The sequence below is a fragment of the Colias croceus genome, chromosome 13 (assembly GCF_905220415.1).
Source record: "Colias croceus chromosome 13, ilColCroc2.1".
Taxonomy (NCBI): Eukaryota; Metazoa; Arthropoda; class Insecta; order Lepidoptera; family Pieridae; genus Colias; species Colias croceus.
Window position 1 is genome coordinate 8861725 of NC_059549.1, and position 72089 is coordinate 8933813.

At 32.0% G+C, this 72089-nt stretch overlaps 1 protein-coding gene across 1 annotated transcript; it reads right to left on the reverse strand.

The window, feature by feature from the left end:
• Window positions 1–12548: 12548 nt before the first annotated feature.
• Window positions 12549–19530, reverse strand: LOC123696861 (phosphoglycolate phosphatase 1A, chloroplastic-like). Its single transcript, XM_045643241.1, has 6 exons — window positions 19340–19530; window positions 16710–16867; window positions 15006–15140; window positions 14437–14644; window positions 13829–13973; window positions 12549–13357 (listed from the first exon to the last, which is right to left on the reverse strand). Exons 1-6 carry the CDS (start codon window positions 19425–19427, stop codon window positions 13195–13197), a joined length of 897 nt encoding a protein of 298 aa, XP_045499197.1. The 5' UTR covers window positions 19428–19530; the 3' UTR covers window positions 12549–13194.
• Between the last annotated feature and the right edge of the window lie 52559 nt (window positions 19531–72089).

The following is a 72089-nucleotide window of genomic DNA, read 5'->3' on the forward strand; positions in this document are numbered from 1 at the left end:
CCAAGATATTTGACTTAGTTGAATATAATTTATACATATTGCAATAAAAGAACGTCTTACTTATAAGATTAAATTTAAAAAATCAACTAAGGTACCTCTATTATTTTTCTACAATTTTTTTTAAAGTACTATAAAACACAGCGCGCGACCCGATTAAAATCAGTCGGCAGCGAGCCTTCCCAGAGAGAGGACATGTTGCTCGGCGCTCTCCTGTGGACCTATGCTTTTCATAGTAAAAGGATAGCGCAAGCCGCGATCTATCGTAATAGATCGCGGAGATTTTGACTTGCGTTAAATTGAATAAGCGCTCTTAATCATAAATATTCGATATATCTAAGTTAGATATCTGTTTTACGTTGCGAATTAATTGATACTGCAATTTTTGTAGCAGTGATTTGGAACACTATTTGTAATTTTTATTAAACTTAATTCTTACTTAAATCTATCTTAAAATAAATAGAGCACTTGAAAGTGTGTGTGAAATAAAATTATTAAACGTAATGAAAGGATTTCGTGTTTCTTTGTAATAAGGAAGTGAGATATCTGGAACAGTAGGAAATAATCATGTTACCTGTAGGATATATTTTGTATATAAATGCAATTTAAAACTTGCAAGTGATACAATTAATTATTAGTCGTTAATATGTATTTAAGATATCATACATATTAAAACATGAAAAATGAACTAACAATGACTAAGTAGGTATAGTGTAATTAGTGATTTTTGTTTTAAAATAAAAGATCTGTTCCCATTGTGTTTTATGCATATGCAGATATAACCAAATTTCTATTATTATTTAATTTTTTTATTAGTTCTTCATTCAAAAAATCACACGATCCATCTATAAATCATCCAATAAACCTTAAATACTTAAACAATTTGCCGAATTTCACTTTTAAAACAGTAGCTCGCTAAAATAATAAATCTGATGAAGATTACCGCAGCAATTTGACGGTAGAAAAGTTGCAAACTCAATATCGTTTCTTTTATTCAATGCTGGTTAAAATTTTAATTGTTTTACTTAAGGGTTTAACAAGGTGAGCGAAGTTGCGAAGCTTTCAATCAAGGGACAGTCAGTTAAAATTAAAACTGATTTTGTATTCGAGGGCGTTGCTGAACTTTCTGGATTTCCTGAAGGGTACGATATTTAAAATGAGTTAAGAAAAAACTGTGAAACAATTTAGTAACTTTTTTTATTACGTTTAAGTTGATAACGGGTTGAAATAATCATTAAGGGTTTTTTTGCTGACAGGAACTGAACAAAAAGTTGAAACAGAATTCCGTAACATCTATCGACTGTCCTTATAATCTTAATCTAAAGTGGTATCTGGGTATCTTAAATCTAAAGTGTATGCCAACAAACCAACTTCTCTAGAGCATTTAAAAGAAAATATCCAGAACGAAATGGCAGCCATCACTGTGTCTACCTGCCGAGCTGTCATAAATACTGTAATTTTACTGTTTCGATTAAATGAGTGCCGTGAACGCAATGGACGCATTTGGACGATATTATTTTTAAGAAATAAATTCCCATATTATGTACTTTAATAATTAATAAACATTTTTTCAATACACCGCTTACTTTTTTTTTTATTCATCCACAAAATATAAACTTTATTTTGAGACACCCTGTATTATGTACCTATTACTTACTTTATTATTTTTCATTGATTACAGTTATCTAGTTACATTTGGACATAGAGGTACAGTTAACCTGATCCCAATCCAAATTCGCGAAAAATCACACCACCCATTTATTTCCGGCTATAATAATTACATAGAATTTTCCAGAACTATCATTTTTATTACACCAATAAAGCGGAGTGCTTTGACATCAATCCCAGTTTGATTTGTCCACAAAATAAATGATACAAATATATCTAGTTAATTGGCCGAAACATGGCCCATTTGTCCTGCTCGTAATGAGAAGCCAATGACAATATCTGTTAGAGCGAGTGGAATTTACGGGAAATATCTATTTTGTGGTGTATTAGCTTCATTATTTATTATTAACAAGAATACGTTACATATTTTTTCTATGAACCGATTTAGATTTGATTGTAACGATTGATTTATAGGCAAATGATGTTGATACCTAATCAAATTCATTTACATGTATTTTACAATTAAAATTAAAATTTTACAACATGAATAATTAATTGATGATTATCTTATCTGATATTTTATTTATTATAAGTACATATTATTTTTTTTAAGATTAAATAATGTAATTCAGAAGAAATAAACGCCAATTGAATTATAATACTAGTTATAAGTATATTACCTCTAATCTAACGTGAAGCCCCTAGCTGAAAAAGAAATGACTTTCAAACAAACTCACGAGTGTCCTTAGCGTCTGAAACTAAAACTTAATTAAACTATTTCTCACACTGCTTATGTACCGTAGATTTTACAGATTATAAATGTCAACTTGATAACTTTTTATAGAGGCTATTATAATAGAGCAGGCTCCAAGGAGATGTTCGTTTGCAAAAATAGCGGACCTATCAGAAGTCAGATTTGACTTCTGATATATATTGTATAGGTCCCAGACATCCTATAGACAGATGTTGCCAACCAGTTTTGTGGTCCCCCTGCCCGCACCCCGGTAATTAAATATGGCATACAAAGAAAAAAATCAAAATTTCCAAAACATGCCGTGTGGGGTATCAAATGAAAGAGCTTATTGAGTAGATCACGAATATATAGCATACTATATACATTTCTTACACTTTCTCTAAGATTTTTTAGAAAATTTACGAAAATGGTCCATTTCTGAGTTAACTTTAAACCACTATAGATTGAAAACTCATGAATATATTTTTTAAATTATTATTTTAAATAATTAACAATAGTCCATTGTTTACGATTCAATAGTTCGTACAGTGAAATAGTTGCATGGGGGAGTGGGGGGAGCATTCAAAGATGGCGAGTTTCGATATTTCAATATATATATTTCTTAAAATTTCGGACTCAGTGGAGACGTTTGCAAAAATTGCGGACCTCAATCTGACTTCTGATATATATTATATAGATCCCAGACATCCTATAAACAGATGTTGCCAACCAGTTTTGTGATCCCCATATCAAAACTCGCCATCTTTTAATGCTCCCCCCACTCCCCCATGCAACTATTTCAGTGTACGAACTATTGAATCGTTAACAATGGACTATTGTTAATTATTTAAAATAATAATTTAAAAAATATATTCATGAGTTTTCAATCTATAGTGGTTTAAAGTTAACTCAAAAATGGACCATTTTCGTAAATTTTCTAAAAAATCTTAGAGAAAGTGTAAGAAATGTATATAGTATTCTATATATTCGTGATCTACTCAATAAGCTATTTCATTTGATACCCCACACGGCATGTTTTGGAAATTTTTATTTTTTTCTTTGTATGCCATATTTAATTACCGGGGTGCGGGCAGGGGGACCACAAAACTGGTTGGCAACATCTGTCTATAGGATGTCTGGGATCTATACAATATATATCAGAAGTCAGATTTAGGTCCGCTATTTTTGCAAACGAAACTCCACTGAGAGTCCGGTCTATAAAAACATTTTTAATTCAGTTGCAGACATTTATATTTCATGGAAAATTTGATTATTTTAGTGTTTGTATAATACCCAAAAAGATAATTGTTTCTAAATATTTTAATAGAAGATATTATGTTACAGAAGCTTCTCTCTTCGATAGTATGATTTGCTTTTTTAATAAATTGTTTCATTTCTCGAGGCTTCTTTGTTAGTTGTAAACTTATCTGATACGACAATTTAATTATAAACTCATACATAAATACATGCATACACTTTACATTTTATAAATAACCATTCTAGAAGCAATTAAAAAACATAATTCCCCAGCATAATTTTTTACCATCGCTTCATTTCCAAATGAATTTAAGATTATTTTCGAAAGAATTTGCGACGGAATTTAATTAGCAAGTCTAGTCCCTCGTGACATGTTTCACCAACTTTCCTTTCATTGAATTTACGTGCGGACAGTTAAACGCGTACTTTAACAAAATAAATAATTCCAGACGGGTTCGGAATGATAAATCAGAGTGAGGTGGGTTCGCAATTTGTGTCCAAACGGTTCAATTGAAACGATTCCTATTATCACATGTCAGTGTTTCATAGATTTACGCGTAGCTGAGTCTTTGCCTAGTGTCTGGATACTGTTCAATGTTTTGTGCCTAGATTCTGTGTGAAGAGGACCGTTTTGATCGATGAGTCTTTTGTTTAACGTGCCTACGCGTAGTAGAGTGTTATTAATCGTTCTCTATTGATTCGTTAATATTTGAAAGTATATAAGGATAATAACAAATATAAACAACATTGTCTAACTATGTAATCAATTAATATTATATTTAAATGGGTTTTCTTGAAAAATGTAAGTCTCGGAGCATATGGCTACTTCATGTAGGAGTGTACAGATTACCAACCATACAAATAGTTTGAAGAGGGAGATGTCATTAGCTAATTGTCGTTTACTTACGTCCCCTATTAGAAAGTCCTGTCTTTTCACTTTAAAGCTTATAACCATTCCATACAGAACGTAACATAACCTGTGTATTGCTTCAGTATAGGTAAAAAAGCCAGTATATCAACACCAGACTAATTTTCGGTAGGAAATTCATCTGTCCCTCTAGGGGACGGGTATAATCGTGTAATTATAAAGTGAATACGGAAATTAATTCCAAAAATAGATTAAACGAGATACCCGTATAAGCTCCCTATGTGGGATTTCAGTGTAATTCACCGCACCAGGGATTATGTAGTTTTCCCTTCGCTGAAATATTTTCCTGTGAGCCATCAATTTGTAAGCCTTAGATATGCAAACGGACGGTTGGTTTTATGTAGTTAAAGACCAGTGTTAGGGAATAAAATGAGATATCAAATATTATTATGATAATTAGCAGTGGCCCTTACGACTTTACTAAATATTTATTAACTGATTTAAAAAACGTTTTGCTGAGGAATAATTAAAAATAACCATTTTACGTAGGTATGTTTGAATGACCAAACACAACAGAAACAAACACACCTACATAATATATTAAAATAAATAAATAATAAACGTTACATTTGATCAGTAAGTTTTATGTGTCGCTTATACACAAGTATGTTAGATATTATTAAACATTTACGATTCGTTCTTCCCAGTGCAATAACTCCAAAAGCATCACATTTATAACAATAGATATTATAACCTATGTTTTCCGGAATCCTCTTCAAACTTACAATTGTTTTCATTCAACTCCTAAATAAACCGGTTCAGATAGTGGCCCGGATTTATTAACTTTTAGTAACTATTTTCACTGAAAGTTTCCTCGCCTCAACTTTAGTAATAACAGCCGCTCATTAGGCCCAACTTTATTAATTTTGAAAACAGCCTATATGGAGGTAATTTGGAGAATAAAACATACAACTCAATTAGAAGCGTACTAATTACTAAGGTATTTAATTACCTTTAGGTTTCCAAAATCGTCAACTTATAGTCTCGTATTTGGATATTGTATAACCTATTAATTATGCTTAAAATATTACACTCATTCCATTTAATAAACAACAAACACAGTTAAGTTATAAAAATACTTATACAAAAAATAAAAATATAACGAAACACGACAAATACGTTATAAAATAAATTGGTATATGAAGAACTACTGATCCTCTAAATAATCTGGGGTAAACTGGGGTATTTACGTACCGTTGTGAAAAACAGCCCATTTACCTGAAATAAAAAATTTCCGAAACTTAAGCCTGTTTTATGTATTTTTTTTCAACAGGTCTAAATTAAACAGTCAAAGGTATTTTGAAAAATAACAGTCCTTTGATCTACCGTAGGAAGATGTTAACTGTATATTTTATCTTCAAGACGAAAACAAAATTAGCAGCCGTGTACAGGTACGAATCGTGCTACATTTTCCGCGCCCCGCCATATTCCTCGTAAAGATCTGCAACGTATTGCGTGAAGGGAGTTTATGTTGTACAATATTAAAACATTTTACGACTAAACGTTTGAAAAAGCGCGTGTGGAAATATTAACCCTTTTTTGGGGATGGCTCGACTACCTAGTAGAGTATTTCGGTGAAATCCAGTGATTATTAAGAAACTACATGGAATATTTTGGAAAGCTGTAGGCTTTTTTATTTTTGTAAAATGCAATATAAATAATAAATGTCAATTATCTATTTATATTTTAACTAGTGGTCCGCCCCGGCTTCGCCCGTGGTACATACATATTTCGCAATAAAAGGTAGCCTATGTCCTTTCTCGGGTATCAAAATATCTACATTCCAAATTTCATGCAAATTGGTTCAGAAGTTTAGGCGTGATTGAGTAACAGACAGACAGACAGAGTTACTTTCGCATTTATAATATTAGTATGGATTCACCTAACTACTTAACGCCAATCATTAATATTAATTTGCTTGTATGCTTTTTTAGTAGATAATTTCGGATGCTTACAGACGCTTGTAGCTTTCGATTTCACCACTTTAGAATAATTTATATCATGCCAGAAATAAGGATCGGTTACCATGAAAGCTTGTAAATGTTGTGTGCATATGTTTTATTTGATGAGGAATATATGGAATTGAACCATAGAAAAATATGACTTGAAAACGAGCCTCAAGCGAGAAAGTTACAAAGCATTTGGGCGTTATTTATCTACTATCAAAATACCCCCCTGTTCACGCATTGGGACACGAGATGGCAATTCCTTTGTTACTTCATAACGATGCTTTGTGGTTTTCGTATACATAATAAATAAAGGAAATCGTTTCTTCAGTAACGTTCTGTTTTGTAGAACAATAGTAAAATAATTTCAGGAAACTAGATAGCGTCGAGCGCTTCCGTTGACTGTGGTATTTAAAAGCGGAGTTACTTTAGTTGTTTTTAATTTTTTGAAGTTACAGTTGAAGAATCCGATTTGTTTCTTCAACTTACTTTTCTTAAATGTCAATATATTAATCATTATAGTATCTACTGTATACAGATAGTAATCGTGGAAATATATAATTTTATACGCAATACAGTACATATAAGACAGTAGTATCAGAATCGGTACATTATCCAGACGGAAACATTAAAATTACGGTGAGTGTCTTATTTATATCTGGGGATAAAATTTTAAATAGAGTTATAAAACCTTACCTACTTTGCTTTTTAGTTTAAGTATGTTATAAAAACAAATATTGTAATTAAAACCTATTTTCCAGAAACATACTAATGAAGAACCTTTTAAAATTTATGTAGAAGATATTATCTTAGCCTATAGCTTGCATAATTACCTATTAATGGGATGATAAAATAAGGGTAAACCGGCGGTTTAATCTTTTAAGCATCATCTCAATGTCATTACCTCACCCTTTTCATGATAACATTATGTTGTGAGTAACACTCGTATTAGGAATATATTAGGAGAATTTATTTTGCCTCTAAAGGATTTAATAAAATGAAACGATTCTTTTTTTACTTTAATTTCAGATACAAAGATAAACACACATAATATTATAAGTGTAAGGTACTTTCTACGGAAGTAACTGAAATTTAATTTGATGACAAAAAAATATTTATTAAGATACACGTGAAGCTGTTAACAATGTTTATTCGTTATTTTATAGTTAAATGAATATTATTATTACACAAAAACATTATTTATTTAATGCATTCCCATACTTATATTAGTAATTGCCTCAAAATATATGCTGTATTGAAAATCCAACGCAAATATGGCTTTTAACATGAGCTCATATCAATGAATTTAATCCGTAACAGGGATTACGAAGAATTAATTATCGTATAATTGTGTTGTGACCAATGGATACCATTTGCGAAGTTTAATTATAAAAGATTTGCTCCCAGTGGCGTTCAGATGTAAACCTAATTATTTATAATTATATAAGTTATTTCATTAAGCCCGCATTATGGCGAAATTCATTTATCTGTAAGTAACTTTGTGCTATTTTTGTGTGAAGGTGAAAATAATAATTATTAAAATAAAGGAAGCATTCTCGTTGTTCTACTGAATTGAATCCTTGTCCCTATAAAGTGTGTGAAGTCCCGTGTCCCCAAGTGGGGTAAGGAGCAGATGCATTATACATACATCTGTTTCACTGATCTATTTTATTTAAGGACCAGTAGGTGATCCGCCTTCTATGTCCTGCCAGAACGAGACATTTTTTTTCTTCGGCTCTACCGGGAATCGAACCAAGGACCCCTCGGTTCTACGCTCACGTGTCAACCACTGTACCAAGGAGGCGTTTGTTTATTTTACACATATCTAAACGTTCAGGAGACGAGTGCTCTTTCATAGTTTATCTTTCAAAAGAGCCCACATATTGTTTATTCGGCGATATTGTTGAGAAACTCATGCAATGGAATATTGTTACTGATTTTCCTGGAATTTATAAATAGCTTTGTAAGGTTTCATGTTATATGTACTTTAATTAAATATGTGTTTATGAGATGTATCCACTCCACAACCCTTCCTAGAACATGGATTTACTATAATTTAATCTTATTTATGTTCAGAAGTAACCTATGGTAAGCACGAAAAAATAAAAACACGATTTTTATGCTGATGCTACTGTTAAAAAAACGATACTAAAATATTTAATGAACGACCCTAACTATGTTGAATCTAACGAACGATAACAAAAATACATCTTTTACGCTGCAGAATTCGCAGTAAAAGCTGGTGTAAAATTCGCAGCATCAACGATACCAGGAAAACTTTAACAACAAAGTATTTTTATCTCTTATCAGTTCGCGTTGTCGAGGGACTAAATTTAACGATAATGAGTTTGGTCAAAGAGTTGTTAACAGCGGTGAAAATGTAGAACATTTTGTAAGTACTTTTTAATCATTTTTTTGTCTAAAGGAAAATGTTGTACATTGATTTGCGGATAGAATAGTCAATAGACCTTTGTTCTTTTGTGTGTTCTTTTAATTGTAGAGATTTGTTACCATATAATATTTATTTATAATCATAAAATATTATTTTTTTAGAAATAGATTATTATTGATTTTATCAATGAAAAGGATTCTGAGATTAATTGATAGTTTTCGTACTAATAACTCCGTAGAGATCTAAGAATAGTCTGATATTCTTAGTAGTCTGTTTCTTAGAAATTTGATTGTATCGACTTTGCTTACAGAATGTCTAAGAAGGTGTCTGATTTCCATCCCAATTAATTACTTTGTGAAATTGTGATTATGACTACAGCTTCAAAACTGCAAGAATTGTTATTATATTTTGCTAGACTCTGCAATGTTGCTTTCATAACAATGAACTAGATTCTAATTCTATTAATTTAAAATCCGTTATTTCTATAAATTCAAACTTAAGTCTTAATTATAGAATACAAATAAGTACATTTTACCTGTTCGCTTTTTACAAAAGAGAGCTCATGAGAAAATTAATTAACAATTCTACTGAGAATTGAATTTAATTTAATTTAGTATTGTACGAATAAGCAATGTGATTACCATTTTCAAAAAAAAGTCATATCTTAATTACTTTATGTCTATCTATTTAAATCATTGCAACAAAGCTTTTTCAAGTGAAACTTCTGTAGGCCCATAGTTTCACTTCTGACACGTGTGCTAGGCAGTCGGCACACACGATCTTATTTTTTACTAGCTACTAAGCTACTGCATAGCTTCTATCGCGGGCCTTGAGCGCGGGGACCAAATCGAGAAATTCCGTAACGAAAAAACCTCACGCTCCCCACTTCGACGGGCGGAGGTGTGGCCTGAAGGCATAGCATGCAATAGCTTTACCGCGGCAGTCCCCGAGTGCCATACGTCGTTTTCTTTTATAACACAGCTGTCATTGATTACATGAACCCCATAAGATTCCTGGAACAAAACGTATTCCCATTGCTGTTCATGTCAAATGAAATTATGGCTTCATCCTTAGCCTTTTAGAAACATGTCCGCACTTTTCCTTATTCGATAAACCGTTGTTAATACAATTTGCACCCCGAAGCCGCTTGAAAAGGCTACTTCTTACAGATACAAAACAACTAACTATTCTTATATATTATACAAAATTACTATCTGAGTTTTAGACTAATGTCTTTCATTAAATCTATTATTATATACATTACTTTTGTAAGAGCAACTCTTGCCTATATAAAACAGTTGAAACGACTGTTTGGGGAGCGATACATTGATCTAACTAGGATTCAGTTTCTCAGTCACATATCAGGTACTATACCTATTACGCAATCACACTCAATGATTCAAATATCATGTACCTATGTAAAGCATGATGCATCCCTGTCATCATCATCATCATCATCAGCCCATATTATATGTTCCCACTGCAGGGACACGGGCCTCCTATGAGGGTACAGGCCATAATCCACCACGCTGGCCAAGTGCGTGTTGGCGGATGACACAATATGTCGTCGAACTTTTTAATTCTTCGACATGTCGGTTTCCTCACGATGTTTTCCTTCACCGTTCGAGCAGTGGTGATGTTACAACATGCGCAGATAAATTGAAAAATCAATCTATTTCCTGCGCGCTCGCCTGGTCTCGAACCACGGACTTATCGATTCGAAGTCTAAGGTCTCACCACTGAGCCACCACTGCGCATCCCTGTGATAAAAAAATAATAGTATCGTTCTCTTCGGACTACAATGCAGATACGAATATATTTTTCAATGCGATATATGCAGTGGAATTCACTTGAGAGTTGAGAGTCGTCGGAAGACCGAAGAGGCAACGAATTTGGACAGCCATGCGATGGTAATAACAAACATTAAATAATAATTTAGGCAAAGCATGCTCTTTCGTGCCATAGGTATGCCATATTTTCCGTGTGCGTTCTGTGTAGCGCGTGGAGTATGTTTGAACGCACACGTTTTTTGACACGTTGATTCCTTCATTTATTGTTGTGTGTAGTGTGTATAAGTAATTGATATTTCAATTCTTGTATGGTGCAAAATATTATTGTATTGAAAACAATACAATTGAATTCGATGCCAATCTGTTATGATGATATTGTGTGCTTATCGCACTTGGTAAGATTTTATGTTGCGTGTCTTCATGCACGTGTTTTTACTTTTATCCTAAACGGCTAGGACCTGATACTGCATTTATTAAACACATTTATGTAGTCAAAACTGTAATGCATCTTACAAATATCATCCCGATCAATTTAGTATCACTGATTCCATCTGCTACTATCCACTTATCTACATAATATGCCCCTGACACTGTTTTCTTCTATCATGATCTCCTTATCGATCTACATGAATAAAACAAGGACAGCACCACACAATACAAATGGCCAAAACCAGAAACTGTCGCGTCTATCCGCACCTTTATAGTGGCTCGTATACAGTTAGAAGGCAGTGTAAATAGACGTCAAGTTTGATATTATGTTAGCACCTGAACACGCTCACCTACGTATTTATATTTCATATACGAAACGTGGAGTGGCTCATTTATCCTTAATATAATAATAGCACCTTCGTAGAAGCCGATACGAGGAAAAAAGATTATAATCAGTGGAATGACGAAATATCGTGTATCATTAGGGAGAATGACCTACGATGCCTTTTCTTATAATTTAGTTGTTATCATCTATTGATTATTCTTAGTTTATTAATTATATCCATCAGAAGATATTTTTAGTTCTTCTTTAAGCAATAAAAACTTCTATTAGTCTCTCTTTTTTATTTGATTCGCCGATTAGGCCTCAGTCATTATATCTGTCAATTCAATTATTAAAATACCTGCACATTTTTATAACACGATACAATGAAAGCTTCATTACATTGATTCAATAAACAATATACCGTATATTCTTCAGCACATTAAACAGCGCCTACCCAGGCGTAACGGAAACAAAGGCTCTCTGAAAATTGTCAAAACGAATTTGTGAACTGGTATTCCAATAAAACTGTTCAGTAACCGTTCCGTGCCGACGTGCAATAGAAAAAAAAATTGAAATACTTGTGGGTTGTCCACTTTCCAGCCGTTTTTCAATTTCCGAACGAACTGGCTAGGTTGGGAGTTAGGACACTAGAATATTGAAAGGCAATTTGCACTGTGACCGTGTTTTGTTGTAACACATTTTATTCGGCGAGAATTCGTTAATTGATGGATGTTTAACTGAATTTAGGTGAGAAACTCGAATTGTGAAGATTTAAAATCAAATAATTTTTTATAAATAAAAATTCTGACTACTAATAGTTATTACACAGTTCACAGTACAAATTAGTACCCATTTAATTGCTTATCCTGAATATTCGTGATTCCTGTAATTATTAAGATATTTTAGTTTCCAAATTTTTATTGCTCCAGGAAGTAACATAAATTTTGAAAGAATGTACGGAAAGGAGAGAAAACGTGTAAAAGCTGTTATTACCATTTTAATAAACCTATAGAATGAATAAACACTTAAAGCATTATCTTTTATCACTGGAACAATAAAATTTAATACCCTACAAAGTGTTCATAAAGGATTATATTGGAGCTTATTTAGAAAGGTACTAAAGATTCATAATGAAAACAATGCTGAATTAAATGCTTTTATTGTATTGTATTCACTAAACAATGTAAGTACATACATTTTTGTTTCGCCTCTTTGGACATGGTTAAAATAGAAATGTTTTGAAGTTGTTTTTACTTTTTAGTGATATTTGAAACGTTGGAATAGGCAAACAGGTTGGTGGTTCGTCTTGGCACTGCACAGGCCATGAACATTTGCATAGGTCACCAGATTTTTGAAGGATGAAGGAATAAATTATAATATTAAATTGTATATGAAGATTTAAAATAAGGAACACAGTAGGGCCAATGATTTTGCATAAAGAGTATTAATTGTTATAGGTACCTATATGTTGCAATATTCAAATGGCTTAGCTAATGTTCGTTTCGTTTTGACGACGAAAAATTATCTGAAATCCTAATTTCAAGAGTTATCTATTAAATTATTTAAGATGTGACTCTTACAGACATTGACAGAGCTAGAGTGGAAATTATTACATAAAAATCATATTTTAATGAAATCAAAACAAGAATAGTATATTTACTAAATGACAATAAAAATATTCTTTACAACAATAATTAACTTTAAATTTTTAAAGAGACCGTTGTTAGCCTATGCTATTTTACTGGCCTCAGTCAAAAGCGTCTAGATTTGAGAGTATAGAAATGCAGCATCAAAATGCTTTATCCTTTATCACTGGTACTAAACTGCCTAACGAATCTGCGTAAAAGTCTGGTTGTATTGTGTGATTTAACATTTGCTCTTTTGTGTTGTTGGTTAAAACGAGAAGCGTGTTGAAGCCGACAGCTTTCCCAAGACCGACGTCTTGCTCGATCCTGCAAGAAATATTTATTAATATTTTGAGTCCAATTTTTTTAATTGGAATTAGGTAGAAATTTAACAACTGAAATAAAGCTTTAATCAGTAACTTCTAAGTAAGCAAGACGTAATTAATTTATACGCCGTAACATTGCTTTGTAGAATTTCACAAATAAATTGGAAACAGATTTAAAGCTAGGTATTGGTTCTGAGAATTCGATTCGTTCCATCATGAGCAAAATAATCATTAAGAAATTTGCACAAAAAAAAATGTATAAGTATAAATCATTTATATAGAATTAAACAGGTAGGATTCGAACCCCGAAGGCGGAGGCGGTTGGAATCACGCCTCGTAATCGATTTTTTTCTATTGAAAGCTATGAAACTGAAATGTCAATCTAATTCAAAAAAGTCTAGTAAAAAAATCACGTTTTAAACTTTTAAAAATGTACAAAATAAAGGCACGTTCACACGCATATATCACTCACATATCTCCAATAAAGAGCACCCGCGACGGATCGCTGACGTTGGCGCGTTTCATAGCTAACTCTCCGAACACCCGGCCCGGCTTCCCCAGCTGTATTGGATTCCGTTTTGACTCCTCTCGCACTATGTCCGTGAATATACCAGTGCCTGGAATTATTTAATTTATCAGCTTTGTACGTGTGTGCTATTGACGTATTGGAAGGTTTTTGTCGCTTTGATGTACCTACGGTATCCAACGGAGTTGCGAACCCATTTTCAAGATCAGTTTAAAGTATTATTAGGAAATCTATTGAAATGTAAACGATAGTGTTTGTATTTATTTTTATTTACAGGAACTGCTACATGAAATTCTGTATAATTAACCAAATTTAATATACACACTGATGAATAATTTAAAGCTGAAGCGGGAATTAAAATTTTAAATTAAATAATTATCAGAAACGTTTTCATCTATTTTCGTAAACAACAAATAAGTGAATGATTTAGATACGTGACTCTTTTTCAAGAGCCAAAACTGCAATTGTCCTGAAAAAGCAGATCACCTACGCAAACAGAAATATACTGCCAAATGAACAGTGAACGAGCGTCACAGTAAAACCAATCCTATTACCTAAGGACAAGACTCCAGGTTTGAGTGGCACGTATTTATCCGTAGCCCCGCTGATGAAGATAACATCTGGCCTCCGCAGGTACGTGATGGCTTTGTACATCTTCGGCATGTTCACTTTGAAATCACTGTCAAACACCACGGCACCTATCTCCATGTCATCTTCAAGGTATTGCAGGAAATCCGCATAATAGTCCGCCGCAAGGTCTGGCTGAAACCGTGTTATCTTGACCCAAATGCAAAACGTATTCGTTCATAGGCACAACTAGACCTTGTATCACAGATTATTAAATGGTTACTACGTAAAGAAGATAGTTTTATGGTAATACCTACGTTACACGAAGGTCTGTGTAAATTTTTTACGCCTTATGATAAAAAATAGCAATATTTAAATTTTACAGATTGTTATGTAAATTTACATTTTTTTCTAGTTTTTAAATAATGAAATTTTATTGTTATTTGGAACTAGATATACTTTATAGGAGATTAAAAGTAAAAAAAAAATGTGTGCTCTATTTCTTCAAAAATAAAGGTGTTTAAAGTTTTTAGACTAGTGTATAGTGTATACTTACGCCTTCTTTACATTTGAATCCTTGTGATTCTAAAACTGAAATAGTCTCAGGGCAGGATACGCAATATACTGATTTCTTAAAGTTCACTGATTTCAAATATTCCGCTATTGCTGTTGATGGTATTGTGAGGTTTTCCTAAAAAAAAAAATACTACAGAATATGGTAATGATAAATAATGTGATTCAGAAGTAGACAAAAGCAATGACAAGATGATATATAATATCTCGTCTCAATTACAAACCAAAATCTATTTCTTAGAACAGGAGATTTTACTGAGAAATATGAGCGTCAGAAGTATCAAGAATAAGATCACTTTAATCGTTCGTTAAATATTGTACATGACACCATCACTTTAGCTAATATCTTAGATTATGTTTTGGTAGAAGCTTAGATATTAAAGATTAATTATCAGCAGCCCTGTATCTCATCTTTCGTACTTAATCAAAAAATCCTACCAAAATAAATGTATTCCTGGGTATTACGCCATTATAATTATTAAGCCCTTTTGTTAGCGCGGAATAACCTAATCAGGGATTTGTAAGGATGTCCTATTGTACATTTCTTACAAAGAAATCGTAAGAAATTGCCAATCAGCGATCACAATATACTTGTATAAATGTTAATATTTCTTGTAAGTATAATTATTTTGCTGTAGGCTCGCACAATCAGTCTTATTTCGCGGTATGAAAAATATATTATGCTGAGCGTTATAAATGTAGAGACGTATGAAATATTTTTTCGTATTTGTATAAAAATCGCTACAATTTTTTGTTGATAAATAGGTAACGAAATGAAATATATACGATTGAAATATAGACAGCCCCTAGCAATGGGTATAATATTATTATAATACATACCTTTATGTATGACGATATTGTATTTATTTTATTTATTATTGAAAATGTTTTTGTGAGGTGTTTCTTTCTTACGTTTTGTAGACAGATGTTATCTAAAATTAAGTGCTAATAATAAAATTCAATTTCCGAAATGAAAAGAGGTTCGTATTATTTATTGTTTTAAACTGGCTGGCAAGGACGCCGATGAGAAAATATTTAAATTTCGAATATAGAATATAGTGACCCTGAGTAGCCCCGATACATAGGTATACGTATAATTAATTTCTCATTTGATTTTGTTTTTAATAATAATTAATTGTTTAAATAAGAAAATAATATATTTTTATAATAAAAAGAGCACTTTCACTTTATTTTATAAAATGAAAAAGAAGTTTATGTTATTTGTACATTTTAATTTTTAAGACTGGCTGGTAAGAAACGCAGATGTGAAAATATTTAAATTTCGAATATAGAATTCGGGGCGGTCGCTGATATTTTATTCATTTGTTTTTTGTTAGGAAGATGATATTATCTATTATAAATTTTAATAACGTTGTGAGCATGTTGTGAGTTAAATTTTGGGGCAATTTTCTTGCCCATTCTTTTTGTTCTTTTTGTGTATTGAAATAATAATAAATGCTGGTATTCATGAATAATATTATATACTTCTAATTCTATGTATCAAGACGGGAAATGGAATTTATTTTAGGTAAGTTACATTTCTTAATTGAAATTTGTTTTCAATAATGACATAGTTCATTTAAAAGTATTTGGTGGTCTAGTCCATAACTCAATAATATTTTATATTACCAATGTATTTTCCATAAATACTTTCAAACCTATATTGATAGTAATAAAGTCGACTTACAAAACCATTTTCTATACCGGCAGCTTTGAATTGGGCTTCATAGTTCTGTCTGCTCCGAAGACTGTTGTTTGACACAAAATGTACGGTTTTGCCAAGACTTTTCATCAAATCGAAGAATGTTCCAGCACCCGGCATGGGCTCTATTGACCATATTACTCCTGAAAGTAAAGGTAATTAGTACTGAAGAAATATTTAATAACTACTGAAAATATTAAAATATAATATTATTTGTATGCTTTGTAGAGCGAGACGTGCGTGATAGATTAATTAATCATTTATTCGATACATTTGACTGACCGGTTGACTTGGTTGGTAATGGCCCTGCCTTCCAAGTCAGAGGTCGTGGGTTCGATTCCAACCCGGGGTAAATATTTGTGTGATGAACATAGATGTTTGCTCTGTGTCTGGGTGTTAATTATCTATTAATGTTTTTACTCAAAATTATACATGTATGTTTATCAGCCACCTGGTTTCTATAACACAAGCGAAAGCTTAGTATGGGATCAGATCGTTCCGTGTGTGAAAATAGTCCTGAATATTTATTTATTATTTGAGTACTTAATATTTAATAATAGAATATCTAAATACTACCTTATTCTTGAACCGTAGTTAAACCTTCTTCTTCTATATCTAATATAAAAATTAATCGCAAAAGGTGTTGGAACAGCTGAACCGATTTCGTTAATTAATTTTGTATAATATTCCTTGAAGTATGAAGATGGTTCTCATGGGGAGTAAACATGTACCAAGGGCGAAGCCGGGGCGGACCGCTAGTAAATACATTAATTAGAGTGGACATAATTATATTGATTTATTAAACTATAACTTACAATATTTGTTTCCCTTTTTAATTTACGTTGATTACGTGATATTAATTAGGTAGTTTATTTTACACATCGAATGACGAATAGCAAATTAATTAATCTTATTTATCTGTGAAACGTCAATAATTCGTTTAAAATCATATTTCGTGCATATTTCAAACAAACAGCATACATTATGAGATGATATTTTACATTTCGTACCAATTGGTTTGATGAATTTTCTATATACAGGGTGTCCTAGAAGTCGACGTCAAGCCGAAATTTTCTGAAAGGTAAATGCCATACCAGTTGTCAGAAAAATTGAAAAAAAAAAATTAAGTCATGTATTTTTGAAGTTATGGATTTTTTTTATTTAATTCCAGAAAATGTACACCATGTGACAGTTTTTTCATTCCTGTTGTTACCTGGCTTGACGTCGACTTCTGGGACACTCTGTATATACACCTACTACATAATATAATAAAAATAAATTTTCATAGCTAATGTTGATTCAATTAATTGTTTCATTATACTAAAGAAGATAAATTATAAGTCCGGGTCAAGGTTTTAGAATCAGTAGTTTTAATAAAGATAAGATTATTAGGTACCTAAGTACTTTTTGGTAAAGATAAGTAGGTATTTTCGTTTACATTGTCATAAAATTACATCAATAGATACAGTTAATGTTATTTTTTGAATACAAGATAAATAATTGTTAGAGAATTATTATTTTAATTTTTAATATAGTGCTCAAAATATGCATAATTTTATAATTACATTATTATACGAGTCTTCTTTGAATAGATAATTGAAAGATAATAAAAAATTTAATTTTTTTAAGCTAAGTAATCTACCTAACCAACTTGCTCTATATAAATACCTAGTTTTATTTTAACTATTGTTTTTCAGTAGGTACACAATATATAGACAGCGTACAATTTTAAGAAACACTGTATTGTTTGTTTCCCAAAGACAAATAAATAAATAAATATTATGGTGCCTCAAAGTTGAATAGTCTTATAAAATAATAAAATATATATTTTTACGCACTACGACAGTTTTTCGTATCATTACTATGCGTGACGTATGTGATCAAAATATTGTAAGGCTGTAAATGGAAAATTCAAGAGGGAAATATTTAATAATTTGTTTTTAAAATAACTAGGTAAGTAGGTAGGTACATGTAGGTACCTATTTCGATAGATTTTGATTATACGGATTTTTCATTAAAGTCTCATACCTATCTCTACCTACCTAGGTAGGTATAATATAGTAACAATACTCAGCTCATGGTAAGTACCTATTACCTATCAATTTTTATTTTTTACGTTAATTAAGATAAACAGACATGAATAGTAATTAGGTATGAACAAAACATACAGTCACATATATTATCATTCGCTAAAAATATGTTGGTTCCTAAACGTTTTGCCATAACTATAAACAGCGTTTACCTAGGTATATACCTACCTATTAGGTACCTACGATATGTCTATAAAAAAATGTAATTTTTCCTTAGAATCTACATTGGGTTTTGTTTCAAACACAAGTCTTACAATTTTACCCGTTAGACAGTATTTATTATGGTACCTACTAAAAGGAGGATAACTCGTTTGCTAAACATAAAAACCCAGCGTATTTCTGATTCATTAAAACCAAATAACCTCAAACCTTAAACTTCTCATTGCGTCGCGTAAACAAGGCATGGCCACGTCTAATTATTTATTATTGTGTATCGATATCATATAATTATTACGACCTTAATATTATAATCAACAAAATATTGAAGCCGGCACGACCAGCTGTCGTGTGCCTGACGTCACGTACCGTCACAATCCGAGAACACATGATCGAACGAATCGATAAACCGCTTGAACCCTTCACTGTCCACTTCCATAAGATTCACAGGTTTCATTTTCAATAAATCACTATCACAGACAGTTTAAAATACTAAATTTAATAAGAGCAAAACACGTGCACTCCTAACCTAGTTTGTGGCGGCACTGCGCTTGCGTGAAGTATGTTCATTAATATATTTTTACAATCGGCGTCGTTTCCATTGATTCACGGCGTGAATTTCATACGTGTGCGCATTATAAACACACATTAAGACACACATTTACATCGTGCATACGTTTACATATTGAAGGGAGACTTGCTTTCTAAGAGGATGTTAGGAAAATTTAGGTATTATACCCATGTGATGGTTTCCCCTTTTGAAATTTGATGATTTAGGTAGATGACACAATTTAATTTTTCTTGATATTTTGACGAAGAGACGAAAATAGATTTACCGTAAAAATAATTCGTGGAAGACACATACTACCTATTTGAATATAAACATTTGTATGATTGAAATAATATAACGAGACAAGAAAGATAACGTTGAACTGATTTTTATATTAGTATCTTCATAATCAGTTTTTACCCGACTACGGCAAAGCAAAAGGAGGGTTATGATTTTGACAGGCTATGTATGTATGTATGTATGTATGTATGTATGTATGTATGTATGTTCATCTGTTCCCTCGTAACGTCTAAACTACTTATCAGAATTTGACAAATGACATATCATTAGAAGTGTCTTAATTGTCCGCTGGTTATAGGCTATATAGGGTTTCACAAAATCTAATGTGGCGTCCTCTATCGGACAAAACATACAAAGTAAAAAAATAAAGTTAAGATAAATATCCCGTGTTTGGTATCATTTGAAAGCGCTTTTCTTGTACATTTTGAATATATATATATTACTAGCATTTGCTCGTGACTTTACCTGTATTCATGGGCTGATTGCATATAATTCACATCTTTTCGTCCATAGCTTCTTTATTAGTTCATCAGTTTAACTTTTGTTAATGTTATGCCCTCAAATACACTTTAACACCAAAATAGTACAAATAATATAAAGTGAAAAAACTAAAACCCAACTACGACAATAACCGGCGCTGAAAAAGTATAAAACAAGATTTCAGAATACTGAACTGAACAAAGTTGCTAATGTAGTTGCAAGTAAATGGACACAGTAGACTCTACCAAGATGCCTTCGTTGTAAATTGACAATAATGTCATACAATACTATTCTGAAGTATGCAATATTCCACTATGTAAAGATAAATTTTCATGTTTGGAAAGGCGTAGTCACACGTTGTTGAAGTGCTACGGTAGATAGGTATATTATGTAACGTGTGACTACGCCTTTCCAAACATGAAAATTTATCTTTACATAGTGGAATATTGCATACTTCAGAATAGTATTGTATGACATTATTGTCAATTTACAACGAAGGCATCTTGGTAGAGTCTACTGTGTCCATTTACTTGCAACTACATTAGCAACTTTGTTCAGTTCAGTATTCTGAAATCTTGTTTTATACTTTTTCAGCGCCGGTTATTGTCGTAGTTGGGTTTTAGTTTTTTCACTTTATATTATAGTTATTGAACAGAAAAAAATGCGCATTCATACTTGAATATTATAATTACGTACCTATCGTTCTATTAACTAATTCTTTACAAAACTTACATACTGCTGTACAATGTACATCTACACATATCATCAAACTCTATTTTTAGTTACACCACGCAGCCCTAACTATATTACAATCCCAAACTGGTTTTACCACTTTGTTTCGAGTACTATTGAGTAGCATTAATACGATAAATGAACTTAAGCAATTGCCGAAATAGAAAGAAAACTCCGCGAAAAGTAGGTACGTGTGGTTTTATACGAGCTCAGTTGGTTTAGCTAAAACATTTTATGTCTAGAATAATATTGTGGGTGTAGGGTTGGCACTGAATCGAAATAATGTGTTTTTGAAAGAGAGAAATTATTTAAAAGGGTCTTAAATAAAGGGGAACTTAAGCTATTATGTATGTAAGTATATTTTATTCACACGCTGTAAAGCGTAAACGGCTTGACGATGTGCGCTTGAATTATGAAAGATACTTGAAAAAATAAATTAAAAAAGAGTAATAATAATTGCCTCAAATTATGTAAAATAGGTAGTTATGCCTCTATAATTTTCTAAAGACAGTTTTTAAAGTCATAATTAATAGTCATTAAAATAATTGTTTTGATTAGTTTTACATGTATTTCATTTCTTCCGGGTTGATATATTTCCAAAACTGATGTATCACAATACTTGTGTATCTCATCCTTATCAAAAACATACAGTTATTCTTAAGTGTGCATATAAAACTTGAAAGATATAAAGTGAAGTATGAAGCCTAATAAAATGTTTTCTTATCTTTTAACGCTATTCTACCTTTTATATAAACCTACACTCTTAAAAACTATAATCATTCTATTTACCTAGCTATATATTTTATAAATACATATTATGCAAATATTTTCTTTTTATTTTTTATATTTTTAGTAACTAATAAATTTAATATATTGTATACATACCAATTATTTAACTAATAATATTATTAGGTCTATCTATGCACATAAATGTTTTTTAAATATTATGTACAAAAACTGTGATTGTAAAACTTCTGTTTCATTCCATTTAAAATATAAAGAAAAATATGTTTATCTATGTGTTGTTTGTTAAATAATGAAACACAAACGCGATATTAATAAAAATGGGGACATTAATTAACAATTTGGGTCACTAAACATGTTCCCTAACACTAAATAAAATAATTCCAAATTAGATTAATTAAAAAATATTTGAAAACAATGGAAACGTTGCTATAAATCGATGTATGAGTCATGGGTTACCATAGATATGACCTCGCTTTGATGGCTCATGGGAGTGCTTTGGGTTATACAAGCAAGCAAATATTGATACGAGGAACATTATTAGTTATTACCTATATTGATTAGAGTGAAGTGAAAATCATTGTACCTACTTAGTGTATTGTAGGTATATGAATGCGGCAATCTGATAGCAAAATGAAGATGGAAAATGAATATATAGGTATAGAGTGTGCGTGAGTAAAATTAAAATCTATACATATAATAAATCTGTAGAAGGGTCAATTCTGTACATTGAAAATATTGAAAAAATAACTAGCAGGGGGTGTTACTGGATCGATACCAAACCCAAATATGTGATTAAAAAAATTTTTGTCTGTCTGTCTGTCTGTCTGTCTGTCTGTCTGTCTGTCTGTCTGTCTGTCTGTCTGTATGTGAAGACATCACGTGAAAACTACCGGTTCGATTTCGATGAAACTTGGTATAATTATACCTTATTATCCTGGGCGTAAAATTGGATACTTTTTATCCTGGAAAAATACGTAGAAAAAAAATTAATCTCAATTTTTCAGTTATCCATAGACGTTGTTCTGTAGTAGGTACCGCGAACACACGTTGCGTATTATTATAGACCTAGCCGTATTTTGGTCCAATAGATATTTATAGGATGTCATTGTCAGAGTTACTCAAAATGGAGAAATAAACCATCCACGCAAAGACCGACATCCGCGCGGACGGAGTCGCGGGCGGAAGCTAGTTAATTAATATAAATCATGAACATTTATAGAACAAAATACATGCAGTCATGCTGAACTTTTCTACATAATATTACATGAGATTTTTATAAGCGACTATGACGAGTTATCCTTAAATTTAGTATCCATCTTATACTAAGATCTTATACAACTATCCACCATCTTATACTAATAGGGGCTGTACCCCTGTAGCTATTTTTAGGCCTGTAGGTATGTTGTATCTAGTCTAATAGAGAACCGTTTGATTTAGAAATTCATTGCAGAGCAAGTCTGACATAAATAAAAAACAGTCCTATATTTTGTACCTTAATTCCTTCAGTCTAAAATTCAACATTTTTGTTGAAATTCTCATGTAGGTAGTTGCTAAACAAAAAAACATTTTTTTTTAATAAAAAATTGGTAAGCGGTAATGAAACACTTGACTGGTGGCAATAATTGATATCATTTAGATAAGGCCGCCAATTGTCTTTGGTGTTTTTATGAAATAGATAATTATAGCAAAATGAGTCCGAACCAATCTAATTCTGATATCAGATTTGTCCTTGAATTCAAAACAAACAAACCATTTTATTAAGGTCACACTAAATATCCCACTTTATTTGTACTAAAAAAAATAATGGTTTGATCGTTTAAACTATAGTATAATTATTGAAGAAGTGCCAACTATCTCCAAAATAAAAAAAAAATCTTACGCGCATTCGACATTTCACACAAGATATAAAAATAGGAAATGTTATGAAAAAAGAACAATGTCTGCTAGATTTTAACCTTTTTTCTATGAAAGAAAACGGCTACGGGATGGTCAATGGGATATATAGATCCAATTAATTAAAAATATTTGTTTGCTTTTTCTGGCTTCATCTCAACACCGACTAAACTCTACGAATGCCATCATTTAATGGGATATTCATTAATTACATTTCAATTACATTTAAAAGTAAAAGTAATTAATATACAAGTCAAGTACCTATATATTATTATAATATTTACCAGACATTGTGAAAGGTAAAAACTATGGGAAAACTCCATTTAAGCATTTGCTGGTTCAGCTTTTATATGACTGAACTAGCTGTCCCGGCGAACTTTGTATCGCCCTGTCAATGAATGTTGTGTTACCTTTTAGCTGAACTAATTAAGGCTTTGATGAACGTAATACAATGATACAAAATAAATATTAATGTGGGTTGATAGGTAATAGTATTTTATTTTATTACTTCAAACACGTCTCAGAGAAAAATGATTTAATTTTAATAAGTTGTGCAGCATGGATTAACTCTTTTCATTCTTTAAAGCCCGGCGATTCACTACACGCACCGCGAGCCGAGCCCCGAGCCGTACCAATCCGTGGACAAAGTTGTTAGCAGAGCAGTCCAGTCGACTGTGAACTTTGGTGAGCCTTGCACGTATCTATCCTACCACGAAAAAAAGCTCTCTGGCTCTAGTAGTCCGTGCAATATTTTTAACGCAGAAAAAAAAAGCGCGTGTGGGCAAAGGAATGTCTGAAACAACGAAGAAAAAAAGAACGAACGAACTAGAACTGCACATTTGTTTAACTTTTTTCAATTAAAATAATATACCTATTTATAATAATAATGACCGATACGAGTAATTTTTATATTTGATTTTACTTTTTATATTTTGACTAATAAACCATTCTTAACATAATAAAAATTTTCTGATTTAAAGAACTGAACCTTTTTTACACGCTTTTTATTAGCTTCACCTGTATGTTTGTATGTTTGTTTGTAACCGACTTCTTTGGGCGTAATTTTTACCCACTTTTCGCTCAAACTTTGTAGATTTATTGAGGACCGATGACAATAAATTAATTTGATAAAATTATTTTTCTATAAAAAGCGTGTTTTTTAGTTTTTTTTAACTATTATTATTATTCTTTTTAAATACTTACTAGAGACGTTACTCTAAAAATCGAAATCTGTTATCTAGAATCCACCATATTTAAATAAATGCGTTGTGATTTATGAATTCTTTTTAATCCATACTAATATAATAAATGCGAAAGTAACTCTGTCTGTCTGTCTGTTACTCAATCACGCCTTAACTACTGAAGCAATTTGCATGAAATTTGGTATAGAGATATTTTGATACCCGAGAAAGGACATAGGCTACTTTTTATCCCGGGAAATAGGATAGGTTTTATCCCGGCAGTCCCACGGGAACGGGAACTATGCCGGTTTTTCTTTGACTGCGCGGGCGAAGCTGCGGGTGGAAAGCTAGTTATTTATAAAATTAATTATACCCGGCGCGGCCTAAGATGATCCCTATGACACTGACAGTTATTCTCAAGAGACAAACTTGTAATGGCGTCACCATTAAATTAGAAACGTATTGGAGGCGTCTAAAAATGGCATTTATTAATTTTTACGTAGCTTTATGCTATTACAATGATATTCCGTTGGAATTATAACAATTCTTATCATTTACGAGAAATTATATCAATCTGACTTTACGTTTACGTCCTTCAAAACTTACATCGTTGGCATTTATCGACTAGTGCGGAAAGTATCGATAAACAAATTTCGATAATGGAAAGTCACATTTCGAGTTCACATTTTTTCCATGCTTAAGCTATAGTTCATTCACTATTAAATGGAACAGAAGATCGCAGCATAATTAATTAATTAATTACCGTTCGCGTTAATTTACTTACCTATGAAAATATAAGTTTTTTATAAAAATTAAACGGGGGATTCCATTTTCATGATAAAATAATATACACTGTGTTAAACGGGTTAAAAATTACGAGAAAATGATAAGGTGCATTTTTATGTTTTGGAAAACTTTCGTTTTACTTACCGTTTCGTTTACATAATAGACGTTAAAAATTCATTTTATAATATTTGTAAAAACATGTTTACCGACGTGGCTGAATGCAAACCACGCCTTTGCCTATAAAATAGTAAAGTATCGACACGATCCATCATACGAGCAATCACTAAGACGAACTGTCATAGGGATCATCTTAGGCCGCGCCGGGTATATGTATATGGCGAATGACTGACAAGTTCACCGACAAATCCGCGCGCGCACACACACGTACGGATTTGTCCGGCGCGGCTCGGGTGCGGCGCGCCGCTCGCGTCTCCAGACGGCGAGCCCGCGCCGAGCCGCGAGCCGCGCACAACTACACATACACACGCAGATTGGTCCGCGGACTTGTAGCCAGCTACAAATCCAGCGGATGGGTGCGCCTGTGAATGGTACCCATAACTGTTGTCGACCCCACCATCGTTTCGTTTCACTTTAGTTGTCATAATTCTACCATTATCATTGGGCGATCGACCCTGATACAGTGGGTAACCATCGTTGGCTGTGATGGTCTCTGCCATCAATTTTCGTGGATACCTTTAGGGGGGTTTCTTTAGTTAGCTGCCGCAAGTATTATAGGTTTTTTGTGGGAGGGGAGGGGGGAGGAGGATGGGGGGACCCTCCCCCCAAAAGGGGAAAGTTAGGAAACCAATAGTTTTGGAGAAAAATCAATTTTCCTATTCTAACCTCAAAATGTATGGAATTGGTGTAAAATCATTTAAATAAGTAAGCATTAGACGATAATAACAAAAAATTTACGATACATAAATAAAATACAAACAAGTTGTGTAAACCTACGTAGTTTTTTTATTTGAGTGGGAATCGCCCTAAAGTCGCTTCTGGCGGCAGTTCAAGAGTTAACCTAACACGCTCGTCGCTTCGCTCCTCGCTACCTATTTGGATATTAAAAATAAAAGTTTAATAGTTTTTTAACCTACGTAGATTTATTTTTTGTTTGAGTGGGAATCGCCCTAAAGTCACTTCTGGCACTCGCCGGCCGCTGCCGCGGCACGCTCGCTTCGCTCGCTCGGCTCGTGCGGCAGTTCAGGGGTTAACCTAACACGCTCGTCGCTTCGCTCCTCGCTACCTATTTGGATATTAAAAATAAAAGTTTAATAGTTTTTTAACCTACTTACGTAGATTTTTTTTTGTTTGAGTGGGAATCGCCCTAAAGTCGCTTTCGGCACTCGCCGGCCGCTGCGTAAAGTCACAGTACAGTGAAATGGAACGTCTTGGTCCGCTTTTTTTGCACAACAAAACGGATAAATGCGCTTTTTTCGCACAAAAAATTATTAACTTTAAAAATTAATAACTAAAAGACTACAAGTTTCCTAACGATAATATTTTGGAATTACAATCTTACATTACCTAGCTAACTAACAATATAAATATTTCCAACAAATTCGTGCGGCAGTTAACTAAAGCCAACCCCCTTTAGGTACACTCGCTGTCAACCATGCATGGTGTTTGGTGGTTGATTGTTTCACACGGTCCATGATAACAACGTCATGTCGGTCTAGATCGGTTTCAGGATTATCAATCCCCGCACACTCATATATTTTATCTGCCCGAATCCTTTCGACTAATCAAATTATGTGCATGCTGCAAGCCAGATTGTTGTCATTCGATTGAATACATCCAGCATTGAATAATCCCAAAGATGTGTTTCATCAATGTAACTCATCAGTGATCGGATTTTTTGCTTGAAAACACGTGTGGTGATGTCGTGCCGATCACTTGATATTTGTGCGGGAAGCAGCAGTTGAACAATTTCCATCCATTTCGGATTACATATAAATGTAATAAGATGTAATGAATAAATCTGGCCGACCATAATGACGAACATATTATGATGTCATTGCATCTTGCGCATATTCACTTGGGCTGCCTGTGTATGTCGCCGGTAAAATAATCAATAAACCAACATTTTCTGCATCTTCTTCTGTGCTAATTGCATCGCATAAATGGTTGCAATCTTCAAAACGCAATTTAGCTTGTTTATCACTTATATTGTTGACGCAGTCGACGAAATCGCATCAAAATATAATTGTCAGAATTTTTACATTTTTATAGAATTTTTTCAATAATTAATCGAACCAACCTTCTTGGTTAGTTTCCCCACCAAAAATACCTTATAAATTTCTGAAAACACGCGTAAACACAAACATTTGAGGAAATTTTATGTATCTGCTTTTATTGCACTTTTTAAAATTGAATAATTGATTTTAAAATAAATACAAACAATATTAATTCACCCTTTTTACTTTTTAATTATTTTACACATAATACATTTTTGAACGCATGAATGTCAAACATTATTTTCCGTATTTGACAGCATTGACAACTATAATGATTGACATGTACGAAAATCAAAATTTTCGGAAAATATTTATTCGTCTAGTTTTTGTTGTTTTTATGATTTATTCTTCTAGTCTGGGAGGTGACAAATCCAACAAATCCAAAACCATGAAAATTGGTTCAGCAGATCTCGAGTTATAAGTGTTGGAACATACAGACTTTCTTTTATATATATATAGATTACGCAAATGAATAACCATTACGTATTTTATTAAATATATCTACAACACGCTACATATCAAGTATGCATATTTTGAAATAATATTTTCAGAACATCTTCTCAACCACAAAGTTTAGCAATTAGGGTAATAGGCGGAGACAAATTATCTTCGAATGTATAAAGGCTCCTTCACATGATGTTAAAAAAGCTTAACTGCTTCGTAACTATTTATTTATATCTTTCTTGCAAAATGTTATTACGTACCTACTTAGATTAATGCCTACCTAAACTTAATTATTAGTAGGTAGATACGTACTACTTGATTTATAAATCAAATAGGATCAATTAGTTCACACGATATCTGGTTTACTTTTATAACCCTTAAAATAATATTATTCATCATAATTACACACATTTTTATTTTTTTCAGGTGTGAGGCGCGAGGCCAATTTCACCATCTTCCGCCGCCTCTGATAGTAGATATTGTCTATTGTAGGATTTAATAATGAATTTAACGTATGGTATATAATAAATTAGAGCAATACTCACAATTCCCATGTGAAATGAGCAGGAAAAATGTGGGCGCTCTAAATACGGTTTTATTTACTCGGAGTTGACAACATTTTTTCCGTTTCTTTGTAATATCTTCAAAGTTACTGTAATGAGTGTCGGCAGACGGAATTGACGAAGGTTTCAAAGCAATATGTTAACTTAATATTCGTGTTTCGTATTTGATACGTATAAATTACATCAGGTGTTCGTTTTCAAGGAAACGCAAATGTATTAAGTAGGTAGTTGATATTACATTCGAAACCGTCAAGAGTTGAAAAATATATATAATATATATAAAAATCAATGCCACTTTTCGTTGTAATTCCATAACTCGAGAACGGCTGAACCGATTTCGATAATTCTTTTTTTATTATATTCCTTGAAGTACGAGGATGGTTCTTATGTAGAGAAAACGTTAATATGTACCACGGGCGAAGCCGGGGCGGACCGCTAGTATAATATATTAGTAGGTATATGCAGACAAACTAATTGTAAGATACAGTATCGTGATTTATGTAGAATACAGATGTTTATTAGTAAAAACTGAATTTTTTCAAGGCAGTTTGATAATTAAGTAATTTAGAGTACCTACCTACATTTTCATACAAAAATGTTTGATTGAACATGATTAGGGCTGCTAGAAATAGGATAAATAATTTATTTTTATCATAAATAATATATTTAATTCTGTTAAAAGCAACCATAATAAAGTTTATTGTATGATTTACATATCATATTTCCTTATTGCACCTCTTGTGTTCAAACATAAGTGTAATAAACCATATCAAAACTGTTCTATTATCAGAACGATGACTAGAAATAATGGAAACATGTTTGCGTAACATTTTGTACAAGTAACAATTTAAAATCATTCATTAGTATAAGAAATTATAATGAAAGAAGTACCTACTGAAAAAAGATTTTCAAGTGAGTCTCTATAACTAGTAGTCTCTCAGAGTAGATAAACCGTACGAAAGTTAATAGTATTCAGTGAACCGAATGAATAAAACGAAAAACTATATAAAGAAAATCTTCAACCAGTTATTCATATCTTGTCGTATGTCTAGGCTCCTTGAAGCTTCTTTATACAGACTTTCATATAGTTTAAATGCAAAACCGACTTGGTAATCTTTGCTGACGTTAGATAATCCTCTATTTAAATTAAATTTGAATGTTGATTTAAGCTTCTTACAGATTTTATGCAATTTATAAAGGAAATTAAACGTCAATCAAGTTTGCATTAAATATAAGATCTAACGACGAGTTTTGCAATACAATTCCTTTCATTTCACGAATGATGGCTTTTTCATATTTTCATATCTAGCTTAACTTGCTGTAGGAATTTGAACGAAAACATATTATTATGCCTAGGTTGTTAACTATATTATTGTCTATGGTTTATTGAAATCTTCCAAAGTTAACCAAATCTAATATCCTGTATCTAGCATTGGATTTGTTTTATTGACTGGTTTTTGATATTAGTTTAATAGAAAGTTTGTATTTCAGTCAGTAATAACAAATAGTGACCAAGAATTCCTCATAAAATTTCACATTTGTATTATAAGTAGGGTGCAGTAAAAGGGAAATATGGTAATATAAGGGAGTAGCGTCCTTACCATATAGGATAAAGATCCAATTACGTTATGATGTTTGCTTCTGAATGAGTTGTTTTTATTATATTTTTTCATTTGTCCGAGCTAAGTTACAATATTAAAAGAAAGTATTTTAAAATGAAATATTTTTCAAAAAATTGTAGTTCCAAACAATTTGTAACTTGAAAACCTAACTATGTTATGTCCCTTTTTAAAGAGCAATAAAATATTTGTCTCCGGTTTTTTTGTTTTTCTTATAATATGCATATCAAAGTCTAAAGTTTAGACTTTGATATGCATGAGTCTAAACCTCAATGAAAACTACTAAATATGTAGTTTCAAATTTTTTTTAAATAAATTGACTTGATACCATTGCAATTATGGTTGTTTAAGACCGGATTTTTGGACATTGATCTTTTAAACAGACCGTAAGGAAAATTAATTTAGAAGTAAAAAAGCAATAGAATTTTAGCATGAAGCTGTTTTCAATTTGTAAATAAATAAAAATACTATTCATCCCTTAGTAGTCTTATAAGTTGCAACTAAATGTCTATTAGAGAAGCTAAAAACGTGTGGTCTAGGTGATCAAAACTTGAGCTAAACTACTGTAATTATATATATATAAATTTATAAAGAATAGAAAAAATTTGATCACGAGGCGGGATTCGAACCCGCATCCTTTCGCGCCATTCCGGGGCAGATGCCTGACCAACTCAACTACTCGTGACCCGCCAGAGCAACTGTTACTGTTATATATTTTTATTATAAAATGAAAATAAGATTACTGTACACGTTTGTTCTCTCTCTGTTCAAACCTTATCCCGCAAGATCAATTGTAATATTAAAATAATGTACCGCCTTTCAGACAATTTGTCTGTGACGTGTGCAGAATGAGCTTGCTGAAATATTTCTTTGCTTTGCGTAAATTTTAGGTTGGAATATATTTTATCTGACAGCTTTCGGTTAGTGCTCATTATGTTAAGCTAAAATACGTGCTGGTGAAGCTAAATTTATTTATTACTAGCTTTCCGCCCGCGGCTTCGCCCGCGTTTTCAAAGAAAACCCACATAGTTCCCGTTCCCGTTCCCGTGGGATTTCCAGGATAAAACCTATCCTATGTCCTTTCTCGGGTATCAAAATATCTCCATACCAAATTTCATGAAAATTGGTTCAGTAGTTTAGGCGTGAATGAGTAACAGACAGACAGTCAGAGTTACTTTCGCATTTATAATATTAGTATGGATGTTCGTGTTATACGTTTATTTTCACGCGTGTCTTCTTATAAACTTATGTCATAATCTATATATATTATAATCATTGTACAAATATCTTAGTATCATCACTGTTTAGGTTTTAACCTACACCCTACTTTACCTAGTTCTAAATCCGAATGGTAGAGCATAATATTATGTCGAAAATTTAATTATTTTTTCATGAAAATCCCCAAAACTTTCACTACGACGAATTATACATTTTATACTCAGCCTTTTTGTAATAATTTATTTATTTATTTATTATATAATATTATGTTATTATATACTCATATAGACACACATATTATAAACTCTTTGAGTATCTCCATTTGATATAAAATACTGATCTAATTAATTAAAACAACAAATGATTTCCAACACGTATTCCGCAAATGTAACTAGAATCGCGGTGTTGTTATTCCTGTAAAAGCATTTTTAATAAATATTTATGAGGACGTCAACTCGTGGACTGGTTAAAGTTGGAGTTCAATTATAACTTGTGGATTTACGACTGGAACAAGATATTACGACCAACCTGTTTTCTTTATAATTTCATGATAACGACGAGCTTAAGGCGTTTTAGTCTTTGTGTTATAACGGTATCTGATCCTATTTCGTGTTTTCATTTCTGTTGAAAGGAAATTAATGTTTAAAGGTAAAGGTATTATCGTAAATACTTTTACATAGGCAGTTATTGTTTTATAGGTTACAGTTAATGTGCAAATTTAATTGTGAACGACTTTTTAAAGGATGTACTAAATCAACTATAATTTATGAAATCAGAAGGAGATCAGTGATAAGATTTACTTCATAAACTTGGGGGTTGGTCAGGAAACTGCTATAGTGCAATAGTGTTAATTATTAGAAAAAAAATCTATTTTTAAGAGTTATTTGGGTTTTTGGTTTTCATTTGTGAAAGGCGTGTTAAGTATTTTAACTTGCTGAACATTTAAATTGTTATAGCAATTTCCGATTAACCTAGAAGGTGTTTTCACTGCCAAGGTTAATTTGCAAAAAAAAAACATGATAGCAGTAGTGTACTTACATTGAAAATAAAATTATACACCGTATACTTATTTCGTGTTTTTGAAAAATTGCGGCTAAAGGCATTTTGTAAGATTTTACAATCAAAGAAATGTTTTAAAGAAAAAAAAAAAAACGCTCAGCAAAACGTTAATAACTGAAAACTTGCAAATTCATTTCAAATCCTTTCAGGTAAGACGAATAGCTAAAATTTTAATATGCTGAATATGTATAAACGGTCCATTAACTTCAGTGGAATTTATTGGGAGCCTTCTTTAAGTGGTTTCTTTGAAACCCTCAAAATATTTTGTGGGTAACGTCAAATGGCACTCAAATCTCTTTGTGCAAAATTCGGAGTCATATTTGGGTTAATAGTAGCAAAGTGGCTTCGGTATATTCGATAAGGGACTTGCTCCGATATAAGATACTTTTGTTATCGCACAATGAATTTAAAAAAATCCTTTAACGGTTGTGCACCTGAAAAGGTCTTTTAGAACCATTCATTAGCCTTTCTATGAAACTATAAAGATTGGATTGAATCATTTTATAATTAAACGAACTATTAAGTTAATATTAGTTAGACTATTGAACTATTACAATACACTATACTACATAATAACAATTAACTCAAACTCATATTATTTTACTAATTCAATGTAGAAATCAACGTTCAACATTTAAAAGAACTACGCGAAATTTCTTTAGATTTAGAGGTAATGCCTATTTATTTCATAAAATTGTTTTTCTTTCACAAATACGATCTAGATTTATAATTAAAAAACAGAGAAAGATAACCATCATTAAGGGTACCTTTTGTGAGACCTGATAAGTTTTTTTTATCAAACAATTTATTTAGTTTAGTTTTAAATAAGAAATATCATCAAAGGCCGTTTAGAACCCACCCTTTACAAAACTTTATTTCAACTAGACTTGATCTAAATAATATAATATGTAACACTATAAGATTCAAACGAAATTGTTCCACGATTGATTAAAGTTTAATTCTCTTAAAAGTTATATAATATGATGTGAAAACTTAAACATATTGTAAAGTTTCTCAGGTAATACAAGCACGCTAGATAATGTTATAAGAAACATTTTAGACAAAGACCTGAAGTATAAGTAGAGGTTTAAACAGCAAACATTTATTTACATAAAGTTATTTTGATAGGTTATTGACTATTGTATGAGTGTCCTTCCTCTTTTTATGATATTTTTTGGCCAGAGAGGATTTGGATGTAAAAATTATGATGTCTCTATTCATCGTTTGTGCTTTAGCTACAGGAAAATGTGATTCGTTGAAAATCAGATTTAGAAACGTCTTATTATAAACACTATGATAAATAAGGAAAATGTGTTTACTATTTATAGCATTGACCTCATACAATAATAATGAATACGATTTTATATCCCTTTGGATTCGTAATTTGAAGTCTAGGTACCTAAATCATATTTCGATACATTCGAATAAAATGAAAAAAAAAACCGCTGTGGCATTTCCCTTTAAAAATGAATGTTTTAAAATACAATAAACAACTCGCATTTGAATAATATGATGCACATGAATATAATAGTCATAAAATTTATAAAACAGGACATGAAAGTATAGACAAATTAGACAATCATTTATGATTTAATATTCATACAAACAAAAGTTTTGCACAATATTGAGTGGAACACCTTTCGCTTCACAAGTTTCATTTATATTATTCATTACTAAAACAATAATTAATGTTTTGACGAGTGGAACGAAAGTGGTTAAATTTAATATTCCAAAATGCACTTTAACAAATTACCTGCTTTAAAATACAAAAAAGCTATTCAAAACCGACCATCAAACACGAATAACATTTTAAACAGCTGTCGGAAAAATTATTAAGTACTCGTTATAAACTGGTAACTTTATTTTTGATATCAAAGGACTACGTAATACATCCCTATCGTGCCTAGATTCCGCCTGCGAGTCATAAAACTTTTATTTCTTCATAATCTTTTTTGCCTAAGGCGCCGAGGTTTTTACGATAATGGTTCTTGCACCTTCGTACATTACAAGATTTTTTTGTAAATTTCACAGTACTAGTTACCTGATTAGCCTTGTAACTTTTAATTGTATTGCATAAAAATCCTCTAATCTATAATTACAAAAATAGAAGTAATTTAAAATCAAAAGCGATTTCATTCTGTTTCCAAAAGATTTCAAAATTTACTACGAAATAATTTTGCATAAATATAATAATAACAGTAGTAATAAATTGTAGTCTTGTCGTAGGCGTTAGGCTGTAGGCATGACAATACTTATATCTATTTCAGCCAACTTATTAATTAATTAATTATCTGTGATCGTGTTATCAGTACCACATCAGTATAATATCTAGAAATTTCATTTGAATTTGTCAATGTTTATATTATAAATAAGATCGAAAAAAGACGAAACGAATATTAAACAGGAACCTATAAATGGAAAATCCCGTGTGCGTGCGAACTAATCCGGAACATAACTTATGCAAATAAAATTATAAAACAGCTTAAACAAAGCCTATCCGTCAAAACTTAGTGACGGAATACGTTGCAAACGAGAAAAGTTTTGATTTCAGCTTCAGAAATTCATTAGCGAACCCAGCCCCGGAATTACACCGACACGAGGCGTTAATAAAAACTTTGGAGAAGTTGCCCTTGGAATAATGCCAGGATCACACTCAAGGTAAGGATCGAACGATCTGGAACGTTCCAGAACGATTCGGTTTGTTAAGGCGGGTTCTTTTAGTTTATTAGCACTTTTGTAGGTATTAACAGAAGTGAACACGTATTTTATCCTTGTTTTTCGAATTCACTTCATATCTTTACACCTATTTCTTTATATTCTTGTTACTATATGTAGCCAGTGAATAGTCCATTTTAGACAGTGATTTAATTTACTGTATATAGTTACAACTTACATCTATTATTATCCGTCGCTAATTGGGTAAATGTTTGGCTAAATGGAATCGAATGTTTGTGCAGGCAGCTGGTACCTATTTACCTGTTTATTTAGAATGTTTACACGGTACATTTTCCCATTTAGATGTAACTTGAAACATTAAAATTTCATAATTTATAATATTTTCTTTATGCTATTCCATGACTGCAGATAATGTTGGAATTATAAGTATTTAAACTAATAATTCCAACCGCCACGACGCTCAGAAATGGCTTCTCTATAATTAGAACAATCATGAAAAAAAGCATCATTTTACTGCAATACTGTCCATGTTATCCATTAAAAGGCCACGTACAATGCAAGCTAATAGCAAATTTCCAGCAATGTGGTAAACACATCTTTACGTGAGATGCAGAGTGCGATGCATTAATCTAGCTAATTGGCCTCATGCGGTTTCGTTCGCTACTTTATGGCTTGCTTTGAGAATTATCTACGTAATTGATGCAACGAGGTTTGCGTTGACTTTGCTCTTTTTGTGAGACATCAAATGGTGATTATTGTTCTTGTGTTTATTTTTAAAGTTTGTTATAAGTATTTAATATTGTTTATGAAAAGATGCCTGATTAACTCTAGCTGGAATGTATTCAAATGATAAAGTAATTACTCAAAAAAAGCAGAAAAGAAATATTAATGAATAAATAAACTAATGACAACTAATAGTGATGTTAATATGGTAGGCAGCATGCAAAATAAACCTACTGAGAGAAACCGGAACGTTCGCGCGAGTTAATAAGCGCCAATCAAATATGTTTTTTTTAAGACATAGGTAGATTACATGAATATATTGTATCTTGTCCAAAATACTGTCGAATTTTTTCGCAGATCAACACGAAGAAAATTCGGTGCAAGCCTTAAACTACCTAATGTTTAAAATTAAACTGCCACTGAACCTACAGTTTTAAATTGACAAGAAATATTGACATTTCAATGGGAACCACTTGGGAACCACTCGTAGTTAGGAAATTAATCAAATTACTATGCAATAACAGCGGCAGCAAGTCGTATATCAATTTAACACTCCATTAGAAGCGGATACGAATTGAAATTGTTTTCGACGTGGTCGGGAATTTATAGTTTCAATACTTGCGGAAAAAGTTCGGATTTGTTGGTAAGTATTCATATTCCGTTTTATGACAGAATTCCATTAGTGGTGTGGATAGAAATGTAAATAGATTTAGTGTTTGCGCACATTTACGAATGTATTCTGAAATGACATCGATACAAAATTTTTGGTGTACATTTTACCCATTAGCTCTGTGATATGAACATTGAACAAGATAAGGTACACAATTTTAACCCTTCAATTCCGTTGTTATATATCTACTATTTCAAATCAGAATTTACGGTAGATTATTATTAATGAATACATGTGAATTTTCACCGCAGAATTTGACTGATTTCATGCGTCTAGATTTTAAATGTAGGTATTATGGCACAGCGGGCTTAATTATGCACGGCCTGTTTGAAAATTAATGTCGTGTTATTCAGATTATATTCAATTAATTATGTAGATTTTCATAATGTTTCAGATTTGAACTAGATCAAAACTACCTACTATTTATATACTGTTTGTTTTGTACTATTTATCTACTGTTTTGTATATTAACTATAAGTTTTCTATGTATATAGTTTTATTGAAGAGTAAATAAATAAATAAATACCTCGTTAATGTATAGAAGTATCTATGGCATCTGCGGTATGTTTGTTGCAACTGCGTTTTAAAATGGAAATCTACAGAAGCGGTTCTTGATTATATCTGAATATAGTGAGGGAAATAATACCGCTTACAAAATGTAATGCGCTTTCTAAAACTCAATTTATTCCATACAATTCTAAGTCAAGAATTGAAAACCTCTCATCAAAAATAGAGCTTTTAAGGTAAGCTTCAAATACAGAGCCTGAATGAAAGTTGAACTCTGATATTTCGAGAATTCAGTTATTATTTTTCAATATTCCACATCGAAGATGCGAATATAACTTTTAATAAAAATGTCACAGACTGAAGAGTTCAAACTTTTTTTAATCTACATCAACATGCTTTGCGATGAAAATAGTTGATAGTATTTGAAGTTTTTACCTTTTAATTATATTATGCTCTTTAATATTTTATAATTGAGTACGAAACTAGTTTTATCGTAGATTATTATCGATGAAATCAATAAAAATACAATCTATATTCCCAAGAGCTTTCAAAATCATGAATGCTATGCCGATTTACACACAATAAGATACATTAAAAGCAGACTATTTTCATCTTAATTTCGTCAATGTAAGATACATTTGTAATAATTAACTCAATAAATACACGCAAACGATAGTTTTGTAGTATTTTAAAAATTCATTTAGAAGAAGTATTCGTGCTAGTAAGTAAATTCTAACATTCTGTAGGTATCAGCTGAACTATGTCAAGTTGTTTCGTCGGCCGGCGTTCGATCTAGGGGTAACAAAAATAAGGTAAATAAATAGATCGAATGATGATACTTTCTTTATATAAATAAAGTAAATATTAACCAAAAGGCGATGGCCTTTATTTTCAATATTTCATAGGTATAATTAATATTTCTTACTATTAAGAAAAAAAAAAAGATAATCAAAACGTTCCACGCACATTAGCGACGCAACTTTAAAAACGGTTACCATTTTGAACTTTCGCAATACCCACATAATGTTACTAAGTTCCATAAAGCGAACAAAGTGCTCGAACAGTACTGTTAAGCCCCAGTATGAATGCACTGAAACCAGAGTATCGCATTAAAATTTAATTGCAAACCTTTTCAGCGGCGCTCGTGTAGACGTCATTACTGTAATGTCATTATACTTAAGTCGCTTTCATACGAAAAAGTTATTATTTGATTGTAGGTAGGTATTTAAATCGTACGAACGCGGTTTGTGAACTTTGAAGTTTAAATTTTGAGCTTTTTGTCTATAAAACATTTGCAGGTAGGAATGTGTTTTAAATGAAATTGGTTTTCAAAATATTACCCAGGGTTTTTTTTAATTTGTGTACCCTTTGAAAAAATACCCTGTATAAGTTACAACTTTTTTTTCTGGTGATTGTCTTCTGAACATTTCATTTTTTCTTTTAAGCCCAGATTAACTTGCAAATCCAAATTTTCCCTACTTGCCATCCATCTATGATAATCTCAAGCGATATCTCCAATTAATCGCATTTCAATTATCACACAAAAAGTAGCACTTAGGATGATTAAGACCCAAATCGTTAGCAATCATCTATCAAAATGTCGTATCCTTCCAGCTTTTGTCTTGAAACTTGAGTAGGATTCCCAAGTCTAACTGAATGTATCGTATGTTTTGGTGAAAACATACGTGGGAGTAGTGTGGGCGTTTGTCGACGTTATATTGCAATGTGTGAACACTGAACAGGCTTTAATGTGGTTACTGGTGGTTACTAATAATATGTTTTAAAAACCTCTACTTTAGAATTATGTTATTTTAATTATCTATTATCTGTTTATCTATTTTATATTGTTATCTATTTTAATATGCCCACCGTCTAATATCAGGTACAATTCTACACTATATTAATAAAAAATGTCTGGATTAAACGCTAAGTCAGTTATTTAATTAATAATTAGATTAAATTAAATTCACATAATAAAAAATAACTAATAATAATTTAACAGGACTATTTTATAAATATTATGTACAATGAAAATAAGTAACAATAAAAAAAAAAACGTTTCATTGAGAATTTGCAGCAGCAGCACCGGTTCAAATCAATACCCGTATATTCGTAAAAACTTTGACATGCAAACTTGCAGAGGTACTTAGGAGGTCGTTATTGTTTCCCGTGTTTGCTTATATAACAGTTTAAGTCATCGTTAATCTTCATAAGAGCAATTAAAGCATAGGAGTTTGATGTATCTTGAGCAAATACTGAGCTGCTAAAATGATATATATCTATTGAATGTATTGTAATGAACCTGTATTGATTTCTACTCGTGCATTTATGTATAGAGGATCAAAATAAAATAATACAGTTTTGTAGAGTTGACTTTTTGGAAGTTTGATAAGACTTTTTTATAGCTTCTTCGGCTCGAAGCTACGGTTCATTATAGGTAACTTTTAATGTGCATTTACATATTTTGCTCAATAGTAATAAAACAAAACAAACAGAAATTTCTTAATTGTTGAACAAAACACTTATATTAAATTAATCTTCTTTGTTTTCATCGCTCACATGAAAAGATGAAAAAGATGATGATGAAGGTACATATAAAAAAGGATTAAAATTCGAATTCAACTGGTCTAGCTATTCTCAAATTTCCAAAATCGTTTTCATTATTTATACGAGTGCGGTGTTGTACTGGAGCTATATTTGCCAAAATTGTTTGTTCCAATTTTACAACAAATTGGCCAAGTTCGTGCCATTAGCTACACGCTGTCGTGTATTTACGGCTATTTATTTACATTTTTTCGTTACTTCCTCCCCGATACATTTTTTATCAGGTCAGCAATTTATCTTGCAGTTCTTATATTAAATTGCTGTGCTATTTGCAAGCAAAAATGTTTGGTGCAATGGTTTGTATATAATGTTTATTGTTTAAGTTTATGTTTAAACTGCACGCCATTTGAGGGTTATTTCTATCAAAATAATAAGTCTTTCCTCAAAATCTATCTGACAGATGTCCAAAGTTAGCAGGGAAGACTAAAAAGGTATGTAGTAAAATGTTCATTATATAAAAACATCAGTACCAAATAACAATTTATATTTTATTGTCGATTAAAGAGCTTCATGATTTTTAATCGTAATTAGGGCTATGATTGTGCAGAGTATACCTAAAAGTGAAATATAATTAAATATACAACAATACATAGTATACCAGAGACCTAAAAGAAGAATACAACACCATAAATAATTTGTTATGATACAAAAGTAATTATGTCACCCATTCATTTACCATCGACGCGTCAAAGTAATAAGAAAACAACAAAAACTCATCTGAGCAATCTAACAACAAATCTTAGCATCCAAATTGATTTCTTCTGTTCATTCAACACGTCAACGTCATTCTAAATAAAGAGAATCTTTCGGTAATTTGGTCGAAGCATCTCGCCGACAGTTCATCGACCAAGCCGCTTAGCTTTCAGTCAGTTTCAGACGTGAGAGACAATGAAGCGCGTGGTTTGTTTTACTTACAGATCAACTATTTACAGAGTTTCTGGCGCAATATCACATTCAATAGATTCTTTGTTATCTTTTAATATACGATGGTTTTGTTTCTCTGATCTTTGTGTTGGATAGATTAATCTGTCTATCATGTCTGTAATTATTTTTGACACATTAATATTTTTATAATATGTGGCAGAGCTAGCGCGCAAGAGCAACGTTTGTCTCCGAAACTATTTTGTCCCTCCCATCAACTCTATGGGCTAGTAAGAAAGTGCGCGCACGTGTCGCTACGTGAGACTTTTTTATTTGATGGGAGAGACAAAATAGTTGCGGAGACAAAAGTTGCTCTTGTTCGCTAGCTCTTACTTATGAAAAAAAATCCAATAAGCTTATGAATAAAAAAAAATATGTGCGTGTACACACGTAAGAAGTAAAACTTCTTGACCTATTACCTTATTTTTCAAAAAATAATTTAGGTACTATATGCAACTTTACAGAAATACATCGAATCATGCGTGGTAGGTAGGTAAAAAAAAATGGAGCGTAACGCAAAAATGTTACACAAATTTTTTTTCCAACCCCGATAAAGAAGTTTCACTTCAAAAAATTCTAATCTAAATCTAGTTATTTACTTTCGTTTACTGTAGTGTTAAGTTAAGCTTTTGGATCCATCTCGCGATAATTTATGTTCTATTCCATCTCCGGTAAATATAACATGTCCAACAAAAAGTTTACGTAGCTTATCATAGGTCTCATCTATCGGAACATTAATAATTAAACATGTCGCAGGCGGCTCAGGCGGGACAGATCTGAAGACCTATATATCCGAAGATTTATAAGATCCGAACGAAGAACCCCACGCATGATGCTATCTAGTAAAAACCTCTGTCGCCACCTCACCTACGTATTGTAGTCACTGTATTGTATTCTACGCGCAGGCTCGGATAAGGGGCCTGGAAATTGTTTTACGTGACACGTTATAACGAACGAGAGGACGGGCACGCGTTTTGAATCGGTAACATTCCAGCTTACCCCATTTCGTTTGATGTCATTGTCATTTTGATTTCACCTAACAAATTCCTTGATTTCATTTAGTGGAGCATACAAATTCACTGTTTCTGCTTCGTGCTCAGTTTATCATTGTAAAGAAATAGTAGAAGACAAGTCAGGAATACTGTCTTTATGCAGTAGGTACTTGTGAAACATTGCAATGGCACTGTTGATGTAGTAAATTCACTCTAAATAGAAAATGAAATAAAAATAAGACTGAAAAATGAGGAAATTAAATAAAAATACGAAGGAATAACAGTATAAATTAAAGTGAAGCATACTGCAACAATTATTAATATGTTGGAAATTATAGGTTACCTCTGAAAATACGTATCCAGTTTTTTTTTCGTCGATGGCGTATGTAATTGTATGAGCGACTTCACACATGGCACAGTATACTGTATACAGTAAAAAATATCGTTCCGTAAAAAAATTACATTCCGTTTTGTTATCGAATACGAGTAAAAATAAACGGATACGTAGAATTTTAACGGATAGGTCCTGTGTGCGTGAAGAGCGGTGTGTGCGGGGTATAGAAGGGGGAGTGATGCGACAGGTTTTGACTCGCATTTTCTATTGTACACATTCAAAGAGAACGCGTGCGTGCATTGTGTGTAATAATTATTATAATCATTGATTTGTAGAATAACGGCGGTATACTCCGAGAGATTTCTGTTCACACATCGGATCCAGTAATGACGGATCCGTTGAACGTTATACGGTGCCTATGTGTGAACAGAGCATAAATTTATGACGTATTCGTTAAAAACGTTCAAGTAACAGCCCGTTCACACATGGGAGTCCGTTTTACTTGAACGTTTTTAACGGATACGTCATAAATTTATGCTACACAAAACGGAACGTACACGATAAAACGGAACAGTAAAACGGAGACATGTGTGAACGGGCTGTTAAACGGACTCCCATGTGTGAACGGGCTGTAAATCGACACCCACGGTTTTTCTACGTCAAACCTATAATTTGAAATTCTAAACTTGAAGTACTTACCTAATTATAGCTGACAAATTGAGTTGTTAGTTGTTACATCAAGAACGCTACGCTGCAGCTGGTTAAATTGAAGAAATTTGTTTATTTCCTTTTTGTTACAATGTGGAATCTAATGAACATTCTAATGGAATGATTATTATTTTGTTAAGTTTTCTGAAACCTTCTTATTGCTATATTCTATTATACAAATATATAATTATTCGTATACTCGTCAAGCTACCACTTATAAGCTTGAATACAATAATATGAGTATGTATTTATATGGATTACTAATATGTATGCATATATATGTGTATGTATTTATTATTTATGTAGTTGTGTACTTCTGACCTACCTCCTCCTTTATTACTTCACACAGACGGTTGCCTGGAAGAGATCACTCTTTAGTGATAAGGCTGCCCACTGTGCTAGTTAGTAGTTTAGCTATAAGTTTTAGTTTTATGTAATTTGTTTATCTAGCATAGTAAAGTGTTATAAATAAATAAATAAAACAAATCTACTAGTTAAATTTTACAGTTCACATAATATGTGAATAATATAATATATTATATTATATGCACTTCATATTTAACAGGATTGCAGGATACATTGTAATTGACACACCACAGTCCAATCATAATCCAGAGCACATACATTATGCTTATCCTCAAGTCCACAGCTGCACACACAACTAAGTTATAATGACGCTTATTGCCAAGTTGTGATCACAGGTGGACACAACGTACAAACTGACTCGCTAAGTTCTAACTTTAAATCTGCACCTGTGACAAGGACTACGTGACACCAACTTGTATGCACTGTTCCGTCTGTATACTTGTCCGAATATGTCTTAAGTTTCAAGTGCGTTCTAAGTAACCGAAGGGGTTTGAATACAAACACCGATAAGGAAAGATTTGGTTTTTAGAATTTTTGTTAAGACAACTGCGATCTTACTGTCGTAACATGTCGTAACAGACAAGTTACGACAGTAAGATCGCAGTTTGTCGAGAATAAAAAAAACGACGTGTGGCACTCGGGGACTGCCGCGGTAAAGCTATTGCATGCTATGCCTTCAAGTCACACCTCTGCCCGTCGGAGTGGCGAGGATTTTTTCGTTACGGAATTTCTCGAGTCGGTCCCCGCGCTCAAGGCCCGCGATAGAAGTTATGCAATAGCTTAAAATATCTAATTGAATCTTATCATCTTTATTTTATTTTATCATCTTAGCATCTCGCATTCATGTTGCATTTCTGTTTTTGTAAGTTTCCATAAACACCATAATCTGATAAGGCGGGCAATCCCAAAGGGTGCAGATACCTTGATTTTAAAACTTCATTACTTGTGATTATAAAAAGAGCGGATAAACCCGCGGTATACTTACAGCTAGTGATTTTAAAACTTAACGTATTAATAAATAAAAAAATTCGTCGATAATTTCTAGTAAAAAGTCAATTTCGCCCAATCACGAAGTACCGAGCGCAGTGGATTACATGCCATGTCGCTTTATGCTCCACTACGCAACTCTGGGGCTGCCAATAACTTTTTTTTTACTATTTTATAATTTAATTTATGAATACTAAGTAAGTAGAGCACTCGGTTTTACACACTGTATAATTTGATTGTGGTAACAAATTACTGTGAATCATGTCCACGTTCGTTTTTTGTCTAAGAGATTTGATAAATTGTAACTATAAATTTATAAAGAAAATTCGATCACGAGGCGGGACTCCGAAGCCTTTCACGCCAATCCGGGGCGGATGCCTGATCAACTCGGAAAGCATTTGAATGCCTTGAAAAATATCAAATTCAAATTGTAATAAATTTCGGCGAATTATATTATGACAAACGTGAAAATATTATCAAAACTGTATATATCACGATGTCGTATAGGTTATCTATTGTTTGTTGATATATTAAATGAAATAGATAGTTATCATACATTTTTGATGATTATGTAATTGATATTATAATGATTTCAAAGAATTAGTATTACGTTGTGGGTAACAAGTGAGTATTAGTCGTCTAGTATCTATTATTATATTAGCTACTAGGTTTCCGCCCGCGGCTTCGCCTGCGCAGTCAAAGAAAAACCCGCATAGTTCCCGTTCCCGTGGGAGTTCCGGGATTGCGTCATTTTCCCGGCATAAAAAGTAGCCTATGTCCTTTCTCGGGTATCAAAATATCTCCATACCAAATTTCATGAAAATTGGTTCAGTAGTTTAGGCGTGATTGAGTAACAGACATACAGACAGAATTACTTTCGCATTTATAATATTAGCATAATATTAGCATTTACCTACCTATATATTTACAAAACAAGCTTTATCAAAATTATATGTTTCTCAATAAAAACAGTATTTAAATTTATTAGACGAGGCCCATGTAGACATTTAAACTCGGTTAAAAAGTCAAAAGGCAGCCCTATAAATAATACAAAATCGTTCGACCGCAAAAACTCTGCTAATCAAGTTAAGAGCGAATGCAAACATTTGTTTTACAAATTAAACATTTAATATTAAATGAGTAATTCCCAACAGTTAAAACCCACCCTCTTACCGGTCGACTTATCAAATTAGCGTAAATAAATATAATTCTGGATACCATCTTTGTTCTGCTTTCATTTATGGAAAATAATATATTCAAAAACCTTAATTATTATTTGGTAGGTACATATCACATATTAAAGTTAAAGATTGTTAAAGATTGTCACGCACACATCGGCTACCATCGAAAAACTTTTAAATTATTATTTTTTCTTTATAAATACACGCAACGCTTGGAACGCAACATTTTAGAAACTAGGTAGGTATACGTTTGTATGTCTTGAATAATATCAGTTACTGAATGAAATATTTAATTAGTTCCTTAGACACTGCCACAGTTTCGTCTAGATATTATAATTAAATCACATTATCGTCCATGTATTTTCAGATTAATTCAGAGAGGGGGAACACATTACTATATTTTATCAAATACACCAACAAGTCACGTATTCAAGATTGGATCAAGATCCTTAAATAGATAATGAATCAATAAATAATGGTAAATTATTTATATTTATATTATTAAAAATTACCTGCATGGAAAATTTGCATTTGAATACTTTTAATTAATTAATTAAAACATATTTCACAATAATATTTTCTAGTGTTTGATTTTACGCGAGTATTATACATTTAGAAATTAAAGACTTTTTAATAGAGCAGGCTCCAAGGAGATGTTCGTTTGCAAAAATAGCGGACCTAAATCTGACTTCTGATATATATTGTATAGATCCCAGACATCCTATAGACAGATGTTGCCAACCAGTTTTGTGGTCCCCCTCCCCCCACCCCGGTAATTAAATATGGCATACAAAGAAAAAAATAAAAATTTCCAAAACATGCCGTATGGGGTATCAAATGAAAGAGCTTATTGAGTAGATCACGAATATAATATAGCATACTATATTAACATTTCTTACACTTTCTCTAAGATTTTTTAGAAAATTTACGAAAATGCTCCATTTTTGAGTTAACTTTAAACCACTATAGATTGAAAACTCATGAATATATTTTTTAAATTATTATTTTAAATAATTAACAATAGCCCATTGTTTACGATTCAATAGTTTGTAATAAGTGAGCTATATGTATGTGGTGGATTTGATGACCCCACAAAATGTTTTAAATTGCAAGGCGCAACTTTCACTGAAGTTACCGATTTGAAATCTAATCACACAGAGGCTGATTCAAGAATGTTCTGCCATATTGCAGAGATAATTATTCTAAGCCTTGACACCGATATTTTTGTATTAGGCCTTTATTTCTGGCATAAACTTGAAAATATACTCGCCATATTTGACTGCTCCCCCCACTCCCCCATGCAACTATTTCACTGTATTTAATTACCGGGGTGGGGAGAGGGGGACCACAAAACTGGTTGGCAACATCTGTCTATAGGATGTCTGGGATCTATACAATATATATCAGAAGTCAGATTTAGGTCCGCTATTTTTGCAAACGAAACTCCACTGAGAGTCCGGTCTATAACGGAATTTAAACATGATTTATTCATTATATTATTTTCCCGACGTTTCGAACATATTTACAGCGAGCGTGGTCACAGGGATATTTCACAATTTCATAGATAACTAATTACTAGCTTTTCAGTTTGCGCCTGTCGCTTCGCTATGACTACGGACTCGCGAGGACTACAAAATTTTGTACTTGGTGGATTTTCGAAGACGTGTACGATATTTTTTAGCATATAGCATAGCAAAGGAACTTAATATCCTTTGTATACGAGTTAGCGACAATTTAAAATAAATTTTAGATTAGCAGGAGCGATATTCATGATCCCGCACCATCAAGTTGTGCGTTCTAAAAAGCGCATAACATTTTGTCTCGTAGAGTTTCGTAACTAAGCATATCTTAGTATTTACATGTTTGCCCAAATGGGTTTAACAACGGTCATCTCCTTGTTGAACCTATATTGTAAAAATATTATTAATAATAAGGTTCGATGGAAACTACTCCCATAATTTGCAATAATAGTTTGAGAGCTCCATTAAGTCTTGAAATATTTACCTAAATCGATGTAGAGAGCATTCTCAACAAACATGATAAGATATTCTAATTATTTACACAAAATTTTCCTGTCATATAATATGTATAATTGTATAAGAGGATCATTATTTGCAAAGCTGCTAATCTTCACTGTTATTATTATTATTTTTTTTCTTTGTTTTGTTTTTGTTTTTATCTGCTTTTATTTTTTTTTTAAATGCACTCACCTTTATAATTGTGTGTGTGTGTGTGTGTGTGTGTGTGTGTTTTGTTTTTATTATCTTTGCCTCAATTTATGTGTGTGTTTTTTTTTTGTAATTATTGTTATCTTTTTTCCTTTTAACCTATTACGCTGATATGTTGTCTTCTTTTTTTTTGTTTCTGTGTACACTATCTTCCCAATTTTGTAATTGTATTAACTTTCTGCTTTTATTTTTTGGTTGCTTGGAAGAAATTGCTGTTAAGCAATAAAGCCGCCAATTGCTTAGTATAATATCCTGATTTTGTCAAACTTTGTGTGTGCAATAAAGAGTATATAAATAAATAAATAAATAAGACAAGTAGAAATATATAACTTAGTTTTAGTAATATTAAAATGGTTTTATCTCCATATGAGTGTAAATTCACGATATCAAAGGAGCTACTAATATTTGATTTCTATCATATTAAGATTAATACATACTATTAAAATTTTTCACAAGACTTTATCTGATACTGAATAGGGTATATAACGATTTTATCTTTATAATATTAGTAGTTGTATTAGTGCGAGTCTACTCGGTTCAAAATGGTGTCTAAAATTTTGCTTTTGGTGGCGATTTTCACTTGTCAGGGTACGTTTACGATGAATATTAATATTGATTAACTATTGCCTGTTTAAAAGAATAATAGTTTGATACCTTAGATAAGAACCATAGATAAGAAAGTCATTTTATAACATTTTTTTAAATGGGTCTACCTTGCTAGTAATTAATAATTAGGCTATAACTAATATTTTCTCCTTAACAGGCAACACAGATTCATGTGAGAGAAGATAAAAAAATAACGAATCATATTATTCGTGACTTTTCTACAGCATAGATTGTGATTCACGCAAGCTCTAACCAAAACGATAGTGTCTATGATCATCTTTTCCAAACTTAACATTGACAGAATCCCTCCTCACAGGGACCAGGACTTTCCGCCAAAGAATAGAAGAAATAATTAGTGTTATGTTTATTTGTTTCAGTTCTGTGCCTGACGGAAATTCGTCTTAACGATATAAACGTTCACTACATAAAACATCCACTGATTGGCACATCCTTTGGTATCCCCGCTGAACGCTGGGACGATACTCTCATAAACTGTAATGTTATTTTCCCCAATGGTATTTCTTACTCCGTGTACCCAACGGCCAATCACCCGAATTTGGACTTTATGGCCATGCCACAAGTTAAAATTTTCCCCTTCAAAAGCTGCTCATTATCTGTAAGGAATATTGGAAAGGAGTACAGCGGTGTGTACGAACTGATTTCAACAATCAGGCGTCAGCCGAATAACGACGTTATTGTAACGAGGCGAAGGTTCATTCTCGAAGTTGTCGAATCTGACTTTAATTAGATATCTGAATTCTGAATTGTATTGGCTTCAAGTGATATTATGTGTGAGCTACGTAATATGGACTTATTGTGATATTTATGGATTATTTTTCGTATCAAAAGTTTCATTGTATAAAGGCACGATGTAACTTCTATTAAATGATAATATAAACGTATTATTTTCTATATTATTGGTCATTCAAATAACTCCAAAAATCCGTACCATTTAAATAAAATCACACATTTTTTTATATAATTGCAAATGCTAAGTATTACAAATAATATCTACTCATTTGCAAGTGCCTACACTATATCTTCCATATATATACTTTGATAATCATTTAAACAACACCATAAAAATAAAACATAACAAAGCATGAATCAAACTTGAGATAAAAAAGCATACTGACTTGACAAGAAATGCTAAGGAAATACACGTTGCAATGCACTAATACGCAGTCGACACAATTAAACTAATTTGCTAGTAAATCTTCGAGTGTCCTCAAGTTGCCACAGTTGCCAGTTTCTGAAGCAGATTATAATTTCTGTGACTGTATGACGGCACGTGCTGTGTGTGCCTTAGAGATTTGATCTTATATTAGTTGCAAAACTTTCAAAACTTTTGATGGAATCCTTGGTTTTGATATTATACCTTAGACCTGAAAATATTACGTATATTCAAGAAAATTTCTGGTAAGTAACCTAAGTTCAGAAAACTTTGAGTTTTGTTGTTTTATTTCATCAGTTAATATTTTTTTCATTTGTTATTGATATAAATACATAATATGCTCTAGATTACTTGTTAGTAATAAGGCCGCCTTCTGTGTTCTATGTCCTAGCTTAAGTTTTTATTGTACCTACTATTGTCATATTGGCAGCACAATAAAGTGTTTAAAATAAAAATAAAATAAAATATGCTCTCAAGATTGATTTGGTTATTCTTGAAATAGTAATCAAAATAATGATGATATTTTTTATGCTTATTAAATACATGATTAAAAGTTAAAATGATAAGATAATAAAACAGGCAATGAATACAACGATTAGATAATTTTTATCAAACATCATGGCAACAATGATTGATGATTTTTATTAATTTTTAGATTTTTATATAGTGGGAAAAAATATTATCTATTGCTTAGGCCGCATTCACACACACAGGCGACTTGCCTATCGAGTAGCTTTGTATGACAAGTAGCTTTGTAAAACCATACTAAATAGTTACCATAGTATAAAGAGAGAAGTAGGCCGACTCCCGGCGTTTAGGAGCGCACGGTACCTAAACTCGCGAGGATTCGCGTAGGATTGTCACTTAATGTTACATTGATATTTTAATTAATTGTATAAACAAACACGACCGCTCACAGCAATGGCTCGCCCCTAACGAGAACGGTCCATGAGAAGGAACCGAGCGGCGCTGTGTGCATGCGTCGAGCTTGCATACGTACCTACATGAACACACAAACGGCGCGACGTACCCATAGATAATACATACAGACTAGGGATATGTAGCTTTGTTCGAAGTAACTACATAGTAAGTGTAAAACGAACGATGGAGAATTTTTGTGACTCTGCACTACACGCTTTTATATATTCTTCTCCGATTAATTTTTATTGCCACCGTATAAAATTAATACAGCTTTGCCTTTAATTAAAATACATTTATAGGTTTAGCCTTATTTGCAAAAATTTATAGCTTTATTAATATTAGTTAAACGTGCTTAATTCTCTTGTGGGTTAATGGTACATTTTACATTGATTTTACTATCAACAATTTTCTCTACTGTCTAGTAAAGACTTATGTAAGCCTAGATTCATACTTGTATAAAAAGCCACCGAGGATCCAAGGCTGTAATGGGATCACTTACCACATTACCAATATAATAAAGAACATTATGGTTCCAGCGTCCAGCTTTATCGAGGTTCGTCTAAGCGATGTACACGTCCGCTACGTGCAGCATCCTTTGATTGGGACATCTTTTGACATCACCCCTATTCATTCGGCCGAAACTCTCACAAACTGCTACGTTGTTTTCCCCGATCGTGCTGTGTACTCCGTGTATCCAATTGCGAACCACCCGAATTTAAACCTTATGGCCAAGCCATACTTACCACTCTTCCTAATCAAATTCGCTCTGTGGTTGTCAGGAATGTCGGAAAGATGTACAGTGGTGAGTATGAGCAGATTTCCAGAGTGCTACATCAACCGAATAACAACGTTTTTGTGATAAGACAAAGGTTCATTTTGGAAGTTGTTCGATTAGAATAATATGTAATGTAAATTTGACCTTCCTGAATTTGTAAGTATTTGGCTCTTGATTTTTTTTTTAATATTTTTTTATTATTAAGCTATAAAATAAACTTTGATTTTGTATAATGTGGTAAATAAAACTGTAATAGAATAAAACTATTAATGAAACATGTTTGGTTTATTACAAGCTCAATGATTTTCCAAATACTTTTTTCACACTGCTTAATCCACCAACTAATCTGAATTATAGAATGAATTTATGAAAAGCAAAACGTTTGCCGTCGACTCGTTACTAAAAAACGACGGCTTAGTAAAAAATGAAAAAAAACGTTGAACGGAAAATGCCAATTGAAGGAACTCATAGAAGAATAAACGGTTCATAATGAACTATTGAAGTCTGTAATTTTTATACTATTCACTGTAAAGCCGATTCAGTTGAGCACAATGGCTGCTGACGAAGCATTATCATATCGGAACTGTATTTCCTTTTAAACTCTTTCTTATTCAGTAAGTAGATTACAGTTCAAATGACTTTTGTTGTAAGTTTGTGATTGTTTATTCGTTTATAATATTACGTTTATACTGTATTTATTGTATTTTTGTTGAAGTAAGACTGTCATTGTAGAGTATAATAAATAAGTAAATGGAGAGTCCTTTTTTCCCTGTTAAGAGGGCTTATTCAATTTAACGCAAGTCAAAATCTCCGCGATCTATTACGATAGATCGCGGCTTGCGCTATCCTTTTACTATGAACAGCATAGGTCCACAGGAGAGCGCCGAGCAACATGTCCTCTCTCTGGAAAGGCTCGCTGCCGACTGATTTTAATCGGGTCGCGCGCAGTGTTTTATAGTACTTTAAAAAAAATTGTAGAAAAATAATAGAGGTACCTTAGTTGATTTTTTAAATTTTATCTTATAAGTAATACGTTCTTTTATTGCAATATGTATAAATTATATTCAACTAAGTCAAATATCTTGGTGAAAATAATCATTTTGTCGACTATAATTTCTAAAAAAATTCACATTGTTCGGATTTTAATTTCGTAAGTTAGGAGTCCAAAATAAAAAAATCTTTTAACTAACTATTTTAATAAGGATTTTTGCAGTTAGTTAAAAAAAATGTGTGTTAGATCTGTCAGCAATTTCAGATATTTTTAGCTTCGAAATTGACACTAAAAGTGAAATCAAGTAATCATCGGCTCAGTTATCTTGATGGTATTCACAAATACTGTATTAATTGAAAAAAACTCTTAACTAACTATATAGACAATAAAATTTCCTAAAATTATTAGTAATTCATATGTTTGTAAGATAAGTGGTTGATGGACAATCTGGTTTGAAAAATCACATATTTGAGCCAAACAGCGCATGGACCGCGTACACGGCCTTAAGAGCTAAAACTTCCTAAAACTTTTTTTTTAAATTAGGGTTTTTAATGTAATAGGAGGCAACAGAAAATAAACTTCACCTAGGTATTCTAAACAAATATGAGCTGAAACAAACACACTAGCTATTACAATAACTACAGAGACAGTTTTCCAGGCTGCCTATCGAGCATCTGATCGTATGCCAACTGTAGGCCATTGTTTGAGAGGGAAATCATCCCGGTTAGTATGATTGGTCCTATCAATATTCACGATGTAACATCGAGGGATTAAAGGGTAGATTCGTTGTACAAGCCGATACACATGTAAGGATTTTACGAGCAATTTTATCATCCCGATGCTCTGTGAACGCGGAGTCTAATAAAATCAACAATAAACATCGGATAACAGCCGCCTACAAATTATGACAATTGGATTGGATTATGACAGGGACATTATTTCTTTTTATGTGTACGAAACGAGATGGCTTTGCAGAATTATTGAATGGGACTTGCGATATGGAGATCGTTTGTAACCGTTTGTAATTTTGGTGTTCATTGTTTTTGAATGTTTTATGAACCTGTCCTAAACATCGTAATGTTTGGAATTTGTTTTAAATATTATTTTTTGTTTCGATTTGATTTTTTTAAATATTCATTTAAATCTTCATTATACTTTATTATAATAAGATTACTATGCATTATATTGTAGCTTTTAAAACATAGCCAGAAAGGAAAGACTTCAGAACGCTATACTTTAAACGCAAAGGGCGTAGCAATCATAATAAATATTATTATCTCAGTACGATGCAACTTTCATCAATCCATTATAATAAAATTATAGCATATTATCTAATAGCAGCGATTTATTAAAATCAACAAATCGTTTTATAACAAGGCGCTCGAAAGAAAAAGGGAATTAGCGGGAAGGTAAGTCCCTTTTTGATCTTTTCTGTGTAAACAGTGAATCTGTCATGGCGGACAGGCCTCTCTTTGCATTACAATTAAGCCCTAAAACGTCTATTGTAAATACAAGTAGATATACATATATACAGCATTTTATTATTTTAAGGGCAGATGTTTATTTTACAAGAATAAGGATGTAGACGTTTATTTTTTTAATGAAAGAAAGAAATTATATCTTGTTAAAAAGGTAATTATTCAGAGAAACAATAATTAATAAATAATTTCTGTATGATGTACCTAGACTAATAATTCTAATAATATTGAAATTCAAGATTTGAGAGAACTTGTATCGTTCATCTACAATAAATATAAAAATGTAATGCCATAATTTTCTTGCATTGTTTATGCGATGAAATCATAGAGAATAGAGAAAATATTTTAAATCATCAAAAGTTTCCGATTAATCTACCTAAAAGTCATTTATGATGTATGTAATCAATAAAACATTTGATAGAAATTCCCTTTTATGAGTTCCTATCGTGTGATGTCGACCCAATATTCAAAGTACGCAATACTACATTCAATACAATTTAAAATTTCTAAGAACACCCGAGGCTTTTCACATGGCTGTATTAACAAGGAGGCGTGAAAATTAAACGATTTTACCATACGCTCGACTTAATTCTTTTAGGAATTCCCTAATTTGTTTGAACATCTACAGGTATATTCTATTTAAGTGTTGTATTCCGTAAGGGACTTTTAATTGCCATGAGCTTTGCTTTGTTTATTTTTATTATAAAAGGAATAAAGAAAATACGATATTTTACAGTTCTTATATTATTAAGAAAACATCCAGTAATTTATTTCGTGTAAAACCATCTTTTTGTTATCACCTTTTGGAACATTAAACTAAGTACACTGTGTTTAAAATAATGTCGCTACCTGTATTATTTTTACGCACAGGAAAAAGTAAATTTTGAGACTTTGTAACAAATATGGATGAAAATAAAACATTATTTACACGTAAGATGTTATAAGTAATCAATTGATAAAAAAATAATTGAAATTCAATTCCAATTGGCTATTAATAAATTTACCAACTATTATAAAAACACACTACCATATCCATAATCATTATATCCTATCATTAATTAAACTTCATATCAGAACTAACCAGCTCGGTGGAGGTGTTTGAACAAACTCGTAAACAAACTAACAAACTTACTCTAGACGGATGCTTGCCGCATTGTTATACTTTAAATTTAAAACTATACTAATGAGCGATACTATCAAAGGGTACTTCATTACGTTATATACGGGAAAATTATGAGTGCTTTGCAGACTTTTCAAAAAAAATATATATAGGTACTAGGTTTACCTACCTTAATAAAATATTCCGCTGTGATAACTATAATTTATTATGTTTGTTTCCTTCAAACCAATCTTCAAACATATTCTATCAATACATATTTAAAACTAGCTGCTCCGCGCGGTTTTACCCCCGTGGCTCCTCTCCTGTTGGTCGTAGCGTGATGATATAGCCTAAAGCTTTCCTCGATAAATGAGCTATCTGACACTGAAATAATTTTTCAAATCGGGCCAGTAGTTCCCGAGATTAAAAGAAAACAAATACAAGGTTTGGTTTTCTACAATTGCAAGGAAAGAAAAAGAAGACTGCAAAAATTCTCAGTATCATAAAATATTTTAATGCTTTTATATCTCAATAAAACTAGGAATACCGGAGGACCTTTACAACCTTCTCAGTATTTTAGCATTATCCCTTTTTCTTTTTGCGTCTAGTTTTTATCTTGGCATTATAGTGAGTTATTTTATACACCCTAACAATATCTATACCTACTAATATTATAAAGCTGAAGAGTTTGTTTGAACGCGCTAATGTCAGGAAACGATTTAAAAAAATATGTCAGTGTTAGATAGTCCATTTATGAAGTAAAGCTATAGAGTATAGGCTTTATATTATCATCACGCTAAGACCAACAGGGGTGGAGCAATGCGGGTAAAATCGCAGAGCACTGCTGTAAGCAATATTTAAGAATTTTCGTCTTTTATTCTCTATATCTAATAATCTATTATCAGCGATATTTTTTTTTGTAAGGAAATCCTGTTATTAACGATGGCTTTATCATAATTTAGATAAAAAAAAGCAGTAGTCTTCTCGTGATATAAAATAACTATGATTGAAACGAGAGAAATCCTAACTTCAAATAATATGCTAACTGATATATGTTAATTTTAGTAGAGTAGGAAACTCTACCAATCACTCTCAACTTTTATTATTTTATATGTCTAGCTCTAAAGCCAAATTCTACCTAATGTTATAAATGCCAAAGTATGTTTGTTTGTACTTTTACTTCACAACGATTGTAGTGTACCTATTATGATTTTCCATCTGGAGATAAAAAGATAGGGAGGTATATAGCTGGCTACGTTTTACGGCGGTGTATCTCATTTCCATGTGATGTTCCTTAGACTACGTCAGCGAAGCACCGGGTAGCTAGCTAGGTAGGTAGCTAGGCTAAACATGATTAAAAATACCACCCAATATTATATAGATAAAAATTCTAAATAATTTCAAGTATTCTACGTATTCCGTAACAGTCTCAGTGAGGCAATAAATCTCGTAGCATTGGCTTTATTTGACACGGGAGATATTTATAGGGTGCTAAATGTTGGGACCGTCCGGCATAAATTATTATTTGCGAAACAAGATACTTGGAATCATGTTCAAGCGATAACGATTTTACATAAATTGACGCCATTTGGAGTAGCTGATTGAGATTCGAATAAATTGTTTGTTTTGCCAAAATATTGACTCGTAATTTATGTATTGGTTAGTCTGCGTTGTGTTATCATTGTTTAAATTGTGAAAGATATTACTTTAATATTATTGTATGAATACACTACTGCCATATATCTGTTTAATAATCTATCTACATAATAAGTAGGTAGTACACGTGAAGCTTTTCCAGTATATTGGATGATGTCATTCATATTGTATTTTGAAAAGAATAATTATTGTTAAATACAATACATACATACATACTTTCTACATTAATTTAATCTAATACTATAAAGAAATGCGTGAAAATAAATAAATCTCTCTACATCGGCTTCACGCCTGCAATCCGGAATGGATATTTCACTTTATTAAGTTTTGATGATTTCTTAGTTATGAATAACTAATTCTTAGTATCCTACAGTTAAATTATTTATAAATCAAAATACCCGGAGATAACTGTTAAATAGTTGATTATAATGTGCCAATTCATTTAAACTGCTCACGAGTCACGTATACCATTTCAATTAAATGAAATAGTAAGTGCGAATCTCTCCATCTTATTACGATATTAAGGATCATGCGAGATTTAGATAATGTTACAAATATTTTACGATACGTTGTTTTAAGGATTAATGCTATGATTTTCGGTTCTGGAAAGATGGAGCAGATGGAGCAGATTCTGGACTCATGACCTTCTAGCTTCAGATGACTTTCCCACACCTTTTTGTTCAGAGTATTAAATATATCTAAACTAATATTATAAAGCTTTGAGAGTTTGTTTGTTTGTTTGAACGCGCTAATCTCAGGAACTACTGGTCCGATTTGAAAAAATATTTCGATGTTAGATAGCCCATTTATAGAGAAAGGCTATATATCATCACAAGCTAAAACCGACAGGAGCGGAGCAATGCGGGTGAAACCACAGAGCACAGCTAGTCATAAATATATGATATGCAAGACATCTCCTTACTGCAAATAATAACCTTAGATCCAAATAATAAATCATGTTTGTGTTCAAAATAGGACATTACAATCACTAACATCAAACACACAAACGCTCTGATTGGATGGAACACGACAAGACTGTTATGTAAATTAGCTTTCTGTGGCCTGCGGTTTTCATCTCTTGTGGGTACAGTTTTGAAATACGAGGTGCATTAAAATTTGGAGCGTATTACGTTGCGGCGAATTCGCTTTATTTCAGCTGAATGCTTTGGCATTGAGGAATTATAATGGCACTTATTGTTCAGAATATGTTCTGTGAAAGTTATCCATTTTATGCAATATTTATTTTTTATTTTTAGAGCACGGAAAACAACCCAAGGAATGTTCCACTGATAAGTGAAAAAGATTGAACTCATTTTAGCTAGAGTTAAGTAGCTAGTTCTCGCTTTTATTAACCGCCTATCACCTTTTTTACTCATATAAAAGAAAATCGATCAAAGAACAATTAACGGGATTTTCTCTCTCTTGAACAATGTACATCGTACTGTATACAAAAAATAAAGAGAGGACTATGTACTTATGTAGAGTAAAATAGGTACTAATTTAAAAAATGATTGAATCTTTAACAAAGCAAATTCTTTTATACCATGTGGTTACCAATATATTCCAATCCAAATATATGAAACAGGACAGACTGTTTTATGAAATATCACATTGTCTATACATTTATGAAGTATGCTTAACCCGATCCTTATTGGATTCTTCGAGAAATTCCTAGTCTGCAATAAAGACATTCTTTGGCGCACACCATTCCGAAGTATCTGTACTGGTATTGAGAATTTGCTTTTTATTTTCTGAAAAACTGTGGAACATTCTCGAATAGTAGGTACTAAGTTTACGGTGGAGGATTAAAAGAAATTCGAATTTCATGTACGCGTTCGAGGTTTTATTGGTATTTGTTTCTCTTTGAATATATCAGATGGTGTAAGTTTGTAGTAAAGATGTAGCCTATTATATTATATTTGAATAACAACATAATAGAAGAGTATGTGATGATGATGGGTAAGCAAAACACATTTAAAATAGGTACTATTCGCAAATGGTTTTCTTAAACATTTTTATCGTACGAAGATGGGATAAAAGGCATTATCGTTCAATTATTCCTTATTTGAATAACGTAAATCAACAGAATATTTCATTTGATCTTAGATATTTTCATGATAAAGAAAAAAATAGTTTGTGTCTTGGGTATTACAATATTGTAAATTAATATAATGTGATCACTTTGTATTAGAAATGAAAAAGTGTGTTTGTTTGTTTTTAAATCTCAAATAAGCGATTTTATGATAAGATTTTTGCGTGTGAAGATAGTTAGAAAGGTAGAGAGTGATATAGATTACTTTTATGACCCTTAAGATACTGAGCTCTTCAAGTTTAATATCGACTAGCTTCCGCCCGCGACTCCGTCCGCGCGGAAAAATTAAGAAAAATTAAGATTTATATTTTTTTCTACGTATTTTTCCGGGATAAAAAGTATTCTATTTTATGTCCAGGATAATAAGGTATAATTATACCAAGTTTCATCGAAATCGAACCGTTAGTTTTCACGTGATGCCTTCACATACAGACAGACAGACAGACAGACAGACAGACAGACGGACAGACAGACAGACAAAAATTTTTTTAATCACATAATTGGGTTTGGTATCGATCCAGTAACACCCCCTGCTATTTATTTTTTCAATATTTTCAATGTACAGAATTGACCCTTCTACAGATTTATTATATTATGTATAGATGAAGATTTAATTTATTATTATTTTATAGCGATGAAACATTTAATTCGAAGACGGCGAAGACGTGGGCGGAAAGCTAGTATCTTCATATAATTTTAGTTAATTATCCTCACCATAGAACTTAATAGTCGATGCTTAACGCCTGTTAAAACTTAATTATTACGGCCATCAGTTTTCCAATCAGTCTACGATTAGGGCTGTAGTTAATTAAACCTTTGTGATACTCTGTAGTTGTAGGTATACACTGTGTACTTGTAAGATAAACTTCCGCAACAAGAGATACATTTTGTAATGTTCTTCTGTTGTGTTTTTCGTCATTAGTACATTATTAACAATAACTCTACAATTGATAATAATACAAAAACATTATTAAAGTATTTAAAGTTTGATGTTCTTTAATTCATTTATAAAAGACTCATTAAATCGTTCTATTTATAAAGATACTCAGATAATAAAAGTTCATGAGCATCACAGTATTATTTTCAACTACAAATAGACAATCTTATTATTAGTCAGATAAAATCTATTAATAATGAAAGACTATTTAATATCTGACAGCTTTGGATATGTTATTTTATCTATATTAATATTATAAAAAGGAAAGGTTTGAATATATGTACGTATGTATGGTTTTCACGCATAAACTACTGGCCTGATTATATTGAAATTTAGCACACATATAGACGGTAACTTGGATTAACACAAAGGATAGGTTTTATCCCGGAAATCCCACGGGAACGGGAACTATGCGGGTTTTCCTTTGAAAACGCGGGCGAAAAGCTAGTCGCTTATAAAGTTCAAGTTACGCACGATCACTGGCATTTTTTGTGATAGAAAATAATTGATCACGATGTACAAGAAGATAGTCTCTAACTAGACGATGCTTACAGCAAGAGACTCCTAGTAGTCATTAGTGAGTTCCTCAAGTTCTGTAATGAACTTGCTATGAAGGCGATTAAATAACTTTTATAAACTCTTTATTGTTTTCATGCTGAAGTTTTAAATTGCTAAAGTTTAACAGGTCTTAGTGACAGGCAACCGGGAAGTTTACGTTATTCCAATGCCGTTAGTGTTTACGCACCATCGATTTTAGACGATTATAATGAATGACGATTATTGTTCCCTTGTAGAAGACGTATTTACAAGGATAGATTATTATCTTAAGTACATAAAGAGGAAGGAACTTTGTTTGTTTGATTGTAATGAACAGGCTCATAAACTACTGGACCGATTTTGATGAAATTTGGCACAGACAATCTTTAGACCCTGAGAAAGAACATAGGTACCTTTTATTGCGAAATATGTACCACGGGCGAAGCCGGGGCGGACCGCTAGTTATATTATATACCTACTTTAATATCTTCCAGTAAATTTTAGTTTGAAGAAATAAATTGTGAATTTTAAAGTCTTTATACCTACCTCATTCGTGTCTTGAAATATCCTTCAATAGTTCTTTTGTCATATTTTTTCGGAACTGAATTGGAACGTATGAACATATTATGAGAATTTTTAATCATACGATATGAAGATTTTTTGATTGCGTTCAAACAGAGGAATTCAGATTGAATTGAGAATCTCTCCCCCTTTTTCGAGAATTGATTCAAACTTTAATATCGCAGGATCGAATGATATATTTCTACGTATTGTAATAACTATTTCTAAGAGCTCATTTAGCGCATGTAACCGCTAACATTTTATCATGATATAGTTACGGTTAGTAATTGTATTCATGATAAAATGTGAATTTGATTATCTTGGTTTCTCAGTTGTACAGTAAAGAAGCTTCAATCTATAGCTAGATAATTAACACGTTCACTGCGGCACCTAAAATGCCAAACTTACCGTTGTTGCGGCATGTCTACTTCACATCGGCAAGTTCACCACTGTGCGTCATGAGCCGTTTTTATCACATCGCACCTTCTGACTTTGAAGGTTAATAATTTCATGAAATTTCAAGATATTTAAAAAAAAATTTTCAGATAATAGTATATATGTATAGTCTAGCATATAACACATAAATAGCTTTTAGTTTGACCCAATAGTTTAAAAGATATGTGAGAAATTGTAAACCCCTGATTTTGTTAAAAATTATTTGCCATCCCGCACTGCGTTAAGAGGGCTTATTCAATTTAACGCAAGTCAAAATCTCCGCGATCTATTACGATAGATCGCGGCTTGCGCTATCCTTTTACTATGAACAGCATAGGTCCACAGGAGAGCGCCGAGCAACATGTCCTCTCTCTGGAAAGGCTCGCTGCCGACTGATTTTAATCGGGTCGCGCGCAGTGTTTTATAGTACTTTAAAAAAAATTGTAGAAAAATAATAGAGGTACCTTAGTTGATTTTTTAAATTTTATCTTATAAGTAATACGTTCTTTTATTGCAATATGTATAAATTATATTCAACTAAGTCAAATATCTTGGTGAAAATAATCATTTTGTCGACTATAATTTCTAAAAAAATTCACATTGTTCGGATTTTAATTTCGTAAGTTAGGAGTCCAAAATAAAAAAATCTTTTAACTAACTATTTTAATAAGGATTTTTGCAGTTAGTTAAAAAAAATGTGTGTTAGATCTGTCAGCAATTTCAGATATTTTTAGCTTCGAAATTGACACTAAAAGTGAAATCAAGTAATCATCGGCTCAGTTATCTTGATGGTATTCACAAATACTGTATTAATTGAAAAAAACTCTTAACTAACTATATAGACAATAAAATTTCCTAAAATTATTAGTAATTCATATGTTTGTAAGATAAGTGGTTGATGGACAATCTGGTTTGAAAAATCACATATTTGAGCCAAACAGCGCATGGACCGCGTACACGGCCTTAATACGGCATGTTTACAGTAATAGCGATGGGAAAAACTGTAAAATAAAACATCGATATCGATATAAATCAATTTTGTATGTTTCAGTCAGATAACGAGATCGTCGATACAAAAAAAAAACACATATTTTATATATGTTTTTTTCAAAGGTACTTGATAGAGTACTATCAGGAAATTGTTCAGTAACTTTTGTTTTAATGTTTTATATTATTTTCATAACTGTCATCACATTTTTGCATTTATGCTACGAAATAAAAGGAAGTAAAAAAAACTAAAGCCTCTAAGGTATCATTGTCATTTAAAAATTTGATAACGACGCGTGCGGTCTTGGTGCATCACTATGCAAGATTGACACGCGGCGCGCTCGCAGTACAGTGCGGCATGAGGTGTTTGTCCATGGCAAAATATTTGACATGCCGCACACAAATTAAATGGTTTATTTTCTATGCGTTGTGTCCAATATTTTGCCATACGATTTTTAAACGAAATTGAGTCCTACTTCAAACTGTGATCACAGAAATATATTTGTCTCTTTTCTAGTCATTGATTAACATATAAAAAACCTCGCCATACCACGGTGAAAACTGCGATTTTGGGCGCCGCACTGTGGTGTAGTCGCTGATGGCCCGATACTGGACATGCCGCAGTGAACGTGTTAACTGTTTAATTTTCGAGCAAATATTATAATAGATGATCAGGCATTAATGGTCCCCACTTGAAGAACGGAAGGCATCTTATTTCAAATTCTTAATTCCACTAAGCTGGCCAAGGGTGAATCGCCAATGGTACATCGATTTTCACAACATGCCACTTTCTACACCATGGTTTCTTCGCTGATTTTAAGGCCGTGTACGCGGTCCATGCGCTGTTTGGCTCAAATATGTGATTTTTCAAACCAGATTGTCCATCAACCACTTATCTTACAAACATATGAATTACTAATAATTTTAGGAAATTTTATTGTCTATATAGTTAGTTAAGAGTTTTTTTCAATTAATACAGTATTTGTGAATACCATCAAGATAACTGAGCCGATGATTACTTGATTTCACTTTTAGTGTCAATTTCGAAGCTAAAAATATCTGAAATTGCTGACAGATCTAACACACATTTTTTTTAACTAACTGCAAAAATCCTTATTAAAATAGTTAGTTAAAAGATTTTTTTATTTTGGACTCCTAACTTACGAAATTAAAATCCGAACAATGTGAATTTTTTTAGAAATTATAGTCGACAAAATGATTATTTTCACCAAGATATTTGACTTAGTTGAATATAATTTATACATATTGCAATAAAAGAACGTATTACTTATAAGATAAAATTTAAAAAATCAACTAAGGTACCTCTATTATTTTTCTACAATTTTTTTTAAAGTACTATAAAACACTGCGCGCGACCCGATTAAAATCAGTCGGCAGCGAGCCTTTCCAGAGAGAGGACATGTTGCTCGGCGCTCTCCTGTGGACCTATGCTGTTCATAGTAAAAGGATAGCGCAAGCCGCGATCTATCGTAATAGATCGCGGAGATTTTGACTTGCGTTAAATTGAATAAGCCCTCTTAACATGAATGCACATAATATATTATGAAACACTATTCCAAAACTGTGTTTTACGAACAATAATGAGAACATTTGGGCTAAGATTAGTTGAAAAATCGATTAATATTCTCTCACTCGACTTATCCCAAACCCCTGACTTTACATTAAATATTTTTAAGGATAAGGAAGTACTTAAAATAGCTTAACGTAAAATAGTTATTGTTAATTAAGATGCGGTCATTTTATCATTATTAGTAACTCGAGAGGCTTCAAAGATGTTTCTCGAACTTAATTTGTAACTGTCGAAGTTCGATACTTGTTAACAAGGAAACTTAAAGGTCAACAGTTTATTAAAAGACTTTGTAAATTTCTCCCTTTAACAAAGCTATAGACAACTCGCTGTTTGTTGGGATGAAAACGAATGTAGCCTTTGGCTGTACCTCCCATGAAGAAGGTAAAAGAATTTAGTAAATTAATTTTCAAAATCAGGCCTGTGTTTTTGAAGTTTATTCATTGCGAAGGTACCAAACACACACAATACCTATGCATTAATTTGATTAACCAAAACAAATACTTAATATGTAATAAAAAAAATTGCAGATGCAGAATCTTTGATTAAGTATTTGTAAAAAGTAGAAGAGGGTGAGGAAAAAGGGCGAAATTATAGACAAAACGGTTCATTAATTTTGTACTAAGTGAAGTTAACTGAATGAACAATTAATCTGTAACATCACTTAAGCTAGAAAATAAACTAATTTTAGAATGAATTCTTATTTCTATCTATATTAGGTATATAATAATGGGTTAAGTTAACAATATAATATTCTGAGTGCCACAGACTGTTTTAGGATGATAATAGGTAGTTCTTATGCAATATTTCATTGGTATAAAATTGATTATATTAAGAATATATAAATTTGTACGAATGTTTAGAGTATTCCCAAATTTTGTATAAAAGCATTTTGACTATAAAATATCTGCTTAGAATTTCAAACTGCAACTCACAATTTACGATGAAATAGAAAATATTCTAATTTCCTAAAACATACAATCTCACTCGAATAAACAAAACGGAACGTGTGTTCAACTTTAAAATTTATACTCCACCTGTGTTCAAAGGAAACATGAGGAGGAAACAGAAAGTTTATTAAAACATCAAGATAAAAACCTTTTCATTTGTCTTCGTTAAAAACTTTGTGCGGAACTTCGAAAATCTACGTTACGAACTGCGTCAAATATAAAACGCCTTTAATTTTCCTGTCTCGTTAGTGGCAGTGAGTTATTATTGTTATTTTTTTGTTATAGATAGTTTATTGTTATAAAATGTTATTATAATAATACTCTCTATACAGGGTCTGACGTATCAAGTAATCATAAATATTGTAAGGTTCATGAATCATGTAACAAAGAAAAATACAATTTTTAATTTTTAATTTAGAAGTCACTGAGACATTACAATTTTTATCAAAAAACCATAAAAGTTAAGTAAAAAAATTAAGTATTTTTTCAGTTACATTATTTAACCCGACGTGTCTTCCACTGTATAATCTTTTCTAAACAAAACAAAACTAAATAATTATAAACTTTTCTAATAACTTCCCTAGCATATTTCCCATCTATTTCCCGTTATTCACGCGACGGTAATAAATTTGCTCCATCTCGCACCTCCGTCACGACATAGCGCTCTTTCATATAATCCAGCCATTTTTGTTAAATCACAGATTATCTAAAGCTGAGATTATCGTCTCATAGGGTGAAGAATCATGGTCTAAGACGACCTTTTTACGTATAGCTTTTTAAGAAGGCATTGTACGACGTATGTACCCATGTAAGAATTGTAGTAAGTATTATATTTTACAGAGTAATTGTTGAATTAAAAATTAAAAATTGACTTTTAATTTTTTTTTAATTGATAAAAAAGTAACGTATTTAAGCTATATCTTTTACTAGCTGTTGCCCGCAGCTTCACCTGCGTGGAAAAGATAAATAAACATGATACAAATTTTCATCCCCTTGGGGGTAGAATTGATCAAAATCCTTTCTTAGGGGACGCCTGCGTCCTAATATCCACCTGCATGTCAAATTTCAGCCCGATACGTCCAGTGGTTTGGGCTGTGCGTTGATAGATCACTATATCAGTCACCTTTGAGTTTTATATATATAGATGGAGGAGTATGGTAGGAAAAGTTAGACAAAGATCTGTTTCAAACTACTCATATTTTAGTAAATTTGAATAGAGAATTTATGCCACATACGACCAAATGTATCCATATATAGTCCAGTACAGGTCGTTCTCTATATACTCTCCACTCATACACATATAAATTTAATCACACAACTATCACAATCATAAACAAAAGACGGCATAATTCACAGAGAATGGCCGATGAAACCGCACAGCAATGCAATTATCACAAGTCAAGACTTACTTGCGACATGCGTTATAGCAAAACCATTCACAATTTAGTGTCAAGACGCTCAGTAATTTGCTTCTGGCCAGTGACCGCAGCTGACGGGGACATCAATCATTTAGATTAAACACATCAGTGTTCTGTATAGGTATTCTGATACGATTTATAATAGAGATGTTGTAGGTTTAGGAATATTTGGCTGTGCATTATGATGCGAATATTTATCGTTTTCATACATGCTGTGCGTTACGTGCTGTCTTGGGTCGGCATGAATGCCTATCTGAATTCATAATCTGAATCAAGAAAGCATAATATTATCTTTCCATACATTTTTATAGAGAGAACACACACACCGAAATTTATTTTATGAAAGTTGCAAATTGATGTTAAAATTTAAGATTTATTGTGTGAGGCAGTATGCCGGAAATCCGATTTTTTAACATTTAATTCAAAAAAAGTGATGTGAAGAAAAATATCGATATCATCATTCTCAAGATATGGCGTGACAGAAGCAAACAGGGATCATTTTGATACTTATTGATTAGCCGTGAACCGAATAAATCACATCGGGAATAATACCAGCATCTCCATACACTTAAGAATCTCGTTATATTTTATAATACAAAAAGTTGCAAATTCAAAATATATTAACCGCACGTATCAAAGTTTGAAACTGGTAACAATGTTTTGTAAATTGCGCACTCGAAGGCAACTCGCTGTGATTCCGAATCACAATCAGATATTAACATAATCCAGAATTTTGTTGGAATTATTCATACTGTTCCGTTGTTCGAAGCTTTATTTGGTGAATACAGACGAATGGACTGTTATGGAGACCGGCTTTGCGAAGTTTATGTGCAAAAATATAAGGTAAAGATACAAATTAACAAAATTAAAGATAGCTACGGTATGAAGTGATATCGAGTTTTGATTATTGACTTCTGTATAATAATTTTCAATATTATGTCAAAACATATATTATATTGTAGATGCTTGGAGTAATTTTATGTTATATTAGGAAAAGTACATTATGTAACATGGTCACAAGTGATTAAAAGTAACGACTCTACCGATGACGACCATAAAGAAAACAATCATCAACATTATTAATTTTCTAACTTACCAACACACCCTTGCTCAATAATGTAAAGTTTCGTTCCCTTGAATATTTTTGACCATCAATTAAATCTATATGGTTCACTAGATCTATAGCCATTCTTTTGATATTAATTCTGAATTAAACCCAAAATTTTTCAGTTTCAACGCTAACCAAACAAACATTACATCATGCTACTACCAAAAAACACTCATCAAATGCAAATCTTTCCTAACGTTAAATTCTAATTTCCGAGTGTTACATTGCTGCTGCATGAACATCTGCTACAACAAACGGAATAAGCTATGACATGCGGTTATTGTGACTGTCTGTGGACATTGCTACTTTTAATATCACCACATATTTTATAATACTTTACTAATATTACGACTTGAGAAGTTTCTGTTTTTTATTTGGAGAGGTATTATATGCCGGTAGAGGTATGCATGCGTAATAATGAAAAAGATGATACACAATATGAATGTAAACTATTTTTACAAATATTTTGTGTAAAGTAACGTCCTATAAGTGTATAAACTACTCATTTGGAATGAATACCATAGCGCCCACGCGCATTATACTTAAAAGCATGCGAGTATAGGTATTACAACTTATGAACATGTTTTAAAATACTATTTGTATATAATGTTTACTATTTTAAAATATAAACGTTCTCCAAAACTGCGGTGGTTCTCAACTAGAACCACATTAATTATACTGTTTACTTATTAACTAAAAAACAAGCTAATTAAAAGAACATCTTTTTAACATTCTAACTCTACACGTTTGTACAATGCTTCAACACAATTTGAGGCTTTGCATTGCATCTAATTCTCGCCATTCTGAGCGAGGTGTTCACGCAATTAAAGTCATTTGTGCAACCATCGTTAACAAAACAAGAAACATCTTTAATCAGGACCTTACGAGTCTTCGCGGCTATGGCTGATTACGTGTGAAATTGATTGCAATAGCGACTGACCGTTGTCAGTTCCGTTGATCTAAATAGAAATTTATCAAGTTATGAAATTGTCGTGTTTAAAAAGCCACTCATGTAGTATGTTATTATTATATTTTCATTTAAATTTAAATTACATTTTGCAATTTTATATAGGAGCTTTTTTACAATTTATTTAATATTACATTGAGTATATAATTATTGCTTATACGTTAATTTAAGGTACAAGTCCGAGACGGGCCGCAGACCGCAAACTGCAACAGCAAACTGCAAGCGACACCACTTGTTTCTATGAACATCTATGAAATTGATTCTAAGCGCGGCGACACTGCAGCTGCCTGCAGTCGCGACGCACAGCGATTCATAGATGTTCATAGAAACAAGTGTTGTCGCTTGCAGTTTGCTGTTGCAGTTTGCGGTCTGCGGCCCGTCTCGGACTTGTACCTTTAAGCTTTTTGTAGAGTAGGCTTTAGCAGCAAAATCCAACAAACTCCATTGCTATGATACGTAATACAAGCCCGTCGCGTCGTAGTGATTGTGACATTAAATTACTTGCTAACAGCGCACCACTAATTGGTACACTACAGAAGTGTGCAGATTACATCACTAGCAAAATCTCATTTCTTTAGATTCCTTGTATTCTTATTTTTAAGAAATGACAATGATTAACGTATGTATGCATTTTGTATGTGGTAAAGTTCTTGCTTATACATACCGTAGAACGGGTAATAATATATCACCGTTTGTATGATAGAAAGACAGATTTCTTGGTACCTATTTCATATTATGTTTGCATTATGTTGTCTATATTAACGGTCTCTATCCGATGAAGCAGAGTAAAAATAATTTTAACAATATATTTTGTTCTCTCTGAAAGGTGAATGACTTTAGATTGTTTCTAAAGCAGTATATGTATTGAAAAACACGAAAACCAACTCAAATGTTTAAACTGTTTTCTAATACACTTGTCAAAATAGATTATTAATAAACCACAAGCAAACTTATTTTGATAATATATTTTAATTGAAAAACTTTTATGTTAGAACTATTCGTGGTATTGTACGAAATAAAGATATTTCTATTACTATTTACATAAATCTAAAATACAATTATTAATATACATGTACAAGAGCTGGATAATTAAATAATGCTTAATGAATAGTATGCACCAAAAAATACTGAAAATTACAGATGCAGAAACGTCCTATGCGACACAATGCTGATGTGGACATAATTTTGTTGTTGTTTACTTTTCATATTAAAATTTTGCCTGTATCTTTTTTTTTAATAAAAGTATATCTAAATGAAATATTGTATTAATTATCTAACACCGCTAAAAGCGTCCCTATAGGAATATGAAAGAATGAACAGAATTAATTTAATATGAAACGACGAAATTGCTTCTAAGCTTCACGCCATTTATTTTTAGATTGAGGTCACTAATACATATGTTAATTGAATTTATCCTGCTAATATCTGTTCAATCTGGCTTAAAATTGGCACGAAAATTTAATTAAATTTCAAGCTACATTATGTGTATTGATCCAAGAATAAAAAGACATTTCGAAATAATTGCATTTATAAAAAAGAGCTTCTTTAAAGTCCATAATATATTTTGTACACCATAATTATTATTTATTGTTCTTTTTGTGTTATAATCTATTATTACTGAACTTTATTTTTGTAAGTCATTTCTCACAACTTTTTCATATAAGTAAGAACGTCTTAATAAAACCAATCGCTTGTAATTTTGTAAGTTTACGTGATTAAGAAAGTAAATGTTGGCACAATTAGGCACGTTCGGATATTTGTCGGAGACAGTTTTAGGGCTCAGTGCTTCATATAGCGGAAAAATGCATGTTTTTTTTTCGTTCATAGCTTATCATGATAATCCATATTCATTGACTTATACATAAATATTTCAAGAAGTAATTAATCCGATAGAAGTCTACTGTAATAAGCTAAAGCGCCCGATGGTTTTAGTTATGACTCGTTTGTTTATGTTTTTTTTTTTTACATCTTTCATTTGAAAATTTCTAATTTATTGTCTTTTTCAACTAGCTTTTACAAGAATAAGTGAGAATACACAGAGCTAGCAGCCTTGCGAGGCAATTGCTACGTGAAGCAGCTTGGTCAGTGTGGACGTAGCTTGGCCGCGCATGCTGCAATTAAACAAAAAAATATAAAGATTTCACATTTATATTTTTTAGTATAAGTCATTGAATATTTATCTCCGCTTGCACTAACACCGCCGCCGTCTTAATGGCTGTTTACATAGCACTGTACTATTCGATAAAGTGGATTATGTGTCTTACGTCCATAGTCTGTACGTTATCCTTGTTCCTTTTATTCTGTTTCTTTTCACACCGTTTTCCGAAAGGAAGTAACATTCACTAAATTCATTTGTACTTAGAAGTGAATTAAAAATTCCAATATATTCGAGTAGCTTTTGAATTATGAAAATTAATTTATGGAACTGCAGAATTTCATGCGTAGATCGATTTTAGGGTCCTTGATGTGATACTTATTATCTGATTGTCCTATTGTCTACAAACTGTAATTTTAATATTAAACCGTTTTACCAAACACCTTTTAATAAATCAAAGATTGTTCACTGACATCATTCAATCATTTTCATAAATTGTAACTACAATTTTATCTTTACACAATATTATAAAGGGAACGACAGATACTTTATATTTATAATGAATATAATATCCTACGAATGTAATCTATAAAGTAATTAATAATATATCCACGACCTTCTAACTCTTAATCTAGGTAAGACAAGCAGCTGTTAAGCTAAGACACAATATACACAGGTAAGTACATACCATTTATTATAATACCTTTTTGAGTTTAATGTATGAACCACTCACTAGAGAGCTTAGCTAAGACTACTAGAATATCTTAGCATAGTAATATCCGGTACGAAATGAGTTAGTATTCCCTAGGTTTACTGATTCCAGGTTACGAATATTTATTTGCGTAATATCTACATGAAATGTTTTAACGGACTTTGAAGATTTTCTCAGAATGTGTGTAATGTTTGTACAGATCTTTATATCAATGAAAAGATTACTTAAGACTGTTAAGACTAAGATTTTCCAAAGATTATTAATTAAAGGTGGAAATTTTGAATTATATTCTACTAGGTTTCCGCCCGCGGCTTCGCCCGCGCAGTCAAAGAGAAACCAGCATAGTTCCCGTTCCCGTGGTATTTCCGGGATTGCGTCATTTTCCCGGGATAAAAAGTAGCCTATGTCCTTTCTCGGGTATCAAAATATCTTCATACCAAATTTCATGAAAAATGGTTCAGTAGTTTAGGCCTGATTGAATAACAGACAGACAGACAGAGTTACTTTCGCATTTTTTTTTTTTTTTTTTTTTTTTTTTTTTTTTTTTTATTGTTTAAAGTCTTTATTTATATTTTGTGTAACAAGGAGTAAGAAAATGTTTTTCTTTAAGTTTATTTAAACTAAGTTACTATGGAAAAGTTTTCTGTAATGTTTTGTAAGTTTTGATTTTATTTGAAAATGTAATGTTTTCTCAAGGGTTTATTTTGTTATGAGTATTTAAAGTAGAACGGTACTAAGTATTGTTTTTGTATAAGTTGAAAATTTACAAATTTTAAAGATTTTGTTTTTGTTTAACTTGTAAGATTTTGTTTTTGATTAAGTTGAAGTCTAAACATTTAAACATACTTGAAAGATTTTTTGTTTAAGTGTAAAATTTAAAGATGTGTAAAATGTAAGATTGTTTGTATAACTTTGTAATTGTTTATGTTAATACGGTGTTATGATGATGGAAGATGAAAGATGATGATGATGATGAATGACTGATGACTGTGTGTGCATGTCTGAGGACAGACATGGTGCAGGAATGGCCGAGTGTGGGATGATAAGGTGAGATGTACGATTAATTGATGTTTATTAACGTGTGTAAGATTAGTTTCTGAACGATGATTTTTTTTTTATTTTTTTTTTTATTTTATTTATTTATTTATTACAAAGAACATGTTACATGCGTTTCAGTAAGATATATAGGTACATAACAATTATTACACATAAACATAAGGCATATAGGTACATAGGTATAGGTATAGGTATAGGTATAGGTACATAACAATTATTAGGTACAAACAAACATACTTCCTTCCGTGCTAGTCGCTGACGCCACTGTGTTAC

Bases quoted from the DNA above. Each gene is read 5' to 3' on its own strand.
- LOC123696861 (XM_045643241.1), bottom strand. From the start codon at position 19,427: ATGAAACCTGTGAATCTTATGGAAGTGGACAGTGAAGGGTTCAAGCGG. The intron at 16,868-19,339 runs GTACGTGACGTC...CTTTACTTTCAG, and splicing joins TGTGTTCTCGGATTGTGACG to GAGTAATATGGTCAATAGAG. The intron at 15,141-16,709 runs GTAAGTCGACTT...TTTTTTTTTTAG, and splicing joins CCGGTATAGAAAATGGTTTT to GAAAACCTCACAATACCATC.